This window comes from Rhopilema esculentum, chromosome 9 (assembly GCF_057945365.1).
Source record: "Rhopilema esculentum isolate cy_ngs chromosome 9, ASM5794536v1, whole genome shotgun sequence".
NCBI classification, from domain to species: Eukaryota; Metazoa; Cnidaria; class Scyphozoa; order Rhizostomeae; family Rhizostomatidae; genus Rhopilema; species Rhopilema esculentum.
Genome location: NC_142823.1, coordinates 11,096,870 through 11,156,286, shown reverse-complemented (window position 1 = coordinate 11,156,286; position 59,417 = coordinate 11,096,870). Strand labels below are relative to the sequence as shown.

The following is a 59,417-nucleotide window of genomic DNA, read 5'->3' as shown; positions in this document are numbered from 1 at the left end:
CCCAAATGAAACGATATTTGGCATCCACTAATGCCATTAAAACAATTGAATAGAAGTTCTTGAAATTGTGATATTCTTTTCGAGAACTTTGGCCACCAGGTGGGCATTTAATGGGGATGTGGCATCCATCAACAGCTGCCCAACTACAGGGAAACTGCCAGAGCTCTTCCATATCTAATATCTTGCTCTGGAATTCATCTTCAGTTTTTGGCATATTATTAGATACGAATTGTTCCCAAAGACAGAAAACAATTACTTGGGTGACCTCGTTGACAATCCTTGTGACTGTTGAACGTGCTAGGCCTACCATTTCCCCTATGCTGTAAAGATAATCCCCTCTACCAAGACGATAGAGACAGATTGCCAAACGAAGTTCTGGAGAGATGGGTTCTTCAGTAAGCGTTTGTCTCTCAAGTTGCGGTCTTATTCTTGTCAGTATAAATTCAAATGTCGATCTTGATACTCTTAGTGTTTGCTTGAATCGTTTATCGTCGTAGGTAAACCACAGTTTCTCCCACCAACCTGTATTTCTTGGCAACCTTCTGCATGACCTAACCCTAGCCCGTGATGTTGTCAACTCGCCAAATAAATACGAAGCTGCCAGCAGAAACGACCTCAATGTCAGTAGCCTCTGTTGTAGAATAATGGCCATTCCTTTAATCAACAAATTTCGACGCTTACGACGCTTTGAAATTAAACTTTTCAACAGTAAGGTTTTCGCTCTGCGAGTTAAGGCCATTTTGAAAAATTATGTTGATCTTTAATCGATGGCTGTTGCTTGGATACCGCCCCGACCGTAATTTTCTGCGCATTAGGTTCGACCATGGTTCGACGTTTAACTTGGCGGCCGCGCTAACGTCGCGCTTCTGGTGAACTCAATTGTATTAGGTTCGGCACATGAGAAGCACGATGTTTAACCTGGGCCTTACACTTTAGAACATTTTAACTAGAAGTTGATTTATTTCATAGGAAAAGTCTCCAGACGACAAGTGTCCCCAATCACAAGGAAAGCCGAAAAAAGGAAAGGTGAAGCCGTTGCCCTTTCAGTAGCAGTATTGCTTAGCATCTTCTCCATCTAAACTGAACTCTTAACATTCCATCCATACCAAGCTTCTTTTGTACTTTCTAACATGGCATAGGATAAAAACATGAATAGAAAAATCTTACATAAACAAATACTCCTATTTGGCAGTTTCTAGGACAGAGAGAAAACGGAAAAGCAGGGACAGACAGAAAACAGATGAGAAGAGTTCTAGAAGTTGTAGTCAAATAAAGGGTATTGATGTCCGTCTAAACGATCATACATTTGTTGTAACATCATTATATATTTGATTGAAATGTTTGCAAACAAATTTTCGTTCGTGTAGAAACTATTGCGAACAAACTTGGCCATGCCCAAAATCTGTCAACAGTTTCAAAGTTGAATCTGCATGCCAATTCTTACAAACAAGTGTTTTATAGCAGTAACCAAATTGAAAGCGGCTGCATGATCACGCCGGATTGCCTGCTATACATTGGTAACATGACAAATTCGGCAAGCTTTGCATTTGTACTTGCTCATGAACAATTTGTATTTAATTAAACTGTAAATTGCTTTCGAAAAAACTAGGTAAAATGGCCCTCAAAATGTAAAATGTACAAAATTGTCTTTGAGCATAAGATTTTTAAGGTAAGGACCACTCTTTTCGAAATCCATTATTTTACACTTTTCCACCTTTCCTCTTGGAATTTTCTTTGCTTGATACAGCCGAAAATTATGGATGCAGTTGTTGTACATGAAGGCAGTATCCGCTTGTTAGCTTCTATGATTGAGGGTCAAAACTGATTCACTTTACACAGCTTCAGGTAAATGTTTAAGAGTGACGGACCTTTATGCCTGAAATCCGATTGAATATTTATTGTGTTATAAAACATCCTTGAAATTAATTCACTGTTCATCGCATTGAAAAAGAATCTCGTGCATAAACCTCTTTTATGCAAACCTTTCTATACCTTTAGTTTTATATGTTGATAAAGTTCTTTTTCATCTAAGGAAAACAGGGATTCTCTTTTGGGCGAGATATCTTGTGGAGGTGAGTACAGTCTCCAATTGTGGCTCTACAATGCAAAAACGTAACATATCAAAAGTTAATACTTTACCCTAACCCATGTTGTTTTTTAGCCAACAGTATACTTTTTGTCTTATCAACTTATTAAATTTTTAATTTCAAGAGGCAAAAAAGTAGATGCTGCATCTGGGGGTGGTCTAGTGGCATCTGTCGATTAAAAAAGGTATGATCAACTTCATTGAAATAACTGGAAATGCCTCATGTAAATGTTCATTTAAAATTTGTTCATTTGAATCCAGGTTGGTATAGAGAAAACCCCCCGCTTATTTCAAACTAACCAGAAAACATTTTTGGGCATTTCCATAAACTATTGATCAAGTAAATTTTCCAGTTAAAGGCAGATTTTATGCAGCAAATTCTTCCACTTTTTGCAGCAGATTTTATGCAGCGAAATGTTGCTCCTTTTTGTTATATTTAGAGAAAGAAGTGTGCTAAAGGCCGCATGAGGTTACAAGAGGTGCTGGAGGAGAAGACATGGCCTCTGAAGGCAACTTTCCATTCTAGGTGTCCAGTTCGCTTGGAAGATCTTAATGTAGGGGTAATTAAGAGGTTTATTGACCCTATTTGTGAGTCATCCGATGATCACATCATTGATTCCCTTAAAATTTCTTCTAGAGAATCATTGGCTTTCAAGTGATCTTTGGAACCACTTTACCGGGTTACTGAATAGTTCTTCTGATGATACCCATTGTATCTACTTTGAAGAGGTAATTTTGAGCGACCCCGAAGCATTTGCGAGATACTTGCTTAATAAGCCTAAAGAAGATAATTTTTTGCCTAAACATTGGACAATGGCTTGAAAAATAATTATTGGCCGTCTGTGTCTACTACATAAAAAATAGGGTTTCATATTACAGAGATTCTTGCTCTTGGGAAACTCCAGATGAGCTGCTCTTTTTACGTGCAAAATATTTGAAAAGGGTTGGGTTACTTGATGACACCCCCAATCTTCGTTAAATCCATGCACGCACTAAATGCATCAGCTAACCCAATTAATGGCCACAAATGTTCTCGTAAGTGCTGGTCACAATTCCCTTGCAGAAAGATGGCAATAGTTGCGGGGTTTCAACTATTCTGCTTCGGCTACTGAAACTAAATGTGTTGGGTTCCGCTACTTAAAGAACAACTATTTACGAGCTGTCCTTATTACGTAGGTCATGGGAAACAAAATTGATTTAGAAATATGCTCTGTAGGAAATGTAATTAGCGATAATCAGGTATTTTCAGACAACACCTAACTTCATTAAACTTGCAGATAGTGAGCCTAATGTAAATCTAAGCTCAGACGAAGAGTCGGAAGATACATCGCAAACATTCGAAACATTAGAATTATTATTAGAGTTGTCTTGCTCAGATAATTTTGAATCAAATGAACATATAGAGCTTGACAAAATAAGTGAAAAATTTGAGAAGAAGAACGATATCAAACAGCTTCCTAGTTGTAGCTGGGAGAGTAAATGCTCTACACGTACCCGAAGCCAGCCCTCTATTCTTACAAAAAGGGACTGTATAGATCCATCAGCATTTTCTGTAACTTGCACTGAGGGTGGAATACCAAGGTGCAACAATACTGTACATCATCTCCATTACATTTTATGTCCTAATTCAACAAAATTTGATTTCCAGTCTCTAATAAACCGTCATGTGTGTCACGTCCACATCAACTAGTTTGAGTTGCCAGACCTTCTAACCTGCTTTAAAAAATAAAAAAACCTTTCTTGCATAAAAACTAGATACAAACCAACCAAAAGCTAAGACAGGCAAAATGCATTATAACTGCAAAGAATGTTCTGCCACTATAGAAAGGAAATGTAGATTGCAAAGTCATTTAGAAGAACATTTTCGTCTTCCAAAAGAATTAATCACATTAACAAAGATGATACTGGTTTGAAGAATTAATCACATAAAAAGGACAAACAGGTGTTAGAAGAGAAAACCTTTGTTTCTAGAAGACAATTAAACATTGAACGCATCGAATTTGATATTTGCAAAAGGAAGGTTACCAAAAAGAATATTAATCGCCATTATAAAAGGTGGCATAACCAAGAATACACATACACTGCAGTTTTTTGTGATAAACACGAAGTTTCCTACATGGTTTAAAAGAAATCTCATGAGGGTGTGGGCTTTCCTTTGCATGTACAAAATTACTTAAAAGTGGGTTAATCGATTGTGAAGATGAGAGGTGTCAAGAAGAGATGCTGACTGCCGCGCAGTGAGGCATGAACAAATGGGAATGCAGTCATTTGATGCTAGTTAATAATTCTTTTTTATCCACCACTGTTTACATTGAATAGAGACAAACTAATTGAATTGGCCTCAAGTGGAAAGTATAGAGTTTTGTCTGAGGAAACAGTTAACACATCCATTGAGTTAAAACACGGTTGTCATTTTTATAACTGTCCATTAGTGGTTGCTTGGAAGGACCAAAATCATATTCATTTGTTGGTCTATAACAGCAAATATATGCACATACTAATACGCTCTCAATGTATAGTTTCTTACAACAGTCTATCTGGTCGTCTAAACTGTAAGTGTAAAAACCCAAAATAATTTTGCGTTCACAAAGCTGTTGCCTTATCCCTTTGAATCCCAGTGACTGATATATCAGTCACTTAGATTATCAGCGATCCTAGGGTCAGCGAATGATTTTTAGCCTCTTTTTATAATTAAAACAAACCTTCTATCCCTGTGTACAATTCCATGCTTTGTAGACCCTCTTTTAGCAATAGTTTATCCATATTTTAATTGATAGTCTCTTCGCGAAAAATGTTGTACTAGGCTTGAGTTGTAAAAAAGGAAAGGTTGAGGAATGCCTACAGATTCTAGACGATAACTTTGATATACCAGGAAAAGGCTTCAAATCTGATATTGAAGATGTTGATGACGATGATTTTGAGTCGCTTGAACCAGACATGACTGGTTCTCTACGTAATACAACTGGAAATACTTTTCAGTTCCAAAATCTAGATGAAGATGAAGGACCTGACAGAGTTTCCAAAATGGATTTTGATTTCGATAATTCGCCTGTTGAAGTGCAAGGAAATTCTCCTTCTTCAAATCATGGACGACATGCCAATGTTTCCCTTGCCAACAAAGATACCATTGAAAGCAGCTCATCAACATGTTTCTAAATGGAATAAAATTGATTTAGCTGAGCTTAAAGCATTTTTAGGGTTGCTGATTGTGATGAGCATTCACAAAGTTCCATGGCGCTGTGACTATTGGTCAGAGAGTTGGGCACTTGGTGTTCCAGCATTTGCTCAAGTAATGCCAAGATACAGATTTTTCTATATTCTTGGGAGAATTCACTTGGCTAATAATGAAAACATGCTCCAGCAAGGATTTGATAAGCTTTACAAGGTTAGAAATTTTCTAGACAGTGTCAGAGCAAACTATGATCCCCACAGGCAACAGGCAATGGATGAGGCTATGGTTAAGTACAAGGGAAGAACATCATTGAAGCAGTATATGCCAATGAAGCCTATAAAAAGAGGAATGAAAATTTGGTGCAGGGCTGATAGCAGAAATGGCTACCTTTGTGACTTTGATGTATACAAGAAACAGGCATTCAGCATGGTCTTGGATACTCTGTAGTTACAATACAAAACTGTGTGAAGCAATAAATTGTCACTGGTATGCTGTGTTATTTGACAACTTCCTTACATCGTATAGACTTGTTGAAGATCTCTACTCAAGATATAAAATTCTAAGTGTTGGAACACTGCGCTCAGGTCGTGTTGGCTTCCCTTCCTTTCTGTCTGACAAAACATTGGCAAAGTCATTGAAGAGAGGAGAAATGAAGTGGTCAGGAATGAAAGGTCCCATCCTAGCTTTGACATGGATGGATTAAAAGCTAGTGCAGATCACAGGAACTTACACCTCTTGTCCTGGAGATATCCTGTCATTGGTAAAGAAAAAGAAGAAAGATGGTACATTGGAAAATGTACCCTGCCCTGATATTATTAGGGAATATAATGCCTACATGGGTGGAGAAGACAGAAATGACCAAATGAAGTCATATTACACAATTCCCTGTGCTAGTAAGAAGTGGTGGATGAGAATTTTTCTAGACATTATAGACGGGGCACTCCATAATTCAAATATACTTTACAATGAATCACCAAATCATTCAAGACAAAGTTTGAAAACATTTCGCATAAACTTGGCTCAATCCCTGATACTCTTCAAAAAAGGGACAGGAAACCCTTCGTTTGGGCCATTGGAGAAGCGCTTTGTTGAAAGACATTTTCCTGAAATTGTTCCTCTTAACGAGAAAGGTCGACACAAAGAAAGAAGATGTTATGTATGATATAGTAATGGAAAAAAAAGCAGGTTATTACTTTTGCCCAGATTGTGATGTTGATCTTTGTCCTGCTCCTTGTTTCAAAGACAAACTAGTTTTTATGGAGAGGTTCTTGTTTTACTTTTATGAACTGATATTTAAAATGACTTTTTCCAATAATGACCCCGATCTATCATTATCAACTAGTTTTGCGTAAATTAAATTGTTGTAATATAATATTTGAAATATAAAGTAACTAAATGAAGAGAAAATATACTCTGCAAAGATAAGTAACAGTAAGGACCTTGAAATAAATTGTAATGCCTTTTCTACTTATTTTTAAGAATTCCAAAATTTTGCTTTCTCTTTACGATGATTGTATTGCAAAATAGTGATCACATCATAATAATATAAAATGACTCTTAATAATAAAAATTAATAAAAAAAGCAAAAGTGTGTTCTGTACATAGGCATAGACATGCATTTTTTCAGGGGGGGGGGGGGCTCAAAAAATTATGACAATTCCTGTTGGCAGCTGCTGATGTCACAGGATAGAAAGTGGATTAGCTAAGGGCTTAAAGGTGATTTTTCCGTGCATTTTTCATTATCGCGGAAAAAGAAACACACAAACGAAATTGAAAGTTTATTGTTAAATTATAATCAGGTTCTTTAGGTTGAGATCATCTGTTCTATTTAGGCACGCAAAATGTACTCTTTCCCACTGCATTTCTTGATATGAAGGTGTCAACCTTATGTTCACAATAATTTCATACTTTATTTTGCTGTAAATGAAATAATCTAATGCAACAAATCTTGTGCGTGAAACCAATAATTTAACAAACTAATCTAAAAATTGGTAAAGCACTTCCTTATTTTCCAGGGGGGCTCCCCCCTTGGTTTTCGTCAGGAGGGGCTGAAGCCCCAGAGCGTCCCCTAAGTTTACGCCTATGGTTCTGTAGGAAGTCATCTTAAAAAATTTTGATGTTATAGATTAAGTAATGAATGAATAAGGACAATTTTGCTTTTTTCCTGTATTCCCCTTTAGCATGAACGTTTTCTTGATACTGAGCAAGTGAAAAAAGGAATATTTTCCTTCATTCAAACCAAAAACTTGCATGTAAGGTCTTATTTTGTTCCCTGATTGTTGCTCTTTCAAAAGAAACAGGTTGTTGATTTTTATCTTTACCCCCTAGGCTGTCAGATTACTATGAGAGCGAAGACAAATTTTTAGAAAAAATTTCCTTATTTTTGTTTCCCCCTCAAATCCTTATACACAAAAAACCACAATTTGTTTGCAAATTATGTTTTGGCTGTTCCTTAGTCGAACACAGATCAAATTACAGCACCATAGCTAGGGCCATGACCTTGCTGTGTCATTTTAACCCAATTGTAGTCAAAAACGACAAAATTTGTAAAAATGTAATAAATGCTGACATAAAGGGTTATGGTATTTGCACGATTAAAACAAACTAAAAGAGTTGGATGAAGAAACTCTTAAACTGGTACAGGCAGTTGACCTTCAAGAGGGAGGCAGTAGTGTGACAGAACAAAAGCCCCCAAGTGTTCTTTATCCGCCAGATTCAGAAGATGTGCTTAAAAGAATGATGTAATACACAAGTGAAAATGAATTAATTTCCTTCCCTTTACCCAATGACTTGGTACATATTCCCCAGAAAGATCTGTCAAGATCTTGTCTGGCTACTTAGAATCGATTGAGACATTCTTTGTTAAATGCGACACTTCTAGCATGTTTTATAGGTATCAGGAGTACAGTGATGGTATCCAAAATTTTGATGATATTTTTCTGATTTGGTTAGAATTTTGCAATCTTCTGCATGGGTGTCTAAAAAATCACTTAGCCATAGGCAAAATATGTGCTGTGGCAGAGGCTGTATTGAAGACCAAGATCGATAGCAACCTTAGCAAATTTGAATTCCATTTGCATTGTGAATGCCTTAGCGAACATAGTTACGAGTTTAACTGCGTAATATGTTGTTTTAACCCCCATATCGCTGGTGTTAATCGTAAAGTTGCATTGTTAATCATAATGTTTGGATTTTCTGGTGGTTGGTTGACAGTATCATGTGATCACGGAATAATTTACGCACTCAAATTCTTGCTTTGCTCTGAAAGTCCAAGAGACAATATCGTGGACTAACTGAAACACAGGTCAAATATATTTACAAATGACTGGCCAATTTGTTGCCGCATTTGGGAACATAAATTTTAACGGTTTCTTTTCACCAAACGAAGGCAGTGCTGCAAAGGCTACTGAGGAGAACTTTCAAATGGCGAATGACAGAGCCTTACAGCTATCGTTTCCTTGGATTAATTCATACGCAAAGCTAGGAAATCCAATCACCGGTGGTGCATATCATTTGGCCCTTTTTGACAGACTTCATGAGAGAAACAGCTCTAATGAAGTTGAGGCACTGCATAGAATGGTTTGCATCAAAAAGTCAAGTTGCAGTGTTCAAATTCACGGCTCCTTCAACCTAAACAGATACTTTTTCAATAAAGTGTCTCCATCTAATCATATATTTATGTTCCGTTCGATCATTGATTTGACAAACAAAGTCAGGAACCAGCAAGGTATTTCTGAAATAGAAAAAAGAATGAGACTTGTTCCTAAACACGATAACTTTGGTCCTGCAATTCCTGCCATTTGAGTGAAGAGGACCAAGTTGATGATGATCATAGCTCAGACGAATCTGTTGACAGATCCTTCATTGAGACAGCATCCATAGATCCAATCCCACGCTTTGAGGAAGATTCATTTTCTAAGGAAGACCAACTATCAAAATCCGACCATGAAGAATTTGTCAACAGTTTGTATAGTAAGCATTCGCCAGAATCTGTCCTCATCTCCAAACAGAAGTTTTAAAACCCAGCTAAAAATAGGTGTCTGCAAAATATCAATAACTCTATAATTTCAAGTGATTTCAAACCTGAAAATACAAAGAGGCCTATTGATGATCTTTTTCCATTAGACGTCAAGAAACCCCTTGATTTTGGCAATGCTATTGTAATATCTGATTATGACCTTGACTGCTGTAATGTTATTGATAGTCATAATTTGGTAATAGATTATATTCTCTCATTTGATACCACACCAAATATCAGAAATATTGAAAATTCAGAGGCAAAAGTTGACGAGGGTAAAATTAATCTAAATAAAATTAATCTAAATGCTGCAATGGATATCTTACGCCATCAGTTTCCTAGTCTAGACGGATTGAACCCCATTTGTAATCCTAATAAAGTGTGGGGCAGCGACAGAAGTTATAAACAAATTGTTCACTTCAATGATTTAGTGGATGGATGCATTGAATGGGGCACCCTGTCAAATGTCCTGTCGTCTAGAACTGTTTTTTTGTATGACAGTCTTGTAAGAAACCATTTGTCCAAAAAACAAAAGAAAATGTAACTCCATATTTCTGTTCAGGGTTATGCTGCAAGACTTAGACATCCAAAGAAAGATAGCTTCGAAATTCATGTTACAGATACCATGTCATCATTAAAAAGTGCAGACAGCGGAATAGCTGCTATATTTTATACACCCAGTCTTTGCAGGAAACTTGACCCAAAGGTAATTTATTACAGCTACAAAACTCTCCAAAGCATTAAACAGAAACAGTCTCGAAGAAGTACAGTTTGAAGGCTCGCCCTGGGAACCCTCTGGTATGAAGTTTGTCATAAGACCAGCTCTCTACTTTCTTTGCAACTTACCTGATTTGAAGACAAAGATGATATGCTGTGAAAAATGCCAAGCCTGGCATTACAGTGATTGTGAGTCAGATGTTAGTTTTCAGCAGTGGATATGCAAGAAATGCAAGCATAGTCCAAAAATAATCACAGTGCAGGATAGCGACGAAAATGACAATCTGTCATTACAAGAATGGTAAAATGTCTCATGGTAAAATGAAGATTCGCAGGGGAGTCAAGGATGGGATAAAAAGGAAAAGGGAAGGCAAGGCAAAAAAGGCCTCATTCAAAGAACTTCTTTCCAAGGTTCAGTTACGCTTCTTGGATGAAAGCTCTCAATCAAGTGACAGCAATTTTCAAAAAGAAGAACTGATTTTTATTTTAGATAGGCGGATAAAATCTAGTATAGATCTATAACAAGCGTAAAATGTACACATCCCATAAATCTTCAGTACTAGACTGAAGCACAGAGGCCTGTTACCACTGCACAGTAGCGCACATAAATTTTAACTTAACACAATCTCACAATATGTTACCTAGAACAAACATTTGATGTGGCTTAATAATTGCTAACTTCTATCAACATCCCATAGACATCACTGTTTTACAAACACTTCTATCACTACAAGGATTCATATATGTCACTCTGAACCAGATATTTTATTAGGATAATTATGTATAATGTATATTCAATCTTGATAATTCTTGGTGAAAGATACTGCAAAATTATTAGTGTAAACAACGTTTTCATCATACATGTAAGTGGTTTTTAGTAGTTGCTGAATTTGTTCTATGCGATAAGAGCTCCCAGTGTTTCCATGCAAATGATTGTGCAGAGTACACCAGGCAAGACACTAATCAGGATAAGTTGTATCTGCTTGCTGCTTGCTTGAACAGCTTTCGTCCCCACAGGGATGTTGCAGTTGACGATCCATGATAAAGTTTTGTGGTTCACTTGGCTTCAGACAATACATGCCAGCAAAGCCAACAAAATATGGCATATGTTATGAATAAATGTGTTTTCGCAGATAGAAGACCCCTTTTTTGGAGCAAAAAGATTTTTTTTTCATCTTTGATTTTAAATGAGAAATTATTGCTTTTTATCCCTTTATTGGGCAAAATTGCCAGATAAATTATGATGTGATTTATCTTCAAAATCTGCCATTTTTCATTTCAAGGAAAATTTTAAAGTTCCCTGTTTTTCCCACAGTGATGGAGCAGAAGAGGAAGATTTGATATGATGTTGAAGAAGCTTTGTGTTTTGTATTGAATCCAGGGTCAGATTCTGAAGTGTCAGAGCTAGAGAGTGGAGATAATCATGATGATGATATAGAAAAAAAGATTTATCAACAGAGATATTGAAGTGCTATCTGAACAAGGTACATTTAAGCTGGAAAGCACAGACATTTTGGATACTGAGACAAAAGATGAGTCAGTCAGGTGAAGATGAAGATAAAGGTAGTCAAAATGAAAGACAGACACTGAAACAGCAATAAAATCACAAAAGAAGATCCAAAAGAAGCTAAATCATGTTTATGATTGGCATAGTCGTGAGCCACCAATTGTAAACCAAACCCTTCAGTCCACCACCAGAAAATTTTGATGAACTGACACCCTTATGGTCTTCTCAACAGTTCTGGGATGAGGATATGACACATAACCAGTTGATCAGACAAACCTGTACAAAAAATTCCCACCTTGGGTGGTCATTGACAGTAAATTCAAAATCTGCCTCCCAGTTCTGGACAAAACCGCCTGTATCTCGGCCCGATCAACATCCAGATTCGAATTCTACACCAAAAACGTGGTCTAAAAATGTTGGTGTGGTAAATTCCCTCCTTGGGTGGCAATGCTCTCCCTTGTGCCTCTGGACTACTGGGATCTTAACAAAGCTAGATGATCAACGGTAGCATTAGAACACACAAAAGCACTAGACAATTTTCTTATCAATGAAATTTTAGTTTTACTGGTATTCATGCCTAGGAAAGAGGTTTGTGCACAGCTATCAAAATATTGCACAGCAGCTTAACAAGGTGATAGGTTGAATGTTTAACGTTTTCAAAAGGGAGGGGCCCACTTTACATCAATTCATTTTTTGGTGTGAGAATGGATTTGACTCTTTACACGGCATACTATCAGCAGTCGGGTCACTGTTCCAGTGCATTTCTTCAACCTCGCCAATTTGGTCTTATTGCCCACCAATAGATAAAGTATTTGCAGTTTCTGGTGCAATATGTCTAGCAAGTCAAGTAGGAAAAAAATTGGTTCAACAGAATGCTTCAGTTATTTTCAATGCCCTGTCAGTTGTCAATTCATCGAAGATGCAATCCCAGTGGAAATAGCTCCTGCATGAAATGAAAGAATTCAGCTCAATAAAATTGACAAAAGCTAAGCACAAAATACTTTCCATGCAGGCCTAAGCTCTGTGATAGAAGAATTATGAAGAAATACGCTGTGAAAGAGAAAATACACTCTAAGTGCATGGATAAAGAAAAACAAAATAATCTTGTTAACTGTTCCAAGGGTTGCAAAGGGCAACAGCTCATGCCTGGGATATTTACTGTTTATTGCAAACACGACAGGTGCTCTTTTTTAATTATTTTAAAACCTTGAGCGACAAAACATGTAGGAACACGAAGTCATAGAATTGACATTTTTAAATTTATACATAAACTAGCAAATGCAACTAAAAATTTGCTATTTGGTTTTATATTTTCAAGTGATGAGCGGTTCCACTGGCTTGAAAATGTATTTTTGAAATACTTGTCAGATTGGAAGGAAGGAACAGTGTGCAGAGATGGCAATTTCAGTGGAAGCGTGAGGGACAAAATGTTTCTGTCTTGGCAAACACACGAAGGCTTGCAGATCACTGTGTATTTAGTCATTGAAGATACTAGGTTCCTCCTAACCAGTAGAATGAAGTTTGTTCTCACTAGCCTCTTTAACCAGGATGTCATTGAAGAATATTTCAGTAGACAACAGGTCGTCATAGTGACAATCCTGATATGTGAATGTTGGGGTACAAGGATAACACAATCAGAATACAAAGGTCAATCGTACCTGTTAAAGGAAATATTCAAAAAGACAAGTCTCATGGTCAATTGTAGATGAAGCAAAATTAGCTAAAAAAACCAGATGGATAACGACACTTAAATAGAGTCGTTTCAGAAACAACAACAAAACTAATTTTTTGCGCATGCGCAAAAAGCTGACGAGCAAGAGAACAACAATGTCTGCAGAAGCAACAGCAAGTTCTATGTCGACTTACTTTTGAGGTCTCAATTCTGTTGCTTGTAATCGATATTTAGACAAATTGAAATATGTGAGGGGTACAAAGTGTTTACCGGACCCGTATCAGTTAAGTTTTGGCTGGTCAGACAGTGCAAGGAACTGGCCAGACATTACTTTTGGTGATATTTTCATGTATCTGATAGAGACGCCTGGCAGCTTAACTAGAGAAGAAATGAAAGCCTACAACTCTCTGGAAGCTTACAAGTGATTTTTTTTAATGAATCACTAGTTATGTACCGGCATAAGTTTTTTTTGAGATTTTTACTGAATTATTTTTTCTGAAATGTATTCAAAGTTTGCTGTTGATTCAGGCCTTTTAGCCGAATGACTATTATTGGCCTGAATTTCATTTTTACATTATCCATTTTAAACTTTGTCATAAGTATGTTATGAGTGGACATGCTGGCAAAGTTTATATGCATCCAGTTGGTACAAATGTTCCTTACTGTTAAGGCACAAGTGATACCATCCCAAAGATTATCTGGATCCTTCCATCAACCTTGGGTGTGTGGTGAGGAAAGTACTGGCTCAATTTATTGTGCACATTGCAACTGCATGGCAGGGTAAGATATATTTTAATATTTGAAAATACGCCTGGTTTAGCATACTAAAAAACACTTCACCTTGTACTCCCCAGAGTATGGAAACATTGGATAATGACCATAAATACTAACATACAAACATATCATTTGTAGACTTGGTGAGACATGCAGTCATGTTGCTACTGTACTATTTAAAGTAGAAATGGCAGTCAAGGTTGGTATGACATCAACCTCTTCAACAAGTGAAGCCTGCAAATGGAATGTAGCATTTAAAGATAAGGTGAATACAGTTTTTCATTTTAAGAGGGATAATCAGATGAATAACAGAACCAATGAGTTAACCTTCCAAAAAAACTTTTTAGTTGAAATACATTGTTTTATCCATTTTTGTCCTCTTTGTGTTTTATAAAGCACTCTCTAGGTTACTGTAAAAAAATTGAAATTTAATTTACATGACATGGATTGATAAAAGCTTTTTGCAATTTGAAGTGTCTATCTATTGTCAATATTGGGTAATTATTATCATTATTATTATTATTGTCATTAATTTTAACATACTAGGTTCTCTGATATACAAATTTACTATTTATTGCTTTTTATACTTGTACAGCTTGAGGCACTCAATATTTCTGAACAAGCATCATTGTTTCAAGGCAATCACAAGACCACTAGGGAATGTCACAATCCAACTGGATCTGATCCCTTTCCCTCCATAGAAGATCTAAAAGAATTGCAACAAATCTGCCCAGATGCATGTCTGTTTGGTATAATTCCAAAGTTAGAGAGTGAAGAAACTGACACTGCATCTGAGGATGAATGCTGTGGTATCTTTCCTGAGCTCTTACATGATTTGTTTGAGGAGAAATTCTGTAATCTTGAAGCTAGCCAGTTGGCATCTTTTGCTCAGTCACTCTGGGCAAGGTACAAAATCAGTGAACAGCAAATCAATAATTTAGAAAAGCAGACAAGATCACAGTCAGCCAGTAAATTATGATCAATTGTTCTTGTTGTGGCAAAGGATGTTTAGAGATCAAACGGTCTTTCAAAAATAGGCAAAGGTCAGTTGAGGAAGCAGCCAATGAAGATCCTGATTTCTGCCTTGACAAATCATTTATTTTGAAGCACAACCATAGGTACTACACACAAGTGCAATTCCAAATGTTTATTTTAGAAGTGCAGTACAGTGATTTTGTAATTGCCACTGACGTTAACAAAAAAATCATCAGAGTTTCATATAATCACCAGTTCTGCACCAATCTGGCTTCATTGTCAAAAAGGTTCTTTTTCGACAATGTGCTCCCTGAAATTATCACCAAAAAACTTTATTCAGAGCGAGCACAATCTACAACAAGTGATGAAGATTTATGGTGTGTCTGTCGCGAGAAAGCTTCTGGAAAGATGATTATCTGCACAGGAAACTCATGTAGGATTAACAAATTTCACTACAAATGTGTTGGCCTACAAAGGAAGCCAAGGAAAGAATGGTTTTGCTTGAATTGCTCCACCAAATGAAGTACGCTGGCCTGTTGTTAATGGCAAACTGTTTGATGACAAATTTGATGATAAGAATTTTAAAAATTTACCGATTAACTAATTTTGAAAAGTTCAGTTTTTTTTCATAATTAAGTAAGTTCTTTTGCATAAATCAAATTATGAATTTGATAGTTTGTTGGTTCAGCAAGACTAAAGCATTATTTTCATTCTATTCCTTCAAGGAATTATGTTTCATTTCTAGGGTGTTTGTTTCTGATTTTATTATTTCTGATTATGCTACTCTTTTCAATGAACTGCTGTTTCCTTATGATATATTATTTTTTTCAAAATTAACAAAGGCCTGCTTTTAAAAGAGAATCATCCTATATTATCAGTAGTTCATTCTATGTTAGTCTTCTATAAAAAATTCTGGAATTTGGAGCATGATTTGCAGCTATTAATTTAATTCAAGCAAGTTAAAACATTCAAAGATCAGGCAACCTATCAGATCAGGCAATACTTTCAGTCAGGCATCAGTCATCTTCTAACATCTCTTGTATAAAAGAGGGAATATGTCTCGAAACTTTTTATCAGCAGCTTAGAAAAATGTTTGGGCTACAACTTTGCCCCTACTACTATTCCTGATTCAGCACATTCATTTAACTATCTGATAATTCATAGAATTGTAATTTTAACTAGTTGATTTGATGATACAAATTAAAAGAATTGGCGTGCAAAGATGTAGAATACATTAATACTTCAATATTGTGCTCGCAATGATATGAAATTAACACAAAGATTTTTGAAATTTTTAAATTTACCAACTCTAACCTTGAAAAAGAATAACAGGTATTTTTCAATCAAATTGTTCTCGATAACCTTGTACAATATAAGCAAGATGTCCCGATAGCTATGATAAAAAACAAAGATTAACAATTTTGATTTGATTTGGTGTGTGTTCTCTCTACTTGATAAGCTTTGGCAGAAGATTTGTTACAGCAGCACAAATGGTTATAATGTTTTCAAAATTTGGAACCATATTGATTTGCATAGTTGTGCTCAAGATGCGTAAATTCTTAATTCTACCAATGGCTCGCTCTACATGAATAGGGACCCTTGCAATTTGACGCGATTCTTAACTTCTTGCTGGCTTAATTGGTCCTTGCCTTTAGTGAAAGCTGGTATTACCAAAGTAGCATTATGGTTTGCAATGTCATCTGCAACAAGGAAGCCTCTGTCAGCCAACACCTGATCATTATATTCCAGAAGGCCATATAATGCCACTTCTTTGGGTAATAACTTTGTCAGATACACGTCCACCAAATGCTTTTGACAAAAAATTTATAGCGCCAATTGGTGATATTCCAATCAAAACTTTAAGGGTGTTATTATGCTTATAGTTTGACCAGGTGACTTGTCTGGCTTTAAGATTTCCCGAACATTTAATGAAAACCTCTGTACAATCTATAATCACCCTACATCTTGGAAAACATCTCTTGAAGACTTTTGGAAGAGTCTTTAAAACATCTCCTTTATTAGGCCAATGAATAAAGCCTTTAAGTTTCTTGGCAATAACTGGTATGCTGTTGTGGCAAATCTATATCCCAAATCATCATGGAGAAGATTCAAACGAAGCTTTAGGAAGAAAATAAAAAAGACATCTTGTGGAACAACAGCATCAAATGTTGGCAACTCTTGGTATACATACTTAGAAAGCCATAAGAAGCAAACAACGGATGGCCTGTCAGTATAGAACTTAACCTTGTAGTCTGTATCAAGAAATTCGTGACCAAATTTTGATAGCTTCAATTCTTTTCCAAGCAGTCCTTTCTCTGATCTCAAACTCTATACTTAAGTATTCAATAAATCCATCTCATTCCTATTTTTTTCTGAAAATCGTGCTCATTATTTTTAGAAACTGTACTTTCAGTAACGTCATCTTCAGCAGAAAGTTCCACAACAATACTCTCAACGATCTGAAATGACAACTCTTCTTCACTCTTCGCTCAGTCGTCTTCTTTTGAAAATGACACGCTCTGTGCTTCCTAGATTCTTGCCTCCTCCAAAACAGTCGAAGCTTTTTTAGAATCACTTTTCTCATAACCCATTTCCAGAGCTGGAACATAGTCTGGGCTACGACTATCTGAAGAGGCTGCAACTAGAAATATAAGTACATATATGAAAATTAGTGTTTCGTCATAGATACATAATGCAAAATGCTCCTGACATTGGTTAGTGGAACAGCTTTAGGCCCGTTAGGCCATGTTAGAAAAATTTTCCAAAACACACAATCAGAGAACAAGAGTCTACTTACCGCTTATAAAATGTTTCCCACAAACTCCAACATAGTTTCCCAGAGGAGGGTTGTATTGTTTGTGATGAATTGCCACCAACCAAAGTCTTCTTCTATTAGGTTTCTTTGGCAGACGGTAAAAGCCTAACTTTGATTCTTTTGTTTGACGATTTGCACAACCGATAATGATGCAACTGTTCACCATGACGATTAACTTATGATGAGTAATTGTATAAAAATTAGAAGAATAATTCAGTTGCAAATTAAGCGCAACGAGCAATGAATCGAGATAAGGCAGCCTATGTTCACAACAACACGCTAATGGAGGATGTTGTCTTTTTGCCCACCAAGACAACAAATAGGGTCATGTGACAGAAAATGAAACATCAGCTGAAACGACCCTATTAGCAGAAAGAGAAACCACAGTTAAATGCAATTAGTTATGTCTAACAGAGTTATATACACCAGTACTAGATAATGTAATTTTTACTGTTAGAATATTTTTTTGGGAATTTCTCTGAAAAACAACAAATCATCAGATTTTCTGAAGCAATTCCATTTTAAAATGTTTTCAAAAAGCATTTTATCTGCTTTGACCTGCGCCTATCATTGTTACATGAAACTTGGCTCCAAAAGAATTATAAGATAACATCAATATTCTAAGTAACGTACAAAACAATTAACATTTTAGCATCTTGATACACCAATATCTGATACACCAATACCTGTTACTGCAAAACACTTTGCAGTAAGAGCATTGACAAATTTCCTTCAAGGAGCTACATTTAGGGTTTCTTAAGGCTGATTCCAACTGAATGGTTTTTGGCATATTAGCTAACTAAAATTTTCTTTCACCAAGTATTTGAACTGCACATTTGAAATTGCCATTACAATTATGTTTTGTTCTTTGAAAACTGTGCAAGGGATTACATGTCTTGTCACAAATCATAAATGCTCTGTGGAAATCTGCTTTTTTCTAATCTAATGTATGTGAAGTGGAGTGTATTACAAGTTATTAAATTATAGTGGATTAGAAGTTATTACAAACCCCTGTAATTTCAAAGATTTATGCAATGCTTTGGATTTTTTCGCAATGAAGTTGTGTGTTGGTTTTAGCAAATGAAAATGCCCTAACTTGGAATCAGTTTTTCAAGGAGATTCTTCTTTGTTTCTTTGTGCATTTCACATGGGGATCTTTCCTCCATTTGAGACGGTGCAGTTTCTAAAAACAGAATGCATAACATATCCTGCCAGATATTGTAAACTGAAAATCTCCTGTTCAGTGATTTTCTTTGCGACTGCTAGTTACTTTGCTGGTGCCTTGAAATGGGAGACAATCTTGTCTGCTAGTTTAGTTGCAATCAGTGTGCACCAAGGAAAAGGTAAATTTGGGAAACATTTTTCAGCATTTATCACAATTGAACCATAATATTCCGAATAAAATTTCTCAGCGTCTGAATTTTTCCAAATGTGTGGAAGTGGATGGAATTTTGCAAAACTTTTCTAATAGTTGAATCTTTGAAAAATACTGCAATTTTCTGTTTGCAATGATGTTATCTGATTCATTTATAGTGTTTCTATTGCTTATATGAGTCTATGAAAAGTAACTGAATAGAAAAAAATTGTTTTCTCAAACTCATTCATAAATACCCATTGTGATAGAGTAATGCTCTCAAACGCACAGATCAAAATTGAAAAAATTATTTTAATATAAAGTAAACCCTTACATCTACAACTACATAAAAAAAACTTAACATCAAGTACAATCAATCACATTCAGATATGAATGTACAGTATTGAAAAGATCAACAAACCGCTCAACTCCCATGAGATATAACCCCCAAGAGGAAAAAAGTGGGGGCAGGGGGAGTGGTGTGAACCCGCTACTGTCTTTGTGCCGTCACAAGAGAAGTGGCCCCAATTCCAAAACGTGTATCAGAGAATTTTGATTATATTCCCAAAAAAATTCTCTCTCCCTCCCTACCAACCCCTCCCCCTCCCTATCAACCCCTCCCTATCAACCCCTCCTTATCAACCCCTCCCTATCAACCCTTCCCCCTCCCTATCAATCCCTCCCTCACCCCCACCCCTCATCCTCCTGTACAACAATCAACATGTACTCCTACCCTAATGAGGAAGTAGGATTAATACATGCTCCCTTGCAATGAGAACCCTAGAAGTAACTGCTATATGCCTGGAAAACGGGCCTAATGTAAACAAATGGGCCTAAATGTATAGGAAAACCCTATAGGAAATGCAGTCTATAGTGGTTACCCTATATATACAGCACTGTGGACCATTTCCGCTAAAAGTATGCCTTAAGTAAACAAAACTGTCAATGGGCCTAACTGTATTCTCTTCTAACTGGCTCGTCCGTCTTAATTCAAGACATCAGCCTTGCCGCTGTTTTTTCCATTCCTTTCACTCATAATCGTTCTCAGTTAGTTCATCCACTGTTTTATTTATTGGTTTCAGGTCTTTATTCATTTGTCTGATCCATGTCTGTTTTGGTCTTCACCGATTACCCACCGAATCTTTTTTACCGAATTTTGGTCTTCACCGAATATTTTTTACCCACCAAAATGGGATCTCAGAAACTACATGTCCGTCTCGAAAAATATCTGCTATGAATATAAAGACAGTGGTGTCTTCATATTCATTTTAGAATATTTTTTACCCACCAAAATGGGAGATCTCGGAAACTACATGTCCGTCTCGAAAAATATCTGCTATGAATATAAAGAGAGTGGTGTCTTTACATTCATTTTAGATTATTTTTTACCGACCGAAATGGGGGATCTCGGAAACTACATGTCCGATTCGCAAAATTTCTGCTATGAATATCAAGACAGTAGTGTCTTTATACAGTAAGTCCCCGCATATAAGAAACTCACATTTTCAAATCAGGCTGTTGAGTTTCTTATACGTAAGAAAATATTTTCAAATCAGGCTGGCTGGTTTCTTCTATGTTTATTAAGAAATTTTCGTTTTACAGAAGGCTTTTTTGTGTAAAAAAACATCTTTTTGAATTCAAGGAACATGTTTCATTATAACACAGGATGAGTATGGATGAAATAAGTATGAAATACTGTATATCTACTTTGAACAAATCTAGTGCTGAAGCTACACAACAAATTTGCGAGAGTTTGAGACGTCCATTCTCAAATGCCATTCTTGACTTTGATTTCCCTAAAAAAGCCCTTGAGAATTCTTTCTTGTGACACAAAAGCCACAACCAAGGTCTGTACACATATATTGTCCTCCCCCCAAAGTTGAATTTCAGTTGGAAATTTAATCTTCAACTTACTTTCCACAACTTTATTGCTTGTGCTTGAATTCAGTTTTTCCTCTGCCCTTATACGCGCTTAAACCGGATATGGCCGCTGATTGGCTAACAGCGATTAGCCTTGGTTACCAGGTAGCAACGAGGCAAGCCAGATTTGTTCCTAGCGTAAACATAGTGTATTTTGCGATTTTGTTGTGATTTTCAATCGATTTTTCGGCGCTTTACGAAGTAGTTTATTATACTCGCTGACCTTTTGAAATCTACTAACATTGCTTTATTCGTACCTTTGGAAAAGTTTCTGATATCCGATAACCGTGCAACGGAAGGAAAATTTGTTTTGGACTCGCTTAGGCCGTTGCCGTTTGTCATCCGTTCATTGCATTTCAACTGGTGGATTTATTCGACTATTTTATTCTTACACCTTTATTTAAAATTGTTTGCAACTGAACAATATGCCAAGCTATTGTTCAGTTTACGTATGCAGCTGTTCCAGTTCCAAGAATCCAGATCTATCTTTTTTCTTGTACCCTCTTGAAAATGAAAAACTTCTGAAAGCCTGGATTGCTAGAGTAAGAAGAGAAGGTTTCACCCCAACCTCGACATCTTACGCTTGTTCCAGACATTTTAATGAATCAGACCAGACCAATCCCCAGCGTCAATCTGCGTGGAAGAGAGGAAGATGAAAGAGTGGAAAAGCGAGTATCAAGTTATCTCTGAAGAAAAGACATCGACAGTGGCGAAACAGCAACAGCATCCAATGCATCAGAGCCTTTGTTAGACAACGTCTCGATGTTCGAGGATACCCCACCAGATCTTACCACAAATTATAGAGTAGATGATCTTTTGGAAAGAATTTCCCTGCTTGAGAAAAAGCGTTTTCTCTATGCAAACTTGACAGATGCTGATGTAAAAAACTACACTGGGATTGAAAATTCGATTTTTAAAGTGATTGCTCAAACATTAGAAGATTTTGCCCCGCTGAATTATTGGTCTGGTAAACCAGTAAAATCGATTTCACCTGAAGACCAGTTACTGATTTTTCTGATGAGACTTTGTCTTGATCTGCCTTATTATGATATTGCCAAAAGGTATTCTGTGAATCAGACAACAATCCAAAATATCATAATGGCATAATAGCAATGGCAAGTATTCCTTCACAACAGAGGAATCATGCCTGAATCTTTTGGGGATTTTACCAACTGCAGGGTAATAATCGACTGCACTGAGTTCCAAATTGCTGCTCAGAGGAAAGATTTATCTGCTGCATCAGCAACCTACAGCAACTATAAACATTTCTTATCTGTAAAGTACTTAATTGGGTTTGCTCCAAATGGAGCAATTACCTTTGTAAGTCGAGGGTTTCCAGGGAGCACAAGTGACAAAAGCATTACTGATGAATCAGGAATTATATCACATTTAAAGGTTGGTATAACAGAATAAATATAAGATATGATCTTCAGAACATCTTTATGCATAAAACTTCTTTTGTTTTTTGATTGATAAACATTTTATTGCATTCTAAAGTGCATATGACACAAAAATTTTTATTCGCTTAAATCATCAAAGAAACATCGCTGGTAACGATGGTGAATTTAGTTTTTTCATTCGCGACTTACTTTTGTCAAAAAACAGGGTTTTCTAACACCCACTCGAGCTAAAATGTGTCACAACAAAAACGCGGTCGAACCTGTGGTCACGTGACCCCTGTGACGTAAAGTGGTTGTGTATCCATTGAATAGAACAAGACTTCTGTATGGTTTCACTATGTGCGGGCACTACTGTTGTCCCCCTTAAAAAAATTTTTCCTCCATAATTGTAATAAGTTTTATTTAGATAACTCAAGCAATGCCATCAAAGGTCGGAAAGTAATTTAGAAAATTTTTTTGGTTCATTATAAAATTGATAAAAATCAAAATAAAGTGAGTCGGCTATTGTCATAATTTCGCAACTCACAATGTTATCATACTGCCAACCCAGGTTAGTTAAGAAAAGCTTATTCAAAAATAAACATGATGTTCAAGAACAAAATTAGAAAACTTTTACTATAAAACAGGTAAGTGCGTTACGGTAAACCATTGTGCATGACTTTAGGGAAGGAATACCCCCTTGATAGACAGGGAATTTACTGTAACAATCTAGCAAAGTGGGTAACCGAAATTTTTGAAGTGGATATGACTTCTATGATGGTTGGTCGTCAATTTAAGCCTTGGGCACATTCTCGAAAATTTGTTGTTGTCACGTGATCGATGACGTAATTACTCCCCGGTCAGTAAAATATTAATGACAACATTTTTCAAATCTGAGTATACCATTCGAAAGAACATGCAAAACTGAGTCAAAAATTATAAAACACTTATATTGTTTGACTTATTGTTTCAAAATTATAGATGTTTGAACTTTCTATGGCGTCATCAAAATGGCCACCACTGGATTTTGTAAAGAGCAATTTTTCATCGTGTGCGCTCTACTAAAACAATTTTTAGCAACCAAATTGTTTTGTAAACATACAAGTTAGGTTTCAGTTATGCCGAGATAAGCTGCCCTCTAAGTAACCATCCTCTAACATCATAGTTTACGAACTTAAGGCAACCATTCATCCATTGAGTCCCCATTGGACGAAAAGTCTGAAACTTCCTATTCACTTTTGTGTTCATCGATTATTGAAGTGTCCGAGCCATCAATGATTTCTTCTTTTGTCATTTCGCTATCCACTTCATAATCCATATGTGTACTGGGCAATGCATCTCTTTGGTGGTGTTTTCTTTTCTTTGAAGTGTGTTTTTGGCCCTTAATTTCATCATCACTCATCTCCGCATCGCCATCATTGTTATAGTTGAGATTCTTGGCTGTTTGCTTTCTGCTTGTTGAAAGTGAAGGAGGCAACTGCTTGCCTTTAAACCAGATCGGTTTATGGAGCTACCAGAAGAATCGTTGCCCTGCTTGGTTGGGATGATTAACAACACATACAGAGAGCAGAGTGCGAAACAAGAACAAGGAGAGATCGTGGGTAAACTGGTACGCAAACCAAATTAGAAGGTTTTGATCAGCATATGCCAAAAGAAATCAAGTGGAACGAATTTTTGCAGAATCAGGGAACTAAGGAAAAGTTGATAAAGCTTATTGCACAACATATGATGAGTGAAGAAGCTAGAGGTACGATAAAGCAGCCATTCATCGTCACAGAAGGTAACAACACGTACAGAGTGGAGAGAAATGGATGTGAGCTGTTTTACCGTTGTAATCATAAAAAAGCGGATACCCGCTTGGTTTTGCATGCGTCATTGGAAGCAGCAGACGTAGTTATTGTCTCCAAGAATACCGACGTCCTGATCCTTCTCATATGGGCATATTCAAAGCTTTCTGTTTGTAAAACGTGGCTTTTCAAGGAGGACCATGATAAATATGCTGACATAGGAGTAATTTCCAATTTTTAGGAAATGATCTTTGTCAAGCACTTCCAGCAATACATGCAATATCAGGATGTGACACCACTTCCTATTTCTACAAGGCTGGAAAAGTTAAAATCATCAAAAAGTTGTTAAGTTCTCCGTCGAAATGCCAGATGCTAGAATCTTTTGTTCATCAGGACAGTTGTTTACAGTGGCAAGGTAGGTGAGTCAAATGTAGAAACGAGAATCCGACTATATGAAGAAATGAAATCAAGGTCTTCATCGTCAATTCCTCCTGATCCAGATTCAGTTGAGCAAGCCATCAGACGGGCAAATTACAAAATGTTCCACTGGGTTACCGCTGTTGTGAAGTTAACATTGAGACAGTTAGCTTTGAAAATCACGGCTGGAAATGGGACGAGAAAAAGTAGGTTGTAGTTCCGATCTGGTTTAAAGGCAAGTAGTTACCTCCTTCACTTTCAACAAGCAGAAAGAAAACAGCCAAGAATCTCAACTATAACAACGATGGCGATGCGGAGATGAGTGATGATGAAATTAAGGGCCAAAAACACACTTCAAAGAAGAGAAAACACCACCAAAGAGATGCATTGGCCAGTACACATATGGATTATGAAGGGGATAGCGAAATGACAAGAGAAAATCATTGATGGCTCGGACACTTCAATAATCGATGAACACGAAAGTGAATGGGAAGTTTCAGAATTTTCGTCCAGTGGGGACTCAATGGATGAATGGTTGCCTTAAGTTCGTAAACTATTGTAATACTGCTAATTCTAGGCCATTCTCTCTAGTCCATTCGTTTGATTTTCCTTACCTTATCACTCTTGTTTATCTGTAATTTTCCTCGCTCGTTCCGCATTTTTCTAACACGTGTATTAGGATAATCTTTGTATTATTATGAGTAAATTCATACCTACGTCAATTATCAGCATGTTAAGTAGATAGCCATAGCAACCCAATATTTAAGGATATCACGCTACCCCACCCCGCTCGTTACTAAGTAAATTACTTCCTTTCACCGTTTCATTTACGCATGTTCTATTGTTTTTAGTTCAGTATATATAGGAGCCCCGTACCTCATCTTAGGCAGTAAGAATTATGGAAAAGTAGCAGAAAGAGAAAGCAGTTTATGCATGCACCGTTTTAGGCGCAAGATGCTTGTGAAAGATCTTGTTGCCTTCGTTTTGCTCTTAGTCGTTTTGATATATTTATAGGAGATGTATCAGTTTTGGAAGACCTCTGGGATAGTTCTTGTGGAAGACTATGCCCATGTGACACGTTAATTATTATGCCGTTGTTAGCATGCAAGTTGTGTAGCTGCCGGGACGATTTTATCGAAAGAAAAGAAGGAAAGATTTAACCGATTTACGTCGCATCATTTATTGGCCATCCTCTGCCTTTTAAAAGGTCCTGAGAATCAATCGATTAGAAACATTTTACACTATGATGTTAGAGGATGGTAACTTGGAGGGCAGCTTATCTCGGCATAACTGAAACCTAACTTGTATGTTTACAAAACATTTTGGTTGCTAAAAATTTTTTTAGTAGAGCGCACACAATGAAAAATTGCTCTTTACAAAATCCAGTGGCGGCCATTTTGATGACGTCATAGAAAGTTCAAACATCTATAATTTTGAAACAATAAGTCAAACAATATAAGTGTTCTATAATTTTTGACTCAGTTTTGCATGTTCTTTCGATTGGTATACTCAGATTTGAAAACAGTTATGAAAACTCATTAATATTTTACTGACCAGGGAGTAATTACGTCATCGATCACGTGACAACAACAAATTTTCGAGAATGTGCCCAAGGCTTAAATTGACGACCAACCATCATAGAAGTCATATCCACTTCAAAAATTTCGGTTACCCAGTTTGCTAGATTGTTACAGGAAATTCCCTGTCTATGAGGAAGATACTAGTTGTGCTTGACTGCCATCCTGGGAAACCTGCCCCAACAGAAGTTCGCCGCTTGGTATTACTTATTAAAAATGCAGCGTAAAGATATCGAGCCATTCTCTTAATCAAGAGCACCTTTTTCCGACTGATTTTTCACACCGAAAACACCAAAACATGTTTTCGATGTGATGCTCTACCTTCAGTTCGCAAACCAAAACAAGACAAAGAACTAAGCAAGAATGAAAAAAGCACGGTGAGTAATATGATTCCTATTATTTTTTATTACTGCCTAACAACGTTCTATTGTGTAACAGCTGAGATATGGTAGGGACTCGACAACACCAGGGGCACTCGCTTTATGGAAAAAAGGGACCCCTTGTCCCTCTGTGTGGGGTCCATGTCACCGTTTTTAATACATAAAAATAGCCCAAATATTCAATTTTGCAGTTATTTTTTTAAACCATTTAAATAAATGTAAACTACTTCAATATTTTATACAAAAGCGCAAAAGGTTTTGGAAACTCAAAAAGCAGGGGGTTGGAAACTCAAGAAATATTAACAAGCAGGGAAATGATATTCGTTGGGATAAAGTGATCAATTAAATCACAGACTCGAACTTTTAAAAAATCTGTTTCTGTATAACAGAAATAGTGGTCTTTGACCTGGTCAGCCTTGGTCAAAGACCAAAAAGTTAATCTTGGATCATGTTTGTTGTTAAATGTAAATATTGAAATTTGTGTTTCTCGTTCTTCACAGGCAAGCAGCGTAAACGGAAGCTCTGCACAGATGGAGTTGCTTTGGCATCAGCAAGGTTTTGAATCTCTCAGAAGTTTTGGAGTTGAAGTATCTACGTTTGTCTCTGACAGACACCAAGACTGTATGCCATTGCACAGAGATACCTATTGAACAAAAACATTGTATGATTTAATATAATGATTGACTTGAGTTTCTCTTAGATTCTTTAGAATCCGCAGGATCATAACATTGCATATATATATTATATGTATATGGTATACTCATTTTTGCCATATTTAATGAAAATAAAATATTAAATTTACTAATTCCAAGAGTTGACGGTTCCAAACAGAATTAGCATTTCTAGACAGATTAACTTCTTCTTCATTCGCCCATACAATGAAATAGGTTAGGCCGCTATGATCAGGGAATGGTGGCCTTAAAGAGGAAATGAAACAAATTTTTTTATGCGTTTAATCGATTTCTCCATCCACAATTGTACAGGAAAAATAATTCGCATTAGCTATTTCAAGAAATAAGACTATTAAAAATAAACTTAAACACCGCTAAACTGACAATAATTTTTCAATAGAAAGAGGCATAGGGGGACTAGACACTAGAGAGCTGTGACGTAAAGTTATGGACACGAAGCGCGCATGTTCATGATTTGAGGACAAATTTTCTAGCTGAGTGGGCGATCGTATCTTGTTGAATTTCTATTTTCACCATGTCGGACGAAAGTGACACTAGTTTAGAAGTTTCCGAAGAAGAAGAGGGAGCAGTTGCTGTTTACGGTGTTCCTGTCAGGCCATACCAATTCGAACCCTTGGCAGACACAGAATCAAGTACCGACGAGGATGACCTAGGCCACGATCATGACGGCCTAACCCCGGCAGTTTTGCGAGAGCGATACGAACAAAATACAGAAGTTAGTTCATGGTAAGTTTAATTCCATAAATGACGAATATATGTTTAAAACCCGTTTTCTTTAATTTCAATGATGTATAAATACTGTAGGCATCAACGGAAATAATTAGCACACGTCGCGATAGTGCCTAGGCCCGGAGGGTCGCACCATCGTAAACTTAACTGATGATGACTATGGCATTATGTCTTATTTTTTGCAGGTGTAGATGTGGAAAATGTAAAATTGAACATCTTGTTGGTGCTTTGGAGTACAGATGCTGCTTTGAGGTCAATGAAGCACAGGGTAAACTTGTATTTGACGGAAGCATTGAACAAATATCATGCATTACACAACATGATGATTTCATTGCCATGTCAAATACAACTGTGCTTCAGAATGTTGGCCCACTGCTTAGGGACCGACAAGGAAGGAAGTATCGCAGGAAGGCAGGCCTACATGAGTGAGTAACAAAATAAAATTATCTGAAAGAAATTAAGCATACCTTTTTATAAACATGAAATATATTATGTATATACAATCTAGTGAAGCAAGTTATGTATACCATTGATAGTTTTAACAGGAAATAGTTTTGACAATTTTAACAAGTGCTTTCATTTTCATCAGATATTTGAGAGCAGTATCATATCGTTGGTTGGCACGATGGTTGTTTGGCTACATGGGCTGGGAAAATTCCAGACCCCTTCCTGCTTGCATCTATGATGCCATTCGTGAAAAGTTTGCTAGTGGAACTACTAAAGGCTATAAAGATTCAGAAAAAAGAAATTAAAGGTTTGTTAAAACTATGTATTTTGATAAATATTTCATACTTTTAGCAAAGTATAGGGTGTTCTTCAAAATGTGTTGAAATATCATTTGACTTGATTAATTTTTAAATTGCATGGTGTATCCTTGTTGTCTTCGGAACAATAAAGTAGATATTTAGAAATCTATCAGAAGGCTTAAATAAAAAATCAATCCAAATCAGGGGCAGGAATTCTTAGGGTGACCTTTTCTTGGATTCCCACAATTTTTACATTTTGGTGTTTTTCTACCCACAACAGGGGTCATTGCTGCTGTTTTCTGCTCCTCCAACATTGCTTCTTGCTCCTCCGCTACAATGCATAAAAAGCTGAATTTAACATACATTGCAATCATTTGGTTTTTTAAATTATATTTTGGCATAAAAATATTACATAGACTATGCATGTGATGACAAGGTCATTATAAATCAATAATAAAACAAAGAATAGTTTTTCATAATTTTTTCATAAAACAAAGAACAGTTTTTCATAGTACAGCTACAGAGACTGCAGAAAATAGAGGTAGAGGCTCAGGGGTAGAGGCTCAATCTCATATCAGATGGAAAACAAAGTCAAAAGGCATTTTGTGATGTACCTTGGGGGTAAAGTGTAACCATGTCTTTTGACTGTCTCTCTTTGAAATGCTGAATGGCTTCCTGCTTTCTTTTGCGATTTGGAAATTGATCCAAAAGTGAGCCAGGATTCTTTCTTTTATATCTGTTGCTGATGGTTGCTAGGTCGGTCTTTGTTTCATACAGCAGCACATCCATGATATCCTGAACATATCCTGTTAAAAACCAAAAACATTTTATGGTATTTTGAAAAAATAGTCAAATTAGATTGAATAATGTGTGAAATGTATACCACACTCACCATAAGTAGGCATAACAGGTATCTTTCTCACAATTTCTTCACCTAGTTTATATTTGGGATAAGAAACTTTGAAGTAGTCGTCTCCTGTGTTTGATGTCATCTGTTTTCTTTTAAGGTTTTCATTGAAATGCAGTGTTGCCAATGCATGTCTAGAAAAAATGATATTTAAATTTTGTTCAAACTTTGCACCTTTAATCTCTATTTAAATATTCTTGTTGACTCCCCTTATAATAACGTAATTGAGGGTAACATGTATCTTGGCTAACTGAATAAAAAGTCAAAATTATATTTATATATGGACAACATGTTTAACTTTTCACTACAGGCCTTTCCAAATTCCATTATTTTAATTATGTTTGAAAATAGTTGTAAATAGCTTTGCTCTTTGCAAGAATCTCAGTGCCAAACTTTTACCTTACATTCGTTCCCATCCAGGAGAAATGCAACATTTTTGGGTGCCATTGATTAAGAGTTGAATGAAAACTCTCAAGACAACTGGTTTGGTCATTGGATGATAGCATCTTAACTGCACCGCAAAGTTTTGGATCAGATACAATTGCCTTCAGTTTGTCAAATGGCGCTGTACCTGTAAAGTATATATGGAAAAGTGAGAAAGAAAATCTACCTGTTTTCCACAAACTAGTGTTATTGAAACAAAATGTCAACAAAAAGGAATGATGTATAATTACCTATTTTGATCCATTTTCTTCTTTCAGTAATTGGTTCATGGACACAATTTTTAAATAGGGGGTCTTCGTGATTCCTGTGCTTATTTGCAACATGGTTAGTAAATGATTTCCATTTTGCCAAAACAAGGTCTCTGAATCCAACTTGAGTTGAGGTTGCACACCAGTAAAGGTGATTTCGAATCACTTTCATCCACAGAAGAAGTATCTCACATCCCTTCTCTTTCCCGCTACTTCTTACCCTTTTCATAATTGATTTCACCACATGCCATAAGTCGAAGTAATGTTTTGTTTGAGGCTGTTTCTCACGTATCCATTTTGTGATTCCGTAGTGTCTATCCGATATAAATATTGGTACATATATACAAAAAGATGATAAAAAACTAAACGATCTCTTTACTCCTTCCAGTTCCATTTGATTGCTACCCTTTGTTTCATTTGCCTTTAGGAAGGAAGAAAAAACACTTGTAAGATTGGCACTAAAGAGATGATTTCAAATGGGCTCAGGGGGATAGAACTCAAGGAAATCATGAATTCATCATAATTTCAATTGATTTTCAGGCATTAACTTAGCATGTAAGTGTTAAATTTTCTAAATTTTGATAGATTTATCAAGAGAAAAGAACTGGAATTGTGGTAATGTGCAAAGCTCATCCTGTCAGAACCCATAGAGCCCACCTTGATAATTTTTAGAATTGTCCCCTGACACATAAATTAGTAAAGTTTCATATTTTTCTGTAGTTTTATTTCAACAGTTGAATAAAATAGATTTTACTGTATAAATAATTTATATCATTTTTGTTAACTATGGAACCTTACCTGAACAATTTCAAAATGAACAATTTTCATAAATGTACAGCAAAGCATGGTATAGGCACCATATTTCGCACTATGGCCCATCAAGTCGAATCGACCATCACCACACCATACTAGATCCTCTCTATTGGCAAGCTCACTCACCAGTTTTGAACGATAGACTTCCCAATGTCTTAGAACAGATGGAAAAAGGAACTTCTGTTGATGATAGTAGTAGGTTCTAGCCGTATATGCTGATAATCCCTTGTGCCGAAAAACCTCATGTTATTTACGAGCTTAGTTGGCTGTCCTTGTTTTGACTCTCTGAATTTCTTAACTTTGCGTTTTAGATAATTGATTGCCTACAAACAAAGCGTCAATGAGAATGGGTTACAAAAATAAATTTATATGGAAATGAGATGGAATTGAAATTTGGCATATCGGCAAATATTATTATGTACCGTGAACTTACATTCTTTTGACTTGTTAATTTCCTTTTCTGTTTTATTATTTTCAGATTTTGGCGATTCACTCTTCGGTTCAAATTTTTCAATCTTGATGTTTTCACCTTGCAATCTTGACAGGATAGACTTGACACATCTACAAATGGAGTTGCTTCCATGCTGGTTTCTGTAAAGACTGTCTGCGATTTATCAGTTTTAGAAGATGTTGCTTCGTCGAATAATGGCTCTTCAAATAGGTCCGTTTGTGTATCGGCTACAGAAACTACATTCATTGCATCTCTTACACCCTGAAAAACAGAATGTGAATTTGAGCTACAACATTTATGGAATCCAGGGGCGTTGCCAAGGGGGTTCGGTAGGTGTGGTACCCCCTCCCCCCCCCCCAACACTGAGGATTTTTGCCGGAAAAAGCAATTTTGTACTCTTCCTGTAACCTTTTTGCAACAATTGTAACTTATTCACATTTCTGTAGTAGTTGAACTTTCAAAGTATGGCATTAAAGTATGAACTTTGAAACAGAAAAACAACATATAAAGGTATTTATTTTTTTACCACAACCTTAATGAGTGAGATACGCCCTTTTTGTTGGCAAAAGTTACTTCTTTAACCCTCCAAAAAAAATTTTTGGCTCCGCCCCGGATGCAATCGATAAAATTTGATAAATGTTTTATATGCACACATATATTTTGTAAAGCTTCAAATTGGAAGGGCCCGACTTTTGTAGAAGATACAAAATATTGTTTTTTTAATTGCAATGCCAACATTCTAAAAAAAGTCGTCACAATTAACACCAATAGTTTGTTATGAAAACTTTTATCACGTGGCGATTTTGATAAAACCAATTGTTTTGTGTAAACGGACAAGAAGTGGCGAGTTCTGTTAACTTTTTATTCTGTTGTACCCAATCTACTAATTTTAAGGGGGAAGGTTTAAACGCGAGCTCCACGTTTAAACCAAGATATATACGTTTGAAAGGGGCCTCAACAAACAGAGATATATATTGTAGTTGACCTTGTCATTTTATGTATCGTATCTTTTGCTTTATATAAACGTTAATTAAAGGAATATATTGAAAAATGAAGTAGACAAAGAAAATGAAATCTTACCTTTCTTCTTTCCCGTTTAGACTGAGACGTTGAATTTCATTCATTTCCAGTTGAAGCCACGTATACTGTCGGAACAGCATCTCGCTGTAAAAACCTTTTTGTTTTTGAAGTGTCGTACCCCTCTAGTAGACTAGCTACGCTCCTTGTGTAGCAACCTGGTTCAAAATGATCTGAGCAGAGGACGGGGTTTGAAAATTCTCTTGGGTCAAAATTGGGCCTACGCTTTCTAACAAATTTAGTCCACTGCCGGCGTACAGCAGGGTCCTTTGGAAAACGATGGATGCTTATACCCTTAGTATAACTGTCATTACAACAGCTTTTATTGTCTAAAGTGCCTGCAACACATCGTAGACCACCACGAACCTTAGTTTTGTTACCTGACTCCATAGCTAATCTAAAGTTTCAGTACGTAGAAACGGGATGTAAATATTGCGAAACACCGCACGTGTCCATAACTTTACGTCACAACATTCAAAACGAGACTAGTTAAACAGCGAGCGGTTGGTGCCACTTTTTCGTTGAAAAACTGAAGTCAGTATCGCCCTCGTAGTTTAGCCGAAAATTCTCTAAATACATTGAACTTTTGGATTATAAGGTAATTTATTCTGGGGATTCAGGATTTAACAAAAAAAATTGGTTTCATTTCCTCTTTAAAACAGCAGAGATGTACAGGAAATACTGAATTTATAACACAAAAAACATAAGGACAATTTATTTCACTCACCATTGACTCAAAGTATTGTTGTATTCCATCTTTGTCCTCGCCCTGTCATGAAAGCTTCGAGCCATGCCAGCTTTGCCTGGTTCGGCGTCTGAATTATTCGCAGAAAAAAGACTGGTTCGTTCTTTATAGGCAAAAATAGCCCATAAGCAGCACCTAAAAACTATTCCCCTTCACTTTCGTCAAAAGCTGACGCCCTTGAGCTTGAATATTTGCCGTGAGACATGTTCAGAAACTCGCAAGTAAAACTCCACCGTATAATTTCTTGTTAGTTAGCAATCTAAATTTTCACTAACACAACCACTTTACGTCACTTCCTGTCAAACTCGACCCAATCCCTTGTGACAGAATTTGAAGGAAAAAGTCGACCTTGAAACAGCTGTAATAACGAAAGTGTTCGTTTTTCAAAAATTTTATGGTCATTTTCGTGATCAGCATACTCGATTACGTCTTGGGGGCGAATAAAAAATTTCGTGTCATATGCACTTTAAGTATCTCAATTTGTTTTCAAAACTGTATAAATTAACTGTTTAAATCTGTTTGTGTTGTTAAAACACAGGGATTATTTTTTCAGTTTTTTGCATTATACACTCATTTGGGTAGGTAATTCTATGCCTAAATCTTCTATATATTTTTTTCAGGCTGGAGATTTGATACTTGCAGACAAGGGATTTGTCATCCATGATTTGCTCCCAAAGAACGTTTTTTTAAATCTACTATCATTTTTGAGTAGCAAAACACAATTTACAGTTGAAGAAGCTGTATATTCAAGAAAAATTGCCAGTTGCAGGATCCACGTAGAGAGGGCAATTGAAAGGTTGCGAAACTACAAGATCCTTCGGTATATGGGTGCCCATTTGTGTCCATTTGCAGACAAAATTGTGCAAGTCTGTGCAGCTTTGGTGGATTTGCAAACACCTATCATTGCTGGCATTTTTCAAGAATTTATTGAAAATGCAAGAAGTGAAACACACGTTGAAAAGTAAATGTATGTTAAGTCTGTATGTAGAGCCTGTATCATACATATATTATCTTACATTTTTATAAATCAGATCATAATATCTGCAGATGTTGTAATGATATCTACAATATTGCAAGCTATTTTCATTTTCAACAAGCCCCCTCCCCCATCAAAATTCAGGCAAAGCAGTGCCACCCCCTTGTTTCAAAGATTGATTTTGTGTGATATCATCTACATCCAGTTCTAAATATTCATGAAAAGTTCCTTCAGTCTAAAAAAACTAAGGTAAAAAAATCCAAACATTAAAGCTGATAATTGAGATCAATCCCTTCTTCAATATTCTAAGTTATAATCTGCTTTAATTTTGATTTTTGAATTTTAGAGTATTAAATGCATCTTTTCAATAATACTGGACTAGCCTTAAAACAAAAATTGTTTGTCTTTATAGATTATTGTAACAGATTGTATGCAGACTGACAACTGCCTAACAAATAAGATGCTGTTTCTTAGGGGATGTTTTTTCAAGAAAAGTTAATTAGAAAAAATTAACCATTTATTTATGTTTGCTTTGATTGATATGACTTTTTAGAAAGATTTGAGTGCTCCATTTACTAAGCTCTAAACAACTTGTTTAGAAGAGTCTTGTTATAAACACCTACAAGGAATATCTACATTAATAAACTTACTTGTTACAATACATAAATAAATGTTAAGAAAACTTATAGTAATTAACAGTCAGTTCTCTTTTGTGAAGCAGGAAGGAAGTAGTTCTGTCAAATAAAAATCTTTTAAGAGTGGTTCATAAGTTCTCTCCCATGATTCATCTCTCTCTACTTTCAGGATTTTCATGTCAATTGTCGTCCAAATCACAAAATGTGCCCAACATACATTTGCAGCAACCATCTCTGCTTGAACTTGATGCCAATACCTATGCTCTTTATTTAGGTCACCTGCTGCTGTCAAGTAAAAACTTGACTGTTTGTCTTTCCCTTTCAGTTCAGCTTTTATCATTTCATCAATTAAGGAATTCCTGTGAGACCAAGGACACTTGACTTCTAGGACTCCCCTACCGTTTGCAGCCAAAGCATCTTGCTCAGAGATTATTCCATCTGGGCTACTGCCTAGAAAGCCACAAAGAGACAAAAAGAGCCCACACTGCTCCACTACATTGCCTGTTTCATTAATATATCTTTTCAATGCAGTTTCCTTGTGCATCTGCCCCCACATTATTGAGTCTTTTTTGCCCATTGCATATTCACCCCTTAGCTGCTTCAAAAGTGAAGGAGGAATTGGTTTGCTGCTCTCAAATTTCCTTTTATATGCCTTAATGACATCCCCAAAGTTACTGCCTGTAAGCCACAGCTTCCGATATTGCCCCCACAATTCATTATTTCTTTGTCCAATCGTTGCATTGGAAAGCCAGGCAATTTGTTCTGCTGTCACTCTCACCTTATTAACAAAATCTGTTTTGTCAGTGACAAAGTGCTCAATAACGTCTTCAATGAGTGGGGGCGCCAGTGGATTTGGAATGTGCTCTGGAAGTTCGGGGCCAGTTATCCATTGTAGGGGGCACTGGACTCCTTCAGCTGACAGCTTTGATAACCTGGCATGTAGTAAAGCACGGTCATCTTCACTAAAATATCTTGAAGTTGCCTGGTATCCAGGCTTTGGGAAATGATCAAGGAACGATTTGCATCTTGCAGCCTTTCTTGGCTTAGCTATCCAAGAGTTTGGATATCCAGTTTCCACGAGATGAACTGGGTAGCATTTGTCTTTCATCAACGCTCTTACTTTTCCCCGAATCCTAAACTCGTGGAGTCACAACTCTAAAACAAAATCTGCCTTGTATTTAAGTTCATCTTTTGCAATTGTATTCAAATCTTCTTTAAAAAAATTTGTGATACCCGCAAAAGTGATGATTTCGTTTGCCATCTTGGACGTAACCCACCAGTTGAAATGCAATGAACGGATGACGAACGGCAACGGCCTAAGCGAGTCCAAAACAAATTTTCCTTCCGTTGCATGGTAATCAGATATCAGAAACTTTTCCAATCAAAGGTACGAATAAAGCAATGTTAGAAGATTTCAAAAGGTCAGCGAGTATAATAAACTACTTCGTAAAGCGCCGAAAAATCGATTATAAATCACAACAAAATCGCAAGATACACTATGTTTACGCTAGGAACAAATCTGGCTTGCCTCGTTGCTACCTGGTAACCAAGGCTAATCGCTGTTAGCCAACCAGTGGCCATATCCGGTTTAAGCGCGTATGGCTGAGATCATTTTTGACCTGAATTTCTCCAAGTATTGTTTGTTTCCAACAAAACTTAATTCGACTGGCACTTCAACTCCCATGCCATTTCCAGCATTAAACGTTTTACCAATCACTTCTGCATCTAGCTCCCCACCATCTTCTATGAATTTGAAGCAAAGTCAAGATAAATGTTTGGGAATATGCCCAACAATATGCTCTTCTTCCTTTGTTGTATACTTCATCACATATTTATCATGCATTACTGAATCTGGATCCGGCGTGATTACCAAAATCTCGCCTAGTGTCAGTTTATATGTTGACAAATAAGCATGATAACCTCTAACCACAGTTTCCAAGAAAAACACAAAATTATCCGCCATTTTCAAAAGTCTTCATGTCCAGAGATAGTGTCGCTGATGTTGTTTGTGAAACCCTTTTGACTTGACCTCACTCTGAAACTAACTAGCATGCACTGCATTTTTGAAACACTGGCCTGTCAAGAAGGGCCTAAAGTTTTGCCGGTTCATCTGTCAAATGGTCATAAGTTATGAATCCACTGATTCAATCCGTTGATCCCTGAGTGATGAAGCCTGCTTTTACCAGCAAACAAGCAACTCTTGGTAAATTCGGTTTCACGAAAAAGATTGAAACAGCACAACTGTTTTAAAGTTCAACTGGAAGACTTTGTGCCTGAATGTGAGAAGAAAACTGATGGCATTACATGCCCTTTTTGTGGAGAAAGCAAATTTTTTACCAGCAATCAATATTTGAACAATCACATTAAGACAAACATCCTGATAAAGAAGCTATTGCGAATGTAAAAGAGAGTTTTGTATGGTCGGAACTGCCGCAGTCATCACTAGTGTACCAAGCTAAAAAGGATGGCATAAATTTAGAATTTCCAAAACAGAACAGTCCTGCAAAGGAAACCAGAAAAGCAAAAGTTTCATCAAAAAGGCGATCATATACCATTTATTTCAAGTTGAATGTCCTTCGTGACTTAGAGACAGCTGCCAAGAGTAAAAACACCAAGGATAAGTACAAAGAAGTTGCTGGAAAATATCAAATTTCTAAGTCCATGGTCTGGAAATGGAGTAAGCAGGAGAAAGATCTGAAACAAGAGGCTGATAAAATAAGAGCTAAGAGAAAGAGAATCGGAGCAGACAGTAGTGGGACTGGGCAGACAAGACGGCGTTTGAGGAATTATTACTTGAAGAAGTACCCACTTGCAGAGCAGAAACTTTTATCTGACTTCAGAAAACACAGATCTAGAGGATTAAAAGTAGGAGGAAGATGGTTGAAGATAGAAATGAGACAATCATTGCGATTATTTTTTGGTAAGGAAGTGGCTGACAACTTCAAAGGCTCCAAAAATTGGTTGCACAGATTTTCTAAGAGGAATTTCATTTCTCTTCGTCGCAGAACAAATAAAAAGAAGATTGGTAGCACTGAAAAGCTTCCTATTATTCAATCCTTCCATCGTCAGCTAAGAAAATATGTCCAATCAAGAAAGCGACATAATTATTCAATTCAGCTTGATGACAAATGTTGGGTTCCCACAAGAAGGTACAATATGGATCAAGTACCATGTCCATTTGTCATCGACCAACAAAGTACATATGATGAGAAAGGCACCAATAGTGTATGGATCTCCCAACCAGGTAGTGGACTAGACAAGAGCCAATGTACCCTGCAGCTTTGTATAAGTCCAGAAGACGAACAACATGTTCCTCCTGCCATTATTTTCAGGGAAAAAGGCAATGTTTCCCAAATAGAAAAAGATGCATATGACAAGCGAGTACATGTGTAATGCTTGGATGGATCGTTCTGTTGCACTAAACTGCATCAAGCAGACATTTGCTCCAGCAGTTGATAAAAGCAGTGGAAATGTTTTGTTTTTGGATAACCTTGGTTGTCAGATGACAGAGGAATTTCATGCAACTTGCAGAGAATTAGCATCAACAGTTGTTTACCCATTGCCTCCAGAGGAAACTGACAAGTGCCAGCCTACTGATCAAGGAAAAGGATTTCTGATAAAGAAATTGATGGGAAAGGAACAAGATAAACATCTAGAAGAAAGTGATAATTTGGAGAAATGGCAGTGTTCTTTCAGTGGAAGTGAAAGGAGAATTCTTTTGACTGAATGGTTAGGTAGTGCATGGGAGTTAATTAACTCTGAATATCCTGGTAACAGAAAGAAACTGTTTCCGAGAACAGGACTACTTATGACTGCTGATGGCAGTGATGACAATTTAATCCAACCAGAAGGTTTTGCAGACTATTCTTTTTAAAGTGTGAGAAGGAAGAACCGCAGGATAGGCTGTCCGCCGGATTCTGTGAATCTTGCAATGAGATTTTAAAATGAAAGGAATACAGGAACAAAGCAATACGACGATGAGAATCCAATATCACGAAATAAATTTTAAAAATAGATTAAATTTAAGAGTATACTAATATTTCGCTCCGGCATACAGGGCTTCATCAGAGTAAATGAAACAAACGAGTGAATGGATATGTTTTAAAACTGGTTTATATAGAAAAAGCTATTTGTTTTTTGTATTGCTGTTTTTGTTCAATTTGTTCAGTTAGTTTTCTCGGAAAAAGTTTAAATTTTGTTAAAAGATTTTCTCCATTTAGCACCATTTATAAGACATTGGGAAACAAATGAGGCTAACTGGTTTCTTATAGAGGAGAAAATATTCTCTGTGCTGGCAGGCTGCAGTTTCTTATATGTACGTTTCTCATATGCAGGGACTTACTGTATTCATGTTAGAATATTTTTTTACCCACCAAAATGGGGGATCTCGGAAACCACATGTCCGTTTCGAAAAATTTCTGCTATGAATATAAAGACAGTAGTGTTTTTATATTCATCTTAGAATATTTTTTAGCCACCAAAATGGGGGATCTCAAAAACTACATGTCCGTTTCGAAAAATTTCTGATATGAATATAAAGACAGTAGTGTTTTTATATTCATCTTAGAATATTTTTTACCCACCAAAATGGGGGATCTCGGAAACTACATGTCCGATTCGAAAAATTTCTGCTATGAATATAAAGTCAGTAGTGTCTTTATATTCAAGTAAGAATATTTTTTACCAACCAAAATGGGGATCTCGGAAACTACATGTAGGATTCGAGAAATTTCTGCTGTAAATATAAAGACAGTAGTGTTTTTATATTCATATTAGAATATTTTTTACCCACCAAAATGAAAATCTCGGAAACTACATGTCCGATTTGAAAAATTTCTGCTATGAGTATAAAGACAGTAGTGTCTTCATATTCATATTAGAATATTTTTTACCCGCCAAAATAGGGGATCTCGGAAACTGAATGTCTGATTTGAAAAATTTCTGCTATGAATATAAAGACAGTGGTGTATTCATATTCATATTAGAATATTTTTTACCCACCAAAATGGGGGATCTCGGAAACTACATGTCCGATTTGAAAAATTTCTGCTATGAATATAAAGACAGTGGTGTATTCATATTCATATTAGAATATTTTTTACCCACCAAAATGGGGGATCTCGAAAACTACATGTCCGATTTGAAAAATTTCTGCTATGAATATAAAGACAGTAGTGTCTTCATATTCATATTAGAATATTTTTTACCCAACAAAATGGGGGATCTCGGAAACTGAATGTCTGATTTGAAAAATTTCTGCTATGAATATAAAGACAGTAGTGTCTTCATATTCATATTAGAATATTTTTTACCCACCAAAATGGGGGATCTCGGAAACTACATGTCCGATTTGAAAAATTTCCGCTATGAATATAAAGACAGTAGTGTCTTCATATTCATCTTAGAATATTTTTTACCCACCAAAATGGGGGATCTCGGAAACTACATGTCTGATTTGAAAAATTTCTGCTATGAATATAAAGACAGTAGTGTCTTTATATTCATGTTGGAATATTTTTTACCTACCAAAATTGGGGATCTCGAAAACTACATGTCCGATTTGAAAAATTTCTGCTATGAATATAAAGACAGTAGTGTCTTCATATTCATATTAGAATATTTTTTACCCAACAAAATGGGGGATCTCGAAAACTAAATGTCCGATTTGAAAAATTTCCGCTATGAATATAAAGACAGTAGTATCTTCATATTCATATTAGAATATTTTTTACCCACCAAAATTGGGGATCTCGAAAACTACATGTCCGATTTGAAAAATTTCTGCTATGAATATAAAGACAGTAGTGTGTTCATATTCATATTAGAATATTTTTTAACCCACCAAAATGGGGGATCTCGGAAATTAAATGTCCGATTCGAGAAATTTCTGCTATGAATATAAAGACAGTAGTGTCTTTATATTCATGTTGGAATATTTTTTACCTACCAAAATTGGGGATCTCGAAAACTACATGTCCGATTTGAAAAATTTCTGCTATGAATATAAAGACAGTAGTGTCTTTATATTCATGTTGGAATATTTTTTACCCATCAAAATGGGGGATCTCGGAAACTAAATGTCCGATTTGAAAAATTTCTGCTATGAATATAAAGACAGTAGTATCTTCATATTCATATTAGAATATTTTTTACCCACCAAAATGGGGATCTCGAAAACTAAATGTCCGATTTGAAAAATTTCCGCTATGAATATAAAGACAGTAGTGTCTTCATATTCATATTAGAATATTTTTTACCCACCAAAATGGGGGATCTCGGAAACTACATGTCCGATTTGAAAAATTTCTGCTATGAATATTTTTTACTTACCAAAATTGGGGATCTCGAAAACTAAATGTCCGATTTGAAAAATTTCTGCTATGAATATAAAGACAGTGGTATCTTCATATTCATATTAGAATATTTTTTACCCACCAAAATGGGGGATCTCGGAAACTAAATGTCTGATTTGAAAAATTTCCGCTATGAATATAAAGACAGTAGTATCTTCATATTCATATTAGAATATTTTTTACCCTCCAAAGTGGGGGATCTCGGAAACTAAATGTCCGATTTGAAAAATTTCCGCTATGAATATAAAGACAGTAGTATCTTCATATTCATATTAGAATATTTTTTACCTACCAAAGTTGGGGATCTTGAAAATTACATGTCCGATTTGAAAAATTTCTGCTATGAATATAAAGACAGTAGTGTCTTCATATTCATATTAGAATATTTTTTACCCACCAAAATGGGGGATCTCGGAAACTACATGTCCGATTTGAAAAATTTCTGCTATGAATATAAAGACAGTAGTATCTTCATATTCATATTAGAATATTTTTTACCTACCAAAATTGGGGATCTCGAAAACTACATGTCCGATTTGAAAAATTTCTGCTATGAATATAAAGACAGTAGTGTGTTCATATTCATATTAGAATATTTTTTACCCACCAAAATGGGGGATCTCGGAAACTAAATGTCCGATTTGAAAAATTTCCGCTATGAATATAAAGACAGTAGTGTCTTCATATTCATCTTAGAATATTTTTTACCCACCAAAATGGGGGATCTCGGAATCGGCATGTCTGACTTGAAAAATTTCTGCTATGAATATAAAGACAGTAGTGTTTTTATATTCATCTTAGTATATTTTTTACCCACCAAAATGGGGGATCTCGAAAAATACATGTGGGATTCGAGAAATTTCTGCTATGAATATAAAGACAGTAGTGTTTTTATATTCATGTTGGAATATTTTTACCTACCAAAATGGGGGATCTCGGAAACTACATGTCCGATTTGAAAAATTTCTGCTATGAATGTAAAGACAGTGGTGTATTCATATTCATATTAGAATATTTTTTACCCACCAAAATGGGGGATCTCGAAAACTACATGTCCGATTTCAAAAATTTCTGCTATTAATATAAAGACAGTAGTGTCTTCATATTCATATTAGAATATTTTTTACCCAACAAAATGGGGGATGTCGGAAACTGAATGTCTGATTTGAAAAATTTCTGCTATGAATATAAAGACAGTGGTGCCTTTATTTTCTTTTTAGAAAATTTTTTAACCACCAAAATGGGAGATCTCGGAAACTACATGTCCGATTTCGAAAATTTCTGCGATGAATATAAAGACAGTGGTGTCTTCATATTCATTTAAGAATATTTTTTACCTACCAAAATTGGGAATCTCGAAAACTACATGTCCGATTTGAAAAATTTCTGCTATGAATATAAAGACAGTAGTGTCTTCATATTCATATTAGAATATTTTTACCCACCAAAATTGGGGATCTCGGAAACTAAATGTCCGATTTGAAAAATTTCTGCTATGAATATAAAGACAGTAGTGTCTTTATATTCATGTTGGAATATTTTTTACCTACCAAAATTGGGGATCTCGAAAACTACATGTCCGATTTGAAAAATTTCTGCTATGAATATAAAGACAGTAGTGTGTTCATATTCATATTAGAATATTTTTTACCCACCAAAATGGGGGATCTCGGAAACTAAATGTCCGATTTGAAAAATTTCCGCTATGAATATAAAGACAGTAGTGTCTTCATATTCATCTTAGAATATTTTTTACCCACCAAAATGGGGGATCTCGGAATCGGCATGTCTGACTTGAAAAATTTCTGCTATGAATATAAAGACAGTAGTGTTTTTATATTCATCTTAGTATATTTTTTACCCACCAAAATGGGGGATCTCGAAAAATACATGTGGGATTCGAGAAATTTCTGCTATGAATATAAAGACAGTAGTGTTTTTATATTCATGTTGGAATATTTTTACCTACCAAAATGGGGGATCTCGGAAACTACATGTCCGATTTGAAAAATTTCTGCTATGAATGTAAAGACAGTGGTGTATTCATATTCATATTAGAATGTTTTTTACCCACCAAAATGGGGGATCTCGAAAACTACATGTCCGATTTCAAAAATTTCTGCTATTAATATAAAGACAGTAGTGTCTTCATATTCATATTAGAATATTTTTTACCCAACAAAATGGGGGATGTCGGAAACTGAATGTCTGATTTGAAAAATTTCTGTTATGAATATAAAGACAGTGGTGCCTTTATTTTCTTTTTAGAAAATTTTTTAACCACCAAAATGGGAGATCTCGGAAACTACATGTCCGATTTCGAAAATTTCTGCGATGAATATAAAGACAGTGGTGTCTTCATATTCATTTAAGAATATTTTTTACCTACCAAAATTGGGAATCTCGAAAACTACATGTCCGATTTGAAAAATTTCTGCTATGAATATAAAGACAGTAGTGTCTTCATATTCATATTAGAATATTTTTACCCACCAAAATTGGGGATCTCGGAAACTAAATGTCCGATTTGAAAAATTTCTGCTATGAATATAAAGACAGTAGTGTCTTTATATTCATGTTGGAATATTTTTTACCTACCAAAATTGGGGATCTCGAAAACTACATGTCCGATTTGAAAAATTTCTGCTATGAATATAAAGACAGTAGTGTCTTCATATTCATATTAGAATATTTTTTACCCACCAAAATGGGGGATCTTGGAAACTACATGTCCGATTTGAAAAATTTCTGCTATGAATATAAAGACAGTAGTGTCTTCATATTCATCTTAGAATATTTTTTACCCACCAAAATGGGGGATCTCGGAAACTACATGTCTGATTTGAAAAATTTCTGCTATGAATATAAAGACAGTAGTGTCTTTATATTCATGTTGGAATATTTTTTACCTACCAAAATTGGGGATCTCGAAAACTACATGTCCGATTTGAAAAATTTCTGCTATGAATATAAAGACAGTAGTGTGTTCATATTCATATTAGAATATTTTTTACCCACCAAAATGGGGGATCTCGGAAACTAAATGTCCGATTTGAAAAATCTCCGCTATGAATATAAAGACAGTAGTGTCTTCATATTCATCTTAGAATATTTTTTACCCACCAAAATGGGGGATCTCGGAATCGGCATGTCTGACTTGAAAAATTTCTGCTATGAATATAAAGACAGTAGTGTTTTTATATTCATCTTAGTATATTTTTTACCCACCAAAATGGGGGATCTCGAAAAATACATGTGGGATTCGAGAAATTTCTGCTATGTATATAAAGACAGTAGTGTTTTTATATTCATGTTGGAATATTTTTACCTACCAAAATGGGGGATCTCGGAAACTACATGTCCGATTTGAAAAATTTCTGCTATGAATGTAAAGACAGTGGTGTATTCATATTCATATTAGAATATTTTTTACCCACCAAAATGGGGGATCTCGAAAACTACATGTCCGATTTCAAAAATTTCTGCTATTAATATAAAGACAGTAGTGTCTTCAAATTCATATTAGAATATTTTTTACCCAACAAAATGGGGGATGTCGGAAACTGAATGTCTGATTTGAAAAATTTCTGCTATGAATATAAAGACAGTGGTGCCTTTATTTTCTTTTTAGAAAATTTTTTAACCACCAAAATGGGAGATCTCGGAAACTACATGTCCGATTTCGAAAATTTCTGCGATGAATATAAAGACAGTGGTGTCTTCATATTCATTTAAGAATATTTTTTACCTACCAAAATTGGGAATCTCGAAAACTACATGTCCGATTTGAAAAATTTCTGCTATGAATATAAAGACAGTAGTGTCTTCATATTCATATTAGAATATTTTTACCCACCAAAATTGGGGATCTCGGAAACTAAATGTCCGATTTGAAAAATTTCTGCTATGAATATAAAGACAGTAGTGTCTTTATATTCATGTTGGAATATTTTTTACCTACCAAAATTGGGGATCTCGAAAACTACATGTCCGATTTGAAAAATTTCTGCTATGAATATAAAGACAGTAGTGTCTTCATATTCATATTAGAATATTTTTTACCCACCAAAATGGGGGATCTCGGAAACTACATGTCCGATTTGAAAAATTTCTGCTATGAATATAAAGACAGTAGTGTCTTCATATTCATCTTAGAATATTTTTTACCCGCCAAAATGGGGGATCTCGGAAACTACATGTCTGATTTGAAAAATTAATGCTATGAATATAAAGACAGTAGTGTCTTTATATTCATGTTGGAATATTTTTTACCTACCAAAATTGGGGATCTCGAAAACTACATGTCCGATTTGAAAAATTTCTGCTATGAATATAAAGACAGTAGTGTCTTCATATTCATATTAGAATATTTTTTACCCACCAAAATGGGGGATCTCGAAAACTAAATGTCCGATTTGAAAAATTTCCGCTATGAATATAAAGACAGTAGTATCTTCATATTCATATTAGAATATTTTTTACCTACCAAAATTGGGGATCTCGAAAACTACATGTCCGATTTGAAAAATTTCTGCTATGAATATAAAGACAGTAGTGTGTTCATATTCATATTAGAATATTTTTTAACCCACCAAAATGGGGGATCTCGGAAACTAAATGTCCGATTCGAGAAATTTCTGCTATGAATATAAAGACAGTAGTGTCTTTATATTCATGTTGGAATATTTTTTACCTACCAAAATTGGGGATCTCGAAAACTACATGTCCGATTTGAAAAATTTCTGCTATGAATATAAAGACAGTAGTGTCTTTATATTCATGTTGGAATATTTTTTACCCATCAAAATGGGGGATCTCGGAAACTAAATGTCCGATTTGAAAAATTTCTGCTATGAATATAAAGACGGTAGTATCTTCATATTCATATTAGAATATTTTTTACCCACCAAAATGGGGATCTCGAAAACTAAATGTCCGATTTGAAAGATTTCCGCTATGAATATAAAGACAGTAGTGTCTTCATATTCATATTAGAATATTTTTTACCCACCAAAATGGGGGATCTCGGAAACTACATGTCCGATTTGAAAAATTTCTGCTATGAATATAAAGACAGTAGTGTCTTTATATTCATGTTGGAATATTTTTTACCTACCAAAATTGGGGATCTCGAAAACTACATGTCCGATTTGAAAAATTTCTGCTATGAATATAAAGACAGTAGTGTCTTTATATTCATGTTGGAATATTTTTTACCCATCAAAATGGGGGATCTCGGAAACTAAATGTCCGATTTGAAAAATTTCTGCTATGAATATAAAGACGGTAGTATCTTCATATTCATATTAGAATATTTTTTACCCACCAAAATGGGGATCTCGAAAACTAAATGTCCGATTTGAAAAATTTCTGCTATGAATATAAAGACAGTAGTGTCTTCATATTCATCTTAGAATATTTTTTACCCACCAAAATGGGGGATCTCGGAAACTACATGTCTGATTTGAAAAATTTCTGCTATGAATATAAAGACAGTAGTGTCTTTATATTCATGTTGGAATATTTTTTACCTACCAAAATTGGGGATCTCGAAAACTACATGTCCGATTTGAAAAATTTCTGCTATGAATATAAAGACAGTAGTGTGTTCATATTCATATTAGAATATTTTTTACCCACCAAAATGGGGGATCTCGGAAACTAAATGTCCGATTTGAAAAATCTCCGCTATGAATATAAAGACAGTAGTGTCTTCATATTCATCTTAGAATATTTTTTACCCACCAAAATGGGGGATCTCGGAATCGGCATGTCTGACTTGAAAAATTTCTGCTATGAATATAAAGACAGTAGTGTTTTTATATTCATCTTAGTATATTTTTTACCCACCAAAATGGGGGATCTCGAAAAATACATGTGGGATTCGAGAAATTTCTGCTATGTATATAAAGACAGTAGTGTTTTTATATTCATGTTGGAATATTTTTACCTACCAAAATGGGGGATCTCGGAAACTACATGTCCGATTTGAAAAATTTCTGCTATGAATGTAAAGACAGTGGTGTATTCATATTCATATTAGAATATTTTTTACCCACCAAAATGGGGGATCTCGAAAACTACATGTCCGATTTCAAAAATTTCTGCTATTAATATAAAGACAGTAGTGTCTTCAAATTCATATTAGAATATTTTTTACCCAACAAAATGGGGGATGTCGGAAACTGAATGTCTGATTTGAAAAATTTCTGCTATGAATATAAAGACAGTGGTGCCTTTATTTTCTTTTTAGAAAATTTTTTAACCACCAAAATGGGAGATCTCGGAAACTACATGTCCGATTTCGAAAATTTCTGCGATGAATATAAAGACAGTGGTGTCTTCATATTCATTTAAGAATATTTTTTACCTACCAAAATTGGGAATCTCGAAAACTACATGTCCGATTTGAAAAATTTCTGCTATGAATATAAAGACAGTAGTGTCTTCATATTCATATTAGAATATTTTTACCCACCAAAATTGGGGATCTCGGAAACTAAATGTCCGATTTGAAAAATTTCTGCTATGAATATAAAGACAGTAGTGTCTTTATATTCATGTTGGAATATTTTTTACCTACCAAAATTGGGGATCTCGAAAACTACATGTCCGATTTGAAAAATTTCTGCTATGAATATAAAGACAGTAGTGTCTTCATATTCATATTAGAATATTTTTTACCCACCAAAATGGGGGATCTCGGAAACTACATGTCCGATTTGAAAAATTTCTGCTATGAATATAAAGACAGTAGTGTCTTCATATTCATCTTAGAATATTTTTTACCCGCCAAAATGGGGGATCTCGGAAACTACATGTCTGATTTGAAAAATTAATGCTATGAATATAAAGACAGTAGTGTCTTTATATTCATGTTGGAATATTTTTTACCTACCAAAATTGGGGATCTCGAAAACTACATGTCCGATTTGAAAAATTTCTGCTATGAATATAAAGACAGTAGTGTCTTCATATTCATATTAGAATATTTTTTACCCACCAAAATGGGGGATCTCGAAAACTAAATGTCCGATTTGAAAAATTTCCGCTATGAATATAAAGACAGTAGTATCTTCATATTCATATTAGAATATTTTTTACCTACCAAAATTGGGGATCTCGAAAACTACATGTCCGATTTGAAAAATTTCTGCTATGAATATAAAGACAGTAGTGTGTTCATATTCATATTAGAATATTTTTTAACCCACCAAAATGGGGGATCTCGGAAACTAAATGTCCGATTCGAGAAATTTCTGCTATGAATATAAAGACAGTAGTGTCTTTATATTCATGTTGGAATATTTTTTACCTACCAAAATTGGGGATCTCGAAAACTACATGTCCGATTTGAAAAATTTCTGCTATGAATATAAAGACAGTAGTGTCTTTATATTCATGTTGGAATATTTTTTACCCATCAAAATGGGGGATCTCGGAAACTAAATGTCCGATTTGAAAAATTTCTGCTATGAATATAAAGACGGTAGTATCTTCATATTCATATTAGAATATTTTTTACCCACCAAAATGGGGATCTCGAAAACTAAATGTCCGATTTGAAAGATTTCCGCTATGAATATAAAGACAGTAGTGTCTTCATATTCATATTAGAATATTTTTTACCCACCAAAATGGGGGATCTCGGAAACTACATGTCCGATTTGAAAAATTTCTGCTATGAATATAAAGACAGTAGTGTCTTTATATTCATGTTGGAATATTTTTTACTTACCAAAATTGGGGATCTCGAAAACTAAATGTCCGATTTGAAAAATTTCTGCTATGAAAATAAAGACAGTGGTATCTTCATATTCATATTAGAATATTTTTTACCCACCAAAATGGGGGATCTCGGAAACTAAATGTCTGATTTCGAAAATTTCTGCTATGAGTATAAAGACAGTAGTGTCTTCATATTCATATTAGAATATTTTTACCCACCAAAATTGGGGATCTCGGAAACTAAATGTCCGATTTGAAAAATTTCCGCTATGAATATAAAGACAGTAGTGTCTTCATATTCATCTTAGAATATTTTTTAACCACCAAAATGGGGGATCTCGGAAACTAAATGTCCGATTTGAAAAATTTCTGCTATGAATATAAAGACAGTGGTATCTTCATATTCATATTAGAATATTTTTTACCCACCAAAATGGGGGATCTAGGAAACTAAATGTCCGATTTGAAAAATTTCCGCTATGAATATAAAGACAGTAGTATCTTCATATTCATATTAGAATATTTTTTACCCTACAAAATGGGGGATCTCGGAAACTAAATGTCCGATTTGAAAAATTTCCGCTACGAATATAAAGACAGTAGTATCTTCATATTCATATTAGAATATTTTTTACCTACCAAAGTTGGGGATCTCGAAAACTACATGTCCGATTTGAAAAATTTCTGCTATGAATATAAAGACAGTAGTGTGTTCATATTCATATTAGAATATTTTTTACCCACCAAAATGGGGGATCTCGGAAACAAAATGTCCGATTTGAAAGATTTCCGCTATGAATATAAAGACAGTAGTGTCTTCATATTCATCTTAGAATATTTTTTACCCACCAAAATGGGGGATCTCGGAATCAGCATGTCTGATTTGAAAAATTTCTGCTATGAATATAAAGACAGTAGTGTTTTTATATTCATCTTAGTATATTTTTTACCCACCAAAATGGGGGATCTCGAAAACTACATGTCCGATTTGAAAAATTTCTGCTATGAATATAAAGACAGTGGTGCCTTCATATTCTTTTTAGAAAATTTTTTGACCACCAAAATGGGGGATCTCGGAAACTACTTGTCCGATTTGAAAAATTTCTGCTATGAATATAAAGACAGTAGTGTCTTTATATTAACGTTGGAATATTTTTACCTACCAAAATGGGGGATCTCGGAAACTACATGTCCGATTTGAAAAATTTCTGCTATGAATATACAGACTGTGGTGTATTCATATTCATATTAGAATATTTTTTACCCACCAAAATGGGGGATCTCGGAAACTACATGTCCGATTCGAAAATTTTTTGCTATGAATATAAAGACAGTAGTGTCTTCATATTCATATTAGAATATTTTTACCCACCAAAATGGGGGATCTCGGAAACTACATGTCCGATTCGAAAATTTTTTGCTTTGAATATAAAGACAGTAGTGTCTTTATATTCATGTTAGAATATTTTTTACCCACCAAAATGGAGGATCTCGAAAACTACATATCCGATTTGAAAAATTTCTGCTATGAATATAAAGACAGTAGTGTCTTCATATTCATGTTAGAATATTTTTTACCAACCAAAATGGGAGATCTAGGAAACTACATGTCCGATTTGAAAAATTTCTGCTATGAATATAAAGACAGTAGTGTCTTTATATTCATGTTAGAATATTTTTTACCCACCAAAATGGAGGATCTCGAAAACTACATATCCGATTTGAAAAAATTCTGCTATGAATATAAAGACAGTAGTGTCTTCATATTCATGTTAGAATATTTTTTACCCACCAAAATGGGAGATCTAGGAAACTACATGTCCGATTTGAAAAATTTCTGCTATGAATATAAAGACAGTAGTGTCTTCATATTCATGTTAGAATATTTTTTACCCACCAAAATGGGAGATCTAGGTAACTACATGTCGGATTTGAAAAATTTCTGCTATGAATATAAAGACAGTAGTGTCTTTATATTCATGTTAGAATATTTTTTACCCACCAAAATGGGGGATCCCGGAAACTACATGTCTGATTTGAAAAATTTCTGCTATGAATATAAAGACAGTAGTGTCTTCATATTCATATTAGGATATTTTTTACCCACCAAAATGGGGGATCTCGGAAATTACATGTCCGTTTCGAAAATTTTTTGCTATGAATATAAAGACAGTAGTGTCTTCATATTCATATTAGAATATTTTTACCCACCAAAATGGGAGATATCGGAAACTAAATGTCCGATTTGAAAAATTTCTGCTATGAATATAAAGACAGTAGTGTCTTCATATTCATGTTAGAATATTTTTTACCCACCAAAATGTGGGATCTCGAAAATTACATTTCCGATTTGAAAAATCTCTGCTATGAATATAAAGACAGTAGTGTCTTCATATTCATGTTAGAATATTTTTTACCCACCAAAATGTGGGATCTCGAAAATTACATTTCCGATTTGAAAAATCTCTGCTATGAATATAAAGACAGTAATGTCTTCATATTCATATTAGAATATTTTTACCCACCAAAATGGGGGATCTCGAAAATTACATTTCCGATTTGAAAAATCTCTGCTATGAATATAAAGACAGTAGTGTCTTTATATTCATGTTAGAATATTTTTTACCCACGAAAATGGAGGATCTCGAAAACTACATGTCCGATTTGAAAAATTTCTGCTATGAATATAAAGACAGTAGTGTCTTCATATTCATGTTAGAATATTTTTTACCCACCAAAATGGGAGATCTAGGAAACTACATGTCCGATTTGAAAAATTTCTGCTATGAATATAAAGACAGTAGTGTCTTCATATTCATATTAGAATATTTTTTACCCACCAAAATGGGGGATCTTGGAAACTACATGTCCGATTTGAAAAATTTCTGCTATGAATATAAAGACAGGGGTGTATTCATATTCATAATAGAATATTTTTTACCCACCAAAATAGGGGATCTCGGAAACTACATGTCCGATTCGAAAAATTACTGTTATGAATATAAAGACAGTGGTGTATTCATATTCATATTAAATATATTTTACCCACCAAAATGGGGGATCTCGAAAACTAAATTTCCGATTTGAAAAATTTCTGCTATGAATATAAAGACAGTAGTATCTTCATATTCATGTTAGAATATTTTTTACCCACGAAAATGGAGGATCTCGAAAACTACATGTCCGATTTGAAAAATTTCTGCTATGAATATAAAGACAGTAGTGTCTTCATATTCATGTTAGAATATTTTTTACCCACCAAAATGGGAGATCTAGGAAACTACATGTCCGATTTGAAAAATTTCTGCTATGAATATAAAGACAGTAGTGTCTTCATATTCATATTAGAATATTTTTTACCCACCAAAATGGGGGATCTTGGAAACTACATGTCCGATTTGAAAAATTTCTGCTATGAATATAAAGACAGGGGTGTATTCATATTCATAATAGAATATTTTTTACCCACCAAAATAGGGGATCTCGGAAACTACATGTCCGATTCGAAAAATTACTGTTATGAATATAAAGACAGTGGTGTATTCATATTCATATTAAATATATTTTACCCACCAAAATGGGGGATCTCGGAAACTAAATTTCCGATTTGAAAAATTTCTGCTATGAATATAAAGACAGTAGTATCTTCATATTCATATTAGAATATTTTTTACCCACCAAAATGGGGGATCTCGAAAACTAAATGTCCGATTTGAAAAATTTCCGCTATGAATATAAAGACAGTAGTATCTTCATATTCATATTAGAATATTTTTTACCTACCAAAATTGGGGATCTCGAAAACTACATGTCCGATTTGAAAAATTTCTGCTATGAATATAAAGACAGTAGTGTGTTCATATTCATATTAGAATATTTTTTACCCACCAAAATGGGGGATCTCGGAAACTAAATGTCCGATTTGAAAAATTTCCGCTATGAATATAAAGACAGTAGTGTCTTCATATTCATCTTAGAATATTTTTTACCCACCAAAATGGGGGATCTCGGAATCGGCATGTCTGACTTGAAAAATTTCTGCTATGAATATAAAGACAGTAGTGTCTTCATATTCATCTTAGAATATTTTTTAACCACCAAAATGGGGGATCTCGGAAACTAAATGTCCGTTTTGAAAAATTTCTGCTATGAATATAAAGACAGTGGTATCTTCATATTCATATTAGAATATTTTTTACCCACCAAAATGGGGGATCTAGGAAACTAAATGTCCGATTTGAAAAATTTCCGCTATGAATATAAAGACAGTAGTATCTTCATATTCATATTAGAATATTTTTTACCCTACAAAATGGGGGATCTCGGAAACTAAATGTCCGATTTGAAAAATTTCCGCTACGAATATAAAGACAGTAGTATCTTCATATTCATATTAGAATATTTTTTACCTACCAAAGTTGGGGATCTCGAAAACTACATGTCCGATTTGAAAAATTTCTGCTATGAATATAAAGACAGTAGTGTGTTCATATTCATATTAGAATATTTTTTACCCACCAAAATGGGGGATCTCGGAAACAAAATGTCCGATTTGAAAGATTTCCGCTATGAATATAAAGACAGTAGTGTCTTCATATTCATCTTAGAATATTTTTTACCCACCAAAATGGGGGATCTCGGAATCAGCATGTCTGATTTGAAAAATTTCTGCTATGAATATAAAGACAGTAGTGTTTTTATATTCATCTTAGTATATTTTTTACCCACCAAAATGGGGGATCTCGAAAACTACATGTCCGATTTGAAAAATTTCTGCTATGAATATAAAGACAGTGGTGCCTTCATATTCTTTTTAGAAAATTTTTTGACCACCAAAATGGGGGATCTCGGAAACTACTTGTCCGATTTGAAAAATTTCTGCTATGAATATAAAGACAGTAGTGTCTTTATATTAACGTTGGAATATTTTTACCTACCAAAATGGGGGATCTCGGAAACTACATGTCCGATTTGAAAAATTTCTGCTATGAATATACAGACTGTGGTGTATTCATATTCATATTAGAATATTTTTTACCCACCAAAATGGGGGATCTCGGAAACTACATGTCCGATTCGAAAATTTTTTGCTATGAATATAAAGACAGTAGTGTCTTCATATTCATATTAGAATATTTTTACCCACCAAAATGGGGGATCTCGGAAACTACATGTCCGATTCGAAAATTTTTTGCTTTGAATATAAAGACAGTAGTGTCTTTATATTCATGTTAGAATATTTTTTACCCACCAAAATGGAGGATCTCGAAAACTACATATCCGATTTGAAAAATTTCTGCTATGAATATAAAGACAGTAGTGTCTTCATATTCATGTTAGAATATTTTTTACCAACCAAAATGGGAGATCTAGGAAACTACATGTCCGATTTGAAAAATTTCTGCTATGAATATAAAGACAGTAGTGTCTTTATATTCATGTTAGAATATTTTTTACCCACCAAAATGGAGGATCTCGAAAACTACATATCCGATTTGAAAAAATTCTGCTATGAATATAAAGACAGTAGTGTCTTCATATTCATGTTAGAATATTTTTTACCCACCAAAATGGGAGATCTAGGAAACTACATGTCCGATTTGAAAAATTTCTGCTATGAATATAAAGACAGTAGTGTCTTCATATTCATGTTAGAATATTTTTTACCCACCAAAATGGGAGATCTAGGTAACTACATGTCGGATTTGAAAAATTTCTGCTATGAATATAAAGACAGTAGTGTCTTTATATTCATGTTAGAATATTTTTTACCCACCAAAATGGGGGATCCCGGAAACTACATGTCTGATTTGAAAAATTTCTGCTATGAATATAAAGACAGTAGTGTCTTCATATTCATATTAGGATATTTTTTACCCACCAAAATGGGGGATCTCGGAAATTACATGTCCGTTTCGAAAATTTTTTGCTATGAATATAAAGACAGTAGTGTCTTCATATTCATATTAGAATATTTTTACCCACCAAAATGGGAGATATCGGAAACTAAATGTCCGATTTGAAAAATTTCTGCTATGAATATAAAGACAGTAGTGTCTTCATATTCATGTTAGAATATTTTTTACCCACCAAAATGTGGGATCTCGAAAATTACATTTCCGATTTGAAAAATCTCTGCTATGAATATAAAGACAGTAGTGTCTTCATATTCATGTTAGAATATTTTTTACCCACCAAAATGTGGGATCTCGAAAATTACATTTCCGATTTGAAAAATCTCTGCTATGAATATAAAGACAGTAATGTCTTCATATTCATATTAGAATATTTTTACCCACCAAAATGGGGGATCTCGAAAATTACATTTCCGATTTGAAAAATCTCTGCTATGAATATAAAGACAGTAGTGTCTTTATATTCATGTTAGAATATTTTTTACCCACGAAAATGGAGGATCTCGAAAACTACATGTCCGATTTGAAAAATTTCTGCTATGAATATAAAGACAGTAGTGTCTTCATATTCATGTTAGAATATTTTTTACCCACCAAAATGGGAGATCTAGGAAACTACATGTCCGATTTGAAAAATTTCTGCTATGAATATAAAGACAGTAGTGTCTTCATATTCATATTAGAATATTTTTTACCCACCAAAATGGGGGATCTTGGAAACTACATGTCCGATTTGAAAAATTTCTGCTATGAATATAAAGACAGGGGTGTATTCATATTCATAATAGAATATTTTTTACCCACCAAAATAGGGGATCTCGGAAACTACATGTCCGATTCGAAAAATTACTGTTATGAATATAAAGACAGTGGTGTATTCATATTCATATTAAATATATTTTACCCACCAAAATGGGGGATCTCGGAAACTAAATGTCCGATTTGAAAAATTTCTGCTATGAATATAAAGACAGTAGTATCTTCATATTCATATTAGAATATTTTTTACCCACCAAAATGGGGGATCTCGAAAACTAAATGTCCGATTTGAAAAATTTCCGCTATGAATATAAAGACAGTAGTATCTTCATATTCATATTAGAATATTTTTTACCTACCAAAATTGGGGATCTCGAAAACTACATGTCCGATTTGAAAAATTTCTGCTATGAATATAAAGACAGTAGTGTGTTCATATTCATATTAGAATATTTTTTACCCACCAAAATGGGGGATCTCGGAAACTAAATGTCCGATTTGAAAAATTTCCGCTATGAATATAAAGACAGTAGTGTCTTCATATTCATCTTAGAATATTTTTTACCCACCAAAATGGGGGATCTCGGAATCGGCATGTCTGACTTGAAAAATTTCTGCTATGAATATAAAGACAGTAGTGTTTTTATATTCATCTTAGTATATTTTTTACCCACCAAAATGGGGGATCTCGAAAAATACATGTGGGATTCGAGAAATTTCCGCTATGAATATAAATACAGTAGTGTTTTTATATTCATGTTGGAATATTTTTACCTACCAAAATGGGGGATCTCGGAAACTACATGTCCGATTTGAAAAATTTCTGCTATGAATGTAAAGACAGTGGTGTATTCATATTCATATTAGAATATTTTTTACCAATCAAAATGGGGGATCTCGAAAACTATATGTCCGATTTGAAAAATTTCTGCTATGAATATAAAGACAGTAGTGTCTTCATATTCATATTAGAATATTTTTTACCCAACAAAATGGGGGATCTCGGAAACTGAATGTCTGATTTGAAAAATTTCTGCTATGAATATAAAGACAGTGGTGCCTTCATTTTCTTTTTAGAAAATTTTTTAACCACCAAAATGGGAGATCTCGGAAACTACATGTCCGATTTCGAAAATTTCTGCGATGAATATAAAGACAGTGGTGTCTTCATATTCATTTAAGAATATTTTTTACCTGCCAAAATTGGGAATCTCGAAAACTACATGTCCGATTTGAAAAATTTCCGCTATGAATATAAAGACAGTAGTGTCTTCATATTCATATTAGAATATTTTTACCCACCAAAATTGGGGATCTCGGAAACTAAATGTCCGATTTGAAAAATTTCCGCTATGAATATAAAGACAGTAGTGTCTTCATATTCATATTAGAATATTTTTTACCCACCAAAATGGGGGATCTCGAAAACTACATATCCGATTTCGAAAATTTCTGCTATGAGTATAAAGACAGTAGTGTCTTCATATTCATATTAGAATATTTTTACCCACCAAAATGGGGGATCTCGGAAACTAAATGTCCGATTTGAAAAATTTCCGCTATGAGTATAAAGACAGTAGTGTCTTCATATTCATCTTAGAATATTTTTTAACCATCAAAATGGGGGATCTCGGAAACTAAATGTCCGATTTGAAAAATTTCTGCTATGAATATAAAGACAGTGGTATCTTCATATTCATATTAGAATATTTTTTACCCACCAAAATGGGGGATCTCGGAAACTAAATGTCCGATTTGAAAAATTTCCGCTATGAAAATAAAGACAGTAGTATCTTCATATTCATATTAGAATATTTTTTACCCTCCAAAATGGGGGAGCTCGGAAACTAAATGTCCGATTTGAAAAATTTCCGCTATGAATATAAAGACAGTAGTATCTTCATATTCATATTAGAATATTTTTTACCTACCAAAGTTGGGGATCTCGAAAACTACATGTCCGATTTGAAAAATTTCTGCTATGAATATAAAGACAGTAGTGTCTTCATATTCATATTAGAATATTTTTTACCCACCAAAATGGGGGATCTCGGAAACTACATGTCCGATTTCGAAAATTTCTGCTATGAGTATAAAGACAGTAGTCCCTTCATATTCATATTAGAATATTTTTACCCACCAAAATGGGGGATCTCGAAAATTACATTTCCGATTTGAAAAATCTCTGCTATGAATATAAAGACAGTAGTGTCTTTATATTCATGTTAGAATATTTTTTACCCATCAAAATGGAGGATCTCGAAAACTACATGTCCGATTTGAAAAATTTCTGCTATGAATATAAAGACAGTAGTGTCTTCATATTCATGTTGGAATATTTTTACCTACCAAAATGGGGGATCTCGGAAACTACATGTTCGATTTGAAAAATTTCTGCTATGAATGTAAAGACAGTGGTGTATTCATATTCATATTAGAATATTTTTTACCCACCAAAATGGGGATCTCGAAAACTACATGTCCGATTTGAAAAATTTCTGCTATGAATATGAAGACAGTAGTGTCTTCATATTCATATTAGAATATTTTTTACCCACCAAAATGGGGGATCTCCGAAACTGAAATTCTGATTTGAAAAATTTCTGCTATGAATATAAAGACAGTGGTGCCTTCATTTTCTTTTTAGAAAATTTTTTAACCACCAAAATGGGAGATCTCGGAAACTACATGTCGGATTGAAAAATTTCTGCTATGAATATAAAGACAGTGGTGTCTTCATATTCATCTTAGAATATTTTTTACCCACCAAAATGGGGGATCTCGGAAACTAAATGTCCGATTTGAAAAATTTCCGCTATGAATATAAAGACAGTAGTGTCTTCATATTCATCTTAGAATATTTTTTACCTACCAAAATGGGGGATCTCAGAAACTACATGTCCGATTTGAAAAATTTCTGCTATGAATATAAAGACAGTAGTGTCTTTATATTCATATTAGAATATTTTTTACCCACCAAAATGGGGGATCTCGGAAACTGAATGTCGGATTTGAAAAATTTCTGCTATGAATATAAAGACAGTGGTGTCTTCATATTCATCTTAGAATATTTTTTACCCACCAAAATGGGGGAGCTCGGAAACAACATGTCCGATTTGAAAAATTTCCGCTATGAATATAAAGACAGTAGTGTCTTCATATTCATCTTAGAATATTTTTTACCCACCAAAATGGGGGATCTCGGAAACTAAATGTCCGATTTGAAAAATTTCCGCTATGAATATAAAGACAGTAGTATCTTCATATTCATATTAGAATATTTTTTACCCACCAAAATGGGGGATCTCGAAAACTACATGTCCGATTTGAAAAATTTCTGCTATGAATTTAAAGACAGTAGTGTCTTCATATTCATATTAGAATATTTTTTACCCACCAAAATGGGGGATCTCGAAAACTACATGTCCGATTTGAAAATATTCTGCTATGAATATAAAGACAGTAGTGTCTTCATATTCATATTAGAATATTTTTACCCACCAAAATTGGGGATCTCGGAAACTAAATGTCTGATTTGAAAAATTTCCGCTATGAATATAAAGACAGTAGTGTCTTCATATTCATATTAGAATATTTTTACCCACCAAAATTGGGGCTCTCGGAAACTAAATGTCCGATTTGAAAAATT

General features: G+C 34.8%; 6 protein-coding genes across 6 annotated transcripts; 3 read left to right on the top strand and 3 right to left on the bottom strand.

The window, feature by feature from the left end:
- Nucleotides 1–5,499: 5,499 nt before the first annotated feature.
- LOC148959645 (THAP domain-containing protein 1-like) lies at nucleotides 5,500–19,714 on the bottom strand. Its single transcript, XM_089110276.1, has 2 exons — nucleotides 17,719–19,714; nucleotides 5,500–17,562 (listed from the first exon to the last, which is right to left on the bottom strand). Exons 1-2 carry the CDS (start codon nucleotides 17,900–17,902, stop codon nucleotides 17,450–17,452), a joined length of 297 nt encoding a protein of 98 aa, XP_088966402.1. The 5' UTR covers nucleotides 17,903–19,714; the 3' UTR covers nucleotides 5,500–17,449.
- On the top strand, nucleotides 13,789–14,925 carry LOC148959646 (uncharacterized). The gene is made up of 3 exons (XM_089110231.1): nucleotides 13,789–13,952; nucleotides 14,085–14,211; nucleotides 14,542–14,925. Exons 1-3 carry the CDS (start codon nucleotides 13,789–13,791, stop codon nucleotides 14,923–14,925), a joined length of 675 nt encoding a protein of 224 aa, XP_088966357.1.
- A 1,047-nt stretch (nucleotides 19,715–20,761) lies between the features above and the next one.
- Nucleotides 20,762–34,367, top strand: LOC148959642 (uncharacterized). Its single transcript, XM_089110243.1, has 2 exons — nucleotides 20,762–22,405; nucleotides 34,023–34,367. The coding sequence occupies exons 1-2, from the start codon at nucleotides 22,154–22,156 to the stop codon at nucleotides 34,365–34,367; spliced, it is 597 nt and encodes a 198-aa protein (XP_088966369.1). The 5' UTR covers nucleotides 20,762–22,153.
- LOC148959644 (uncharacterized) lies at nucleotides 27,757–30,183 on the top strand. Its single transcript, XM_089110242.1, has 4 exons — nucleotides 27,757–27,968; nucleotides 28,157–28,396; nucleotides 28,561–28,725; nucleotides 30,045–30,183. The coding sequence occupies exons 1-3, from the start codon at nucleotides 27,757–27,759 to the stop codon at nucleotides 28,721–28,723; spliced, it is 615 nt and encodes a 204-aa protein (XP_088966368.1). The 3' UTR covers nucleotides 28,724–28,725; nucleotides 30,045–30,183.
- Nucleotides 28,912–30,710, bottom strand: LOC148959643 (uncharacterized). The gene is made up of 5 exons (XM_089110206.1): nucleotides 30,299–30,710; nucleotides 30,024–30,195; nucleotides 29,610–29,758; nucleotides 29,332–29,523; nucleotides 28,912–29,048 (listed from the first exon to the last, which is right to left on the bottom strand). The coding sequence occupies exons 1-5, from the start codon at nucleotides 30,708–30,710 to the stop codon at nucleotides 28,918–28,920; spliced, it is 1,056 nt and encodes a 351-aa protein (XP_088966332.1). The 3' UTR covers nucleotides 28,912–28,917.
- LOC148959641 (uncharacterized) lies at nucleotides 33,863–36,121 on the bottom strand. The gene has a single exon (XM_089110207.1). The coding sequence runs from the start codon at nucleotides 36,119–36,121 to the stop codon at nucleotides 35,078–35,080; it is 1,044 nt and encodes a 347-aa protein (XP_088966333.1). The 3' UTR covers nucleotides 33,863–35,077.
- Between the last annotated feature and the right edge of the window lie 23,296 nt (nucleotides 36,122–59,417).

What these genes read in the sequence shown, in the direction of transcription:
- LOC148959641 (XM_089110207.1), bottom strand. Translation starts at nt 36,121, where the DNA reads ATGAAAGACAAATGCTACCCAGTTCATCTCGTGGAAACTGGATATCCA.
- LOC148959642 (XM_089110243.1), top strand. Translation starts at nt 22,154, where the DNA reads ATGCCTGAATCTTTTGGGGATTTTACCAACTGCAGGGTAATAATCGAC. An exon ending in GAATTATATCACATTTAAAG is followed by an intron (nt 22,406 to 34,022) that starts GTTGGTATAACA and finishes TATTTTTTTCAG; the next exon opens with GCTGGAGATTTGATACTTGC.
- LOC148959646 (XM_089110231.1), top strand. Translation starts at nt 13,789, where the DNA reads ATGCTGGCAAAGTTTATATGCATCCAGTTGGTACAAATGTTCCTTACT. An exon ending in CATTGCAACTGCATGGCAGG is followed by an intron (nt 13,953 to 14,084) that starts GTAAGATATATT and finishes TATCATTTGTAG; the next exon opens with ACTTGGTGAGACATGCAGTC. An exon ending in ATGTAGCATTTAAAGATAAG is followed by an intron (nt 14,212 to 14,541) that starts GTGAATACAGTT and finishes ATACTTGTACAG; the next exon opens with CTTGAGGCACTCAATATTTC.
- LOC148959645 (XM_089110276.1), bottom strand. Translation starts at nt 17,902, where the DNA reads ATGGTGAACAGTTGCATCATTATCGGTTGTGCAAATCGTCAAACAAAA. An exon ending in TGGGAAACATTTTATAAGCG is followed by an intron (nt 17,563 to 17,718) that starts GTAAGTAGACTC and finishes TTATATTTCTAG; the next exon opens with TTGCAGCCTCTTCAGATAGT.
- LOC148959644 (XM_089110242.1), top strand. Translation starts at nt 27,757, where the DNA reads ATGTCGGACGAAAGTGACACTAGTTTAGAAGTTTCCGAAGAAGAAGAG. An exon ending in AATACAGAAGTTAGTTCATG is followed by an intron (nt 27,969 to 28,156) that starts GTAAGTTTAATT and finishes TATTTTTTGCAG; the next exon opens with GTGTAGATGTGGAAAATGTA. An exon ending in AGGAAGGCAGGCCTACATGA is followed by an intron (nt 28,397 to 28,560) that starts GTGAGTAACAAA and finishes CATTTTCATCAG; the next exon opens with ATATTTGAGAGCAGTATCAT.
- LOC148959643 (XM_089110206.1), bottom strand. Translation starts at nt 30,710, where the DNA reads ATGGAACTGGAAGGAGTAAAGAGATCGTTTAGTTTTTTATCATCTTTT. An exon ending in ACCTGTTATGCCTACTTATG is followed by an intron (nt 29,524 to 29,609) that starts GTGAGTGTGGTA and finishes GGTTTTTAACAG; the next exon opens with GATATGTTCAGGATATCATG. An exon ending in GGTTACACTTTACCCCCAAG is followed by an intron (nt 29,049 to 29,331) that starts GTACATCACAAA and finishes TATGCATTGTAG; the next exon opens with CGGAGGAGCAAGAAGCAATG.